Here is a 72,089-nt window from a genome sequence, read left to right on the forward strand (position 1 = left end):
AATGAAAGCATTATGTAGAGAATCTGGGATTACATTTGGCCATGAGGCAGGATCTTTTAAGACAAATCCTGTGGATGAAATGTCCATTGAGACATTGAGAGGAGACACAAAAGAAGTAGATGCTTGCTGAGAAATAATGGAGGGAGGGCTTCCTGTATGATCTGACGTATCTGCAGATTCAACTGTACTGGTAACATCAGAAACTGTTTTCGTGAGCATGTCTGTGATCTTTCTGCAGCTTCCTACATCTTTCTTTTTCTGTTCTTCTTCTTGAATTTTCTTCTTTCTTTTCTGTGACCCACTCGCATAAGAACGTCCAACATCACGTTCACGAGATGCCATAATGAGGATGTATCACTGTCTGTAATCATGCAAATACAAATTTTTCATTATCAATTATTATTAATTTTTTAATTATTATTAAATTTTTTTTCTGTCAGTTGGGAGGATACGGCCCTTGTAGCCCCCTTTCCTCTGGCTGCGCATCTAAAAATTCAAAACGTTACCAGAAAGGACATTATGACTGAACCGGCCATCTACTGACATTATGACTGAACCGGCCATCTACTGACATTATGACTAAACCGGCCATCTACTGACATTATGACTAAACCAGCCATCTACTGACATGACTAAACCAGCCATCTACTGACATTATGACTAAACCGGCCATCTACTGATATTATGACTAAACCGGCCATCTACTGATATTATGACTAAACCAGCCATCTACTGACATTATGACTAAACCAGCCATCTACTGACATTATGACTAAACTGGCCATCTACTGACATTATGACTAAACCAGCCATCTACTGACATTATGACTAAACCAGCCATCTACTGACATTATGACTAAACCAGCCATCTACTGACATTATGACTAAACCAGCCATCTACTGACATGACTAAACCAGCCATCTACTGACATTATGACTAAACCAGCCATCTACTGACATTATGACTAAACCAGCCATCTACTGACATTATGACTAAACCAGCCATCTACTGACATTATGACTAAACCGGCCATCTACTGACAGCATGACTAAACCAGCCATCTACTGACATTATGACTAAACCAGCCATCTACTGATATTATGACTAAACCGGCCATCTACTGATATTATGACTAAACCAGCCATCTACTGACATTATGACTAAACTGGCCATCTTCTGACATTATGACTAAACCAGCCATCTGCTGACATTATGACTAAACTGGCCATCTACTGATATTATGACTAAACCAGCCATCCACTGACATTATGACTAAACCAGCCATCTACTGACATTATGACTAAACCAGCCATCTACTGACATTATAACTAAACCAGCCATCTACTGACATTGACTAAACCAGCCATCTACTGACATTATGACTAAACCAGCCATCTACTGACATTATAACTAAACCGGCCATCTACTGACATTATGACTAAACCAGCCATCTACTGACATTATGACTAAACCAGCCATCTACTGACATTATGACTAAACCGGCCATCTACTGATATTATGACTAAACCAGCCATCTACTGACATTATGACTAAACCAGCCATCTACTGACATTATGACTAAACCGGCCATCTACTGACATTATGACTAAACCAGCCATCTACTGACATTATGACTAAACCGGCCATCTACTGATATTATGACTAAACCAGCCATCTACTGATATTATGACTAAACCAGCCATCTACTGACATTATAACTAAACCAGCCATCTACTGATATTATGACTAAACCAGCCATCTACTGACATTATGACTAAACCAGCCATCTACTGACATTATGACTAAACCGGCCATCTACTGACATTATGACTAAACCAGCCATCTACTGACATTATGACTAAACCGGCCATCTACTGACATTATGACTAAACCAGCCATCTACTGACATTATGGCTAAACCAGCCATCTACTGACATTATGACTAAACCGGCCATCTACTGACATTATGACTAAACCAGCCATCTACTGACATGACTAAACCAGCCATCTACTGACATTATGACTAAACCAGCCATCTACTGACATTATGACTAAACCAGCCATCTACTGACATTATGACTAAACCAGCCATCTACTGACATTATGACTAAACCGGCCAGGGTCAACAATAATCTCGCCTTTATCTTTCATGTGATGTTAACGAGAACGTTGTACATCTTCCAAGTTTAGTAGAAAAAGGAAAGTTTTAGGACCCATGAAATTGTGCATAATTTATTTGTTTCTATCTGACTTAAAGACTAACAGCCAAAACAAACACAGCCTATGTTTTTATGCTGTGTAATCCACTGTTAAAATCACATTGAAACTGCACAAAAAAAAAAAAAAAAAAATTGGTGATTCCACTCACCCCTCCCTTAATGTGAAGTTTTGGCAATGTATACCTCCAGTATGTTGATTGTGGTGGTTAATATGAAGAAGTTTGACAATATATGCCTCTTGTGTATGTATGTTGTACAGTGGACCCCCGCATACCGTTGGCATCACATAACGATTAATCCGCATACCGCTTGCTTTAATCGCAAAAATTTTGCCTCGCGTACCGCTTAAAAACCCGCTCACCGCTGTTCGTCCGAGACATGTCCAATGTACACCCTCAGCCAGCCTCACATGTGCCGCCCGTGCCTTTGTTTACCAGCCAGCCTCCGCGGTAACATCCAAGCATACAATCGGAACATTTCGTATTATTACATTGTTTTCGGTGCTTTATCTGGAAAATAAGTGACCATGGGCCCCAAGAAAGCTTCTAGTGCCAACCCTACAGCAATAAGGGTGAGAATTCCAATAGAGATGAAGAAAGAGATCATTGATAAGTATGAAAGTGGAGTACGTATCGCCGACCTGGCCAGGTTGTACAAGAAACCCCAATCAACCATCGCTACTATTGTGGGCACCAGAAAGGCAATCAAGGAAGCTGTTCTTGCCAAAGGTTTAACTGTGTTTTCGAAACAAAGATCGCAAGTGATGGAAGATGTTGAGAGACTCTTATTGGTGTGGATAAATGAAAAACAGCTAGCAGGAGATAGCATCTCTCAAGCGATCATAAGCGAAAAGGCTGGGAAGGTGCATGAGGATTTAATTAAAAAAATGCCTGCAACTAGTGCTGATGTGAGTGAATTTAAGGCCAGCAAAGGTTGGTTTGAGAGATTTAAGAAGCGTAGTGGCATACATAGTGTGATAAGGCATGGTGAGGCTGCCAGTTCGGACCACAAAGCAGCTGAAAAATATGTGCAGGAATTCAAGAAGTACATAGACAGTGAAGGACTGAAACCTGAACAAGTGTTTAATTGTGATGAAACAGGCCTGTTTTGGAAGAAAATGCCAAGCAGGACCTACATTACTCAGGAGTTCCTTTGTATAAAGGCAAAGGGGACAAAAGAGAGTGCAAAAATTATAGGAGGATAAGTCTGTTGAGTATACCTGGTAAAGTGTATGGTAGAGTTATTATTGAAAGAATTAAAAGTAAGACTAAGAATAGGATAGCAGATGAACAAGGAGGCTTTAGGAAAGGTAGGGGGTGTGTGGACCAGGTGTTTACAGTGAAACATATAAGTGAACATTATTTAGATAAGGCTAAAGAGGTCTTTGTGGCATTTGTGGATTTGGAAAAGGCGTATGACAGGGTGGATAGGGGGGCAATGTGGCAGATGTTGCAGGTGTATGGTGTAGGAGGTAGGTTACTGAAACCAGTGAAGAGTTTTTACGAGGATAGTGAGGCTCAAGTTAGAGTACATAGGAAAGAGGGAAATTATTTCCCAGTAAAAGTAGGCCTTAGACAAGGATGTGTGATGTCACCGTGGTTGTTTAATATATTTATAGATGGGGTTGTAAGAGAAGTAAATGCGAGGGTCTTGACAAGAGGCGTGGAGTTAAAAGATAAAGAATCACACATAAAGTGGGAGTTGTCACAGTTGCTCTTTGCTGATGACACTGTGCTCTTGGGAGATTCTGAAGAGAAGTTGCAGAGATTGGTGGATGAATTTGGTAGGGTGTGCAAAAGAAGAAAATTAAAAGTGAATACAGGAAAGAGTAGGGTTATGAGGATAACAAAAATATTAGGTGATGAAAGATTGGATATCAGATTGGAGGGAGAGAGTATGGAGGAGGTGAATGTATTCAGATATTTGGGAGTGGACGTGTCAGCGGATGGGTCTATGAAGGATGAGGTGAATCATAGAATTGATGAGGGGAAAAGGGTGAGTGGTGCACTTAGGAGTCTGTGGAGACAAAGAACTTTGTCCTTGGAGGCAAAGAGGGGAATGTATGAGAGTATAGTTTTACCAACACTCTTATATGGGTGTGAAGCATTGGTGATGAATGTTGCAGCGAGGAGAAGGCTGGAGGCAGTGGAGATGTCATGTCTGAGGGCAATGTGTGGTGTGAATATAATGCAGAGAATTCGTAGTTTGGAAGTTAGGAGGAGGTGCGGGATTACCAAAACTGTTGTCCAGAGGGCTGAGGAAGGGTTGTTGAGGTGGTTCGGACATGTAGAGAGAATGGAGCGAAACAGAATGACTTCAAGAGTGTATCAGTCTGTAGTGGAAGGAAGGCGGGGTAGGGGTCGGCCTAGGAAAGGTTGGAGGGAGGGGGTAAAGGAGGTTTTGTGTGCGAGGGGCTTGGACTTCCACCAGACGTGCATGAGCGTGTTTGATAGGAGTGAATGGAGACGAATGGTTTTTAATACTTGACGTGCTGTTGGAGTGTGAGCAAAGTAACATTTATGAAGGGGTTCAGGGAAACCGGCAGGCTGGACTTGAGTCCTGGAGATGGGAAGTACAGTGCCTGCACTCTGAAGGAGGAGTGTTAATGTTGCAGTTTAAAAACTGTAGTGTAAAGCACCCTTCTGGCAAGACAGTGATGGAGTGAATGATGGTGAAAGTTTTTCTTTTTCGGGCCACCCTGCCTTGGTAGGAATCGGCCAGTGTGATAATAATAATAATATAACGACAAACCAGAGGAGTGTAAAGTGTGCTTTAACAATTATAATGAAGAACTACGACGACCACGCACTCTGCCGTGTGGTCACACATTCTGCTCACAGTGTATTGAAGATACAAGCAAGAATGCTCAGCTCACCTGCCCCAGCTGTCATGCTGAGCACAGCGCCACAGATGCTACTCAGTTCCCGATCAGCTATGCTGTGGAGGCTGTGATAAAGAAACTCAGAAGTATCCAGGTTACATCAGTGGGAACAGTGTCAACAAAATGTGGTCAAGATCGCACAAGAGGCATCAGCAAGAAGTTACGGTCTTTGGTACAGGAACACAAGAACAGTATCAGTAACCTTATAAGTGAGTGTGAAGAAGCACTGTCCCAGCTGGGCAAGTACCAGGGGCAGGTGAGGGACTGGAAGACCCAGCATCACCAACTGCAGGACAGACTCTATGATCTGCTGGAGCAGAACAAGGCAGCAATAGAGCTCCTGGAACAGGAGGATACCAGTGTGCTGACTATGACAACAGAAGGAGAGGCAGGAAAGAAGCAGCTGCAGACCATGCTGGAGAGCCTCAACACAGTCAACACTGCACAGGAGGTCATCACAACCATTAATAAAGCTAATCACTACAATGTGGAGGTTGAAGATTGGATGAAGAAGTGTCAGGAACTCTTCCCAGATGTTAACACTGTTAACACTTTCAGTAAAGGTATGATGCCACAGACATTATTGAACTTTCTAAATAATTTCTTAGTTATTTTTTATGTACAGTATTGATTCTGTTATGTGAATATATACAACATCAAGAGCAATATTCAGTTATTATTAAATATATTAATCTTTCTTCTTTCAACACACCAGCCATATCCCACTGAAGGAGGGTGACCCAAAAAGAAAAACAAAAATTTCTTTACAAATTTAGTAATGTATACAGAAGGGGTTACTAGCTCCTTGCTCCTGGCATTTTAGTTACCACTTACAACACGTATGGCTTATGAAGGAAGTATTCTGTTCCACTTCCCCATGGAGATAAGAGGAAATAAACAAGAAAAAGAACTAGTAAGAAAAGAGAAGAAATCCCAAAGGGGTGCATTTGTATGTTTGTACATGCATGTGTTGTTTGACCTAAGTGTAAGTAGAAGTAGCAAGACTTCTACTTGCATATTTATGACACAGAAAAAGACACCAGCAATCATATCATTATGTAAAACAATTAAAGGCTCTTTGTTTTACTCACTTGGTAGGACAGTAGTACCTCCCTGGGGGGTTGCTGTCTACCAACTTACTACCAGAGGATCACAGTGCCTCCCAGGGTGGATGCTGCCTACCAACCTACACCCACAGGATGGCAGTACCTCCCTGGGTGGATGCTGCCTACCAACCTACTACCACAGGATGGTAGTACCTCCCTGGGTGGTTGCTGTCTATCAATCTACTACCACAGGATGGTAGTACCTCCCTGGGTGGTTGCTGTCTACCAATCTACTACCACAGGATGGTAGTACCTCCCTGGGTGGTTGCTTCAAGATATATCCAAGGAAGGTTGAAGAAAGGTATGGGTGATATGCTAGGAAGGGTTGAAGGATGGTACAAGGGATATCCTAGGAAGGTATAGATGATATCCTAGGAAGGTACAGGGGATATCCTAGGAAGGGTTAAAGGGAGGTACAAGGGATATCCTAGGAAGGGTTGAAGGAAGGAACATGGGATATCCTAGGAAGGGTTGAAGAGAGGTACAGGGGATATCCTAGGAGGGCATAGATGATATCCTAGGAAGGTACAGGGGATATCCTAGGAATGGTTGAAAAGAGGTACAGAGGATATATTATGAAGGGTTGAAGAAAGGTACGTGGATATGCTTGGAAGGGTTGAAGGGAGGTACAGGGGATATATTAGGAAGGGCTGTAGGGAGGTACAGGGGATATATTAGGAAGGGCTGTAGGGAGGTACAGAGGATATATTAGGAAGGGCTGTAGGGAGGTACAGAGGATATATTAGGAAGGGCTGTAGGGAGGTACAGAGGATATATTAGGAAGGGCTGTGGGGAGGTACAGGGGATATATTAGTAAGGGCTGTAGGGAGGTACAGGGGATATATTAGGAAGGGCTGTAGGGAGGTACAGAGGATATATTAGGAAGGGCTGTAGGGAGGTACAGAGGATATATTAGGAAGGGCTGTGGGGAGGTACAGGGGGATATATTAGCAAGGGTTGAAGGGAGAGTGTGAGTTATATTATAAGACATAAGTCTTAAGTAATCAACAGTTGTGAAAGTGTCAGAGTGGAGTCAGATTGTTGCTGACATCCAGCATTAATGTTTGTGTTGGTAATGACACTTGCAGGAGACCATTAAGAAGGCCCAGGACAACATCACCACAGAGACAGGTGCCACAACTGCCACTGTTCTCCAGGGAGACTCAGCCTCCACCATCATGGAGAAAGTTAAGATAATTACTGGTGAAATCCCTCCAGCGACATTAACTGTAAGTTGAAAGTCTTTGTTTCTTTTTCATGTTATACAATATTAATCATGATAACATGATGATGAAGATTTTCATTTTTAAAATTACCTACTTTCTTATTCCTATAATATGGTAACAAGCTTGTTACCTAACTTATTTATACACAACTTTTCATAATATTTTGACTGACAGGTTTTTCTAATATTCCTTATAGTTTTCATAGTCACAAAAATAGACATGTATGCACTAAACCAACTGAACCTCCTCTCCAACTCTCTGAAACAGTAAATAAAATGAATGACTTCTTCTCTACCATAGTAATAAATATAGCCAAAAAGTTCTGAGCTCTCAAGCCCAGTTTAGTGATTACCTAGCTGATAACTATCACACTTCCCTCTACCTATTCCAAACTAATTCTACATACATTACTTCTATAATAAAGTCACTAACAAAACCCAAAGTTAAGTTAATTTATGACTACTGATATATAAGAAAGTTGTTCGTGTGTTACCCAACAGGCTATCTTCAGAAAGTGGGCATTGCCAGTAAGCAGAACACCATATTTTCTGCTTATAAATGCATTCAAATACCAGATAAGTTTACAATAATATATACAGCCTCTCCTCACTTAACAACGGAGTTCTGGTCCTAAGGCAACATTGGTAAACAAATTTGTCACTAAGTGAGGAGCATACTATAATGGTAGTGGGTTTGAGTCAACCATTTATAACATTTCTGGTATATTTTTGAACGTTTATACAGCAGTGTACTGTATACTGTAATAAACAAAATAGAGGAAATTAGCTCTGATATACATTATTTAGGTATGTATACTGGTCAGAGAGCCCATCATAAGTCCGAGTCATCGGTAAACAAGTATGTCACTAAGTAAGGAGAAGCTGTATTATGCTGACAGTAGAACTAGGCATTAAAACAATAAAAAGTAAAATACATACACAGTATATTCACTACACAAGTATATTCAGCTACACAACCCAGGGCAACATGGGTTTAGAACAGGTCGCTCCTGTCTGTCTCAACTATTGGATCACTACGACAAGGTCCTAAATGCACTAGAAGACAAAAAGAATGCAGATGTAATATATACAGACTTTGCAAAAGCCTTCGACAAGTGTGACCATGGCGTAATAGCGCACAAAATGCCTGCTAAAGGAATAACAGGAAAAGTCGGTCGATGGATCTATAATTTCCTCACTAACAGAACACAGAGAGTAGTCAACAGAGCAAAGTCTGAGGCAGCTACGGTGAAAAGCTCTGTTCCACAAGGCACAGTCCTCGCTCCCATGTTGTTCCTCATCCTCATATCCGACATAGACAAGGATGTCAGCCACAGCACCGTGTCTTCCTTTGCAGATGACACCCGAATCTGCATGACAGTGTCTTCCATTGCAGACACTGCAAGGCTCCAGGAGGACATCAACCAAATCTTTCAGTGGGCTGCAGAAAACAATATGAAGTTCAACGATGAGAAATTTCAATTACTTAGATATGGTAAACACGAGGAAATTAAATCTTCATCAGAGTACAAAACAAATTCTGGCCACAAAATAGAGCTAAACACCAACGTCAAAGACCTGGGAGTGATCATGTCGGAGGATCTCACCTTCAAGGACCATAACATTGTATCAATCGCATCTGCTAGAAAAATGACTGGATGGATAATGAGAACCTTCAAAACTAGGGAGGCCAATCCCATGATGACACTCTTCAGGTCACTTGTTCTATCTAGGCTGGAATATTGCTGCACACTAACAGCACCTTTCAAGGCAGGTGAAATTGCTGACCTAGAAAATGTACAGAGAACCTTCACGGCGCGCATAATGGAGATAAAACACCTCAATTACTGGGAGCGCTTGAGGTTCCTGAACCTGTATTCCCTGGAATGCAGGCGGGAGAGATACATGATTATGTACACCTGGAAAATCCTAAAGGGACTAGTACCGAACTTGCACACGAAAATCACTCACTACGAAAGCAAAAGACTTGGCAGACGATGCAACATCCCCCCAATGAAAAGCAGGGGTGTCACTAGCATGTTAAGAGACCATACAATAAGTGTCAGGGGCCTGAGACTGTTCAACTGCCTCCCAGCATACATAAGGGGGATTACCAACAGACCCCTGGCAGTCTTCAAGCTGGCACTGGACAAGCACCTGAAGTCGGTTCCTGACCAGCCGGGCTGAGGCTCGTACGTTGGTTTGCATGCAGCCAGCAGTAACAGCCTGGTTGATCAGGCTCTGATCCACCAGGAGGCCTGGTCACAGACCGGGCTGTGGGGGCGTTGACCCCCGGAACTCTCTCCAGGTAAACTCCAGGTTAATGAAGGGTGAAAAGTTAGTAATATTTAATTGTAGAAAGTCAGGTGTAGGTAGACCTGGCTCCCACTCCCAAATGTAATACATAATATTTAAACTCTTAACTGTCCATATGTAGATCTACTTTGTTACTGCTGGTGCTTCAAATGTAGATCAACATTTTAACTTTCCTGCCTCCAAATTTGCCTCAAATGACCTGAGATGCCTGGTAAGTATACAATGGGTCTTCACACCTGGTATGAGCAGTATTAAAAAACCTGGGACTACTTAGTACCTTGTGGGAATAGCAGATCAATTGAGCGCCATCTAGAACAAAGAACGTGGCAAACACCAGGGATTCACTGATGTCATGTTGTATTTGCATTTCCTTATAAAGAGCAGTTGACCCTTAGTTTAGTGGCTTTGAGAGAGATGTTTCCACAAGTGGTCAAGGAAAAATAAAAAACCTCAATAATAACCCATGTGCAACATTTGTGCAACATCCTTTCATTTTTGATACCACTGGTAGTGTCATCCTGCCAGAATATCCTATAGCATACACCCTAAGTAAAGAGAAATAATTCTGGAATGTGTAATATGTGTTCAGCAGGCTGGCTGGCCGGGTAGGTGGGTGGCTGATTGACTTTGGTTGTCTCTATTCCTTCTGTCTGTATCTATTTCTGTCTGTATCTATCTCCATTTGCATATATCTCTGTTTGTATATATCTCTGTCTCTGTCTATCCCTGTCTCTGTCTCTCCCTGTATCTCACAGGTACACATAAGCACAGTTATCATACAAAGTATAAATTACATAGGATAACCCCAAAAAATCCAGACAAAGTGTGATACTGTGCTTGTAGATATAAGACATAATAAGCATGACTGGCAAGTAATACACATTTTTCACTTGATCAGGAACCAGACATGACGACTCTGCATCGTGTGTAAGTAAGTAAGTAAGTAAGTAAGTTTATTCAGGTATACACAAATACAGTTACATAGAATTATCATATATAGCAGCATATGTGTAGAGAACCTAGGATAACCCAAAAAAGTCAGACAGAGTGACTTATTTCCATTGGGGTCCTTTTACCTTATTATTATAGTATAAAGGTTATAATATTTTCTTATTGTTCTACAATGAAGATAACATCTTATTATCATACTAAAAAGACTATCTGCGACACCAAGGTCATTAAGACTATCTACAATACGAGGGTCATTACAAGGAATAAGGTAAAATTTACACGTATGTTAGCTAAAAAATAGAAAATCATTCCCCTCCCTTTCTGTAGCTACATTCATCAGACACCTTTTGGCACTCTTCTTGAACTGGTTCACGCTATGACTGGCTTTGACATGTGCGGGTAGTCTGTTCCATTCCTTTATTGCTGTACAATAAAAGGTGTTTGAAGCCTGGCCACTGACTGTGGGTACTACAAAGTTGTGCTCTCTCCCCCTAGTTCTATGATTGCTTTGGTTCCCAGCCTTGACAAAATTGACAGCAAGATATTCTGGACATTGCTTGTGAGCAATTTTATAAACATGATTTAGCTTCAGTTGTTTTACTCTGTCTTCAACATTCAGCATATCCAACTGCTGTAATTCATCCTGGCCTACATGTTCTCTTGGTCCCAGCCCCAGGATGAATCTTACGATTTTGTTCTGGGTGATTTGCAGTCTATCTTTCAGTTTTTTTGTCAAGGCAGAGTACCAAGAAGAGCAAGCGTAATCCATATGGCATTGTATAAGGGCTAGACATAGAGTCCTGCGAGCCTCAGTAGGTAGACACTGTGCTTGTCTATACAGGAACTTCAGTCTGGCATTCGCTTTCTTTACTACACTGTTCCCTATCAATTCTCCTGACATGCATGGGTCAAAGGGGATTCCCAAATATTTTACTGATGAAACCAAAGTGATGGGCTCCCCATTACATTGAACATTAAAATTATTTACCCTTCTCAGTTTATGTTTTGTGCCAAAGAGAATGGCTTCAGTTTTCCCTAGGTGTAATGATAGTTTGTTGTCTACTAACCATTTGCTGCAGGACTCCAGTTCCAGTGTTAAAACATTAGCAATATCTTGTGGGTCTTTACCTGACACTAACAGAGCACTGTCATCTGCATACAGTAGGAGTTTGCACTTGACACTGATAGGCATATCATTGACATAACATAAGAATAATAAGGGACCCAGAATACTACCTTGGGGAACTCCACATGTTATCGGCAGGGGTTCTGATTCTGTTTTGTTGATTTTGACTATTTGTCTCCTGTTGCTAAGGTAGGACTTAAACCAGTCTACAGAACCTATACCGATAGTTTGAAGTTTATTACATAATATATTGTGGTTGACAGTATCGAAGGCCTTTTGCAGGTCTAAGGTTACCATGCCTATGAGGTTCCCCTTTGACATTTCAGTTCTCAGGTAATCCATCAGATTAATAAGGGAGGTGTCGGTTGAGTAGGATCTTCTAAAGCCCGATTGATAGCTATGGAGAATGTTGTTGTCATTAAGGTACTTAACTACTTGAGAATACACCGCCCTCTCTAGAATTTTAGATATTATACTGAGTATACTAATAGGCCTATAGTTGCTTACATCAGACCTACTATTTTTCTTGAAGATAGGAGTAACTCTGGCCTCCTTGAACCCCTCCGGTACTGTATTAGTGGTGATTGATAGATTTATTATGTGAGCAATAGGGATTGACAGTTCAGAAGCACCATCTTTTAGGAACTTAGACGGGATGTTATCAGGGCCTGTGCTCTTAGTTGGGTTTAACCTGCTTAGTTCTTTTTGAATAAAGTCATGAGATACACTTACTAGTTGACAACTGTTTGGGGTTACCCCTTTATTGGTATAGTATGTTTGAAACTTATCAGAGTCTGTGTTAAAGGTATTTGATGCAGCTGGTAGTTTACTTACTAGTGTTGATGCAACAGATGTGTAGTATGAATTAAAGCAATTTGCCACCTTAGATGTTTCGTGGCATACCTCATTATCGATAGTGAGTACTATGTTAGACCTATCTACTGGCTTATGGCTATACCCCAACTGTTTTAGTTGTTGCCAGAGCTTTCTGGGGTTATGCTTATACTCTTCAATTTTTGAGCAGTAGTGCTTTGCCTTTGCTCCTTTTATAAGTCTCTGTACTCTGTTCCTCACCCTTTGGAATTCATTTAGTGCTGCAATATCCTGTCTGTTTGCTTTAAATCTTTTTAGCAGCTGGTCTCTGAATTTCATATTATCTAATATCTCAGTATTCATCCAGGGTTCAGTTCTTCGTTTAATCCTAACCTCTTTAACTGGTGCAATATTATCAAGGATGGTAATGAACATTGTTTTGAATTTTTCCCAGGCATCGTTTACGTCCGTGCAACTTGTTATCTCTGTCCAGTCACAATTGTGTAGCCTATTTACCAGTGTTTCTTTACTGTAGTTTCTAGTTGACCTCATTTTTATTGTCCTGTGTAGGCCTATCCTATCCCTAGTTATTTTCCTGGTGCAGTAAATGATGAAATGATCACTAAGACCTGTGGTAATAACGCCTGACTGACTAATGTTCTCAGAGCGGTTACAAAGTATGTGGTCAATTAGGGTGGCTGAGAACTGTGTGATCCGGGTTGGAGTATTAATAAGTTGAGTGTAACTATTTAATCCTAGAATTTGCTTATACCTTTTGCATAGCCCGTTATTTTGCTGCTGAAAACAGATATTGAAGTCGCCCAGTATTATTGTCTCGCAATTGTTTTCAACTCGGACAAGACTCTGGAAAAGTCTTCTAAGAACTGGTCCTGGGTAGGAGGGCGGTAACTAGTTCCTACTAAGATGGGTTTGGTCTTAGGAAGCAGCACTTCAAACCATAGAATCTCCAGTTTATTGTTATTTAAATCAGGTCTTGGGTTGTAAGCTAAGTCATTTCTAATGTAGGCACATACTCCACCACCCTTTCTGTTCCTATCTAAGCGTTTTATATTGTAACCATCTATTTTGACCTCGTCGTCAGTCACCGTATCATCCAACCAAGATTCAGAGATGGTTATAACTGCCGCCCTAATTTTGTTAGCTAGAATCCTAATCTCTGCCAATTTAGGAAGAAGTGATCTTGCATTGACATGAATAAAGTGAAGGCCTGTTTTCATAAAACAATCATAATCATCAATATATGGCAATGGGTCATTAGTATTAAAATTAGGTAAATCAATGTCATCACTGCTAAAGGGTAACTGTGCCAAAGTGCATTTGTTACACACAAAATGAATTCTGGCACCGTTGCTATAATTGTACATACATCCATTATGCACCCACCCCTTACACATTTTACATAAGGTGCCTTTTCCGTTTTTCATGCGTACTTTAGTACAGTGTATGCACCTGTTTGGTAGTGTTTGAGATAATAATGGCTGTATTGTCTCACATTGACCTATGTATGCATTACATATGGAGTTAAGGTTATCATTCCTAGCTGCTAGACCGTCATTATTGCCGTCATTTATCTGTCTGTTTTGCCTCTGCACAATAGTTTGAGGTCCTGGATTAATTTGGATATCACCACTTAAGAGCGCTACAATAAGAGCTGTGTGCCACTTTTTTTGTTTAGGTATGCGGTGTTGCCATACCTTGCGGCGATAGTGACATTTACTTTTCTGGTAGGATGGCAACTGTTGGGCTTTTACTGTCCAGGGCGCTGTTACTCCATTCACCTTTTCCAACCCCCATGACTGATTTCTTTCTTCATGGAATTGAAGAAGAAATATAAATATAATTATGGCAGCCTGTACCCCCCTAATGCCTGCCATTTTCACTCTTCGCTCTTTTACTCATATACAATAATATTTATTTCTCTTTTCCAGTCCCTAGTACACTTAGTATCTGCTTTAGCAATCACCACTGAATTACTAGTAAAATTTCCTCTTCAAAAACCCTCTTCACTGCTCACTTTTCCCTTAACTTCACAAAACCCTTACAATTAACCCCTTAATACACACTCCCCTTCCCATCTCACTTCACAGTCTGGCTTCCCCAATTAACTTCTAACTCCTTTCCATTCTGGTAGATCAGAAAGGTTTAATCCATGGTTTTATCCTTCCAAATCCCCCTCAGTTCCATTTATCGGGGGTTGTGTGGTGTTGTTGACTGCCTGACCTGTTTTGCTGACTCAGCCATTTTTAAAACACTGAGGGGAGTAACGCCACCTACAACCTGACTTTCCTTGAGTTTATAGATATATTTGGCGTTTTCTGCTATGATTCTCTCACTGTACACTGGTCAGCTGAATATAGGTCAGCTACTAAAACATTAACCTTGGCTGTTTAACTATTCACTTCTTTCTCACGACTGGCACTGAGGGATATCCGACCTATAACCTTGGAGTTTTGTACTGTTGATTTGACGATGTCTCCTGTGTTTCCCTCTCGTTAGCACTGGTACAGGTGATATGATGGTGGTACAGATATGATGCTACTGTCAACAGATGAACGTCAGTAAAGATGAGAATTTCACTTCGCTAGTTGTACGTCTGGCAGTAGCGGCTGTTTGGATGCCGGTCAGCCATGTTTAAATGCTCAATTCTTTCCCTCGTTTGGCACTGAAGAAAAAAGTCCTACAGACCTGTCATTTCCTTGGAGATTTAGTTGATCAGGTTTTCTGCCATGTTGTCTTCCCGTTAAACACTGGTGCAGTTGATATGGAGGTCAGTTATTTCATTGTAGTGGAAAACGTCTCATGTCTGGTTCACGTCTGGCAGCAGGTCTGGTACTTGAATGCCGGTCCCTCTTTTGTCATATTTAGTCCATTTCGTTGTCGTCACCGTCAGTTTTTATGTCACTATAGGTTCCTTGCATGTTGTTGCAGCAGTACTTGCCAACTTGGCCATCACTGGAGTTCGGATAGGCCCAGGGGACGGCAAGATGTAGGAGCAGCCTTGTTGCTGCTTGCTGCGGCTGCGGCCGCCATTAGCAGTGGTGTTCTCTCTGATACAGAGAGACAGACAGAGACACAGGAAGACACATAGGCAGACAGAAAGACAGATAAGCAGACAGATAGACATGTTACATGTTTAATGTATAACAGTGAAAAGAAATAAACCATGGGTTCACTGTCAGCAGTGCATGATCATCAAGTGTCACTGAACTGCTGCACTGTCAGCAGTGCATGATCATCAAGTGTCACTGAACTGCTACACTGTCAGCAGTGCATGATCATCAAGTGTCACTGAACTGCTGCACTGTCAGCAGTGCATGATCATCAAGTGTCACTGAACTGCTGCACTGTCAGCAGTGCATGATCATCAAGTGTCACTGAACTGCTACACTGTCAGCAGTGCATGATCATCAAGTGTCACTGAACTGCTACACTGTCAGCAGTGCATGATCATCAAATGTCACTGAACTGCTACACTGTCAGCAGTGGAGTGACAATAATCTTACACCTTCCTTCAAAAAGTTTCATACATACTCCACCATCTCTAAAACATTGGTAAGCAAGACACATAGGCAACAGTTAGACATCTTTAAACCAAAACGTTTCACCTACACAGTAGACTTCTTCAGTTGAGTACAGAGAGTAGGCAGGAGTAGTAGAGATGTGAAGACGATGTTATCAGTCCATCACACTTGAAGTTGAAGATTTGAGGTTGTCAGTCCCTCAGCCTGGAGAAGAGTTCTGTTCCATACTCTCAAACAATGTGGAGATCAAGTGTGGAAGTGTAGAAGCCTTCTAGAGGAAACTGGAGAAGTATCTTCACCAGGTGCCAGATCAACCAGGCTGTGATGGATATGTGGGGCAGTGGGCCTCCAGCAGCAACAGCCTGGGTGACCAGGAAAGTACAAGACGAGCCTGGCCCATGGCCAGGCTCAGAGAGTAGATAAACTCTTGAAACTTTTCAAAGGTATATCAAAGGTATCAAGCAACAGCGTAGAGACATATACAGTGGATCCTCGGGTTACAATATTATTCCATTCCATAGAGCTTGTCCTTAACTGATTTTATTGTTAGCAGAATTAATTTTCCCCATAAGATATAATGGAAATCCAATTAATCTGTTCCAGATACCCAAAAGTACGTATTAGAAGAAAATTTTTTCAAATGAAATATACATTTTCCTTCGCAGAAAACAATGAGACATGAAAAATAAATAGATTAAGAATAAATGACACTTATCTTTACTGAAGATTTATTGATGAGTGATGAGATGGGAGAAGGGGAGATGATGGAGGTGTATTATTGTTGGAAGGGGAATCCCCTTCCATAAGCACATTAGGTAGCAAGTCCTTTTACGGGGTTACTTCCCTTCTTTGTTTTTTAATGCTACTGGGAAAAACTTGACAGTCACTGGACCTCAGTCGCACCAAAAATCTGTCCATAGTGCTCTGTTTCTGGCATTCCTTTAAGATTTCCCTAAATTGGGACACAACATTGTCATTGTAAAAGTCACCAGCACAGCTTGCAACAGCTGTGTTGGAGTGATGTTCATCCATAAAGGCTTGCATCTTTGTCCACATTGTACAAATGTCCTTAATTGTTGAAGAAGGCAACTTCCTCTATCTCTCTCTCCCCTCCTCTGAAACAATTTCCTCAGCTGTGGTCTCTTGCTGTTGCAGATGCTCTTGCAGCTCATCAGTGGTTAGCTCTTCATCATCGTTCTCCACCAACTCTTCCACATCCTCCCCACTAACCTCCAACCCCATGGACTTCCCCAATGACACAATAGATTCCACAACTGGTATAGGCTCCTCAGGATTAGCCCAAAATCCTTCAAAATCCCTCTCTTGTACATATGGCCACAATTTCCTCCAAGCAGAGTTCAAAGTCCTGCAAGTCACTCCCTCCCAAGCCTTACCTATAAGGTTTATGCAACTGAGGATACTGAAGTGATCTTTACAAAACTCACTTAGGGTCAATTCAGTGTCTGAGGTCACTTCAAAGCACTTTTGAAACACTTCTTTGGTGTACAGTTTTTTGAAATTTGAAATTACCTGCTGGTCCATGGGCTGGAGGAGAGGAGTGATGTTAGGAGACAAAAACCTGACTTTTATGAAACTCAACTCCCCCACAATTCGCTCTTGCAAGTCTGGAGGACGAGCAGGAGCATTGTCTAATACCAGGTGGCACTTGAGGTCCAATTTATTTTCCAGGAGGTATTTTTTCACAGTGGGACCAAACACATGATAGAACCATGAGGAAAATGTCCCTAGTGACCCATGCCTTACTGTTTGCCTTCCATATCACACACAAATTAGCCTTGACGACACTGTTTTTCTTGAACACTCTGGGAGTTTCAGAGTGATACATGAGTAAAGTCTTCACTTTGCAATCCCCACTAACATTACTACAAAACATAAGAGTTAACCTGTCTTTCATAGGCTTGTGTCCTGGGAGTTCCTTTTCCTCCTGAATAATGTAGGTCCTGTTTGGCATTTTCTTCCAAAACAGGCCTGTTTCGTCACAACTGAACACTTGGTGGTGTTTTAATTTTCAGCCTCTATGTACCCCTTAACCTGTAAATGGTCCAAATGTATACTATATACATTCTTACTGCTAGTTCCCCAAACACATATATATGTAAGTTTTATTTTTCCTGCCTCCAAATTTGGCATGATTGCCCTGAGATGCCTGGTCAGCATAGAATGGGTCTTAACACTCGGTGTGCACCATATTAAAAAAATCTGGGACCACTTAGTACCTTGTGTGAGTGCCAGTTAAAATGAGTGCCAGCTAAAGCAAACAGTGCAGCAAACACCAAGGATTCACTGATGTAATGTCATATTAACACTCCCCTTTTAAGAGGAAAGTGATGTTGACCAAGTTTAGTGCCTGTCTATCTGTCACTGTCTTTTTGTCTCTGTCTATCTGTGTCTGTCTCAGCCTGTCTCTGACTACCTGCCTGTGTCTCTGCCTGTCTCTGTCTATCTGTCTGTATGTCTCTGGCTATCTGTCTCTGTCTACCTGTCTCTGTCTACCTGTCTCTATCTTCTCTGTCTTTTCTATCTGTCTCTGGCTATCTCTTCTTATCTCTATCTCATAGATACATATAAATACAATTATAGAAAGTGTAAATTACTTGGGATAACCTAAAAAAATCTGAAGTGCTATACTGTGCTTGTAGATATAATGCATACGAATACCTGTTGATTCACAGTGGTTCTCTCTGAGACAGAGAGACAAGCAGAGAGACAGAGAGAGAGACAAGCAGATAGAGAGACAGATAAGCAGAGACAGAAATGCTGATGCTCATCAAATGTCATTCCTTATCAAACTCTTATCACTGCCATCCCGGATGCTTGTCGCTGACATCATGCTTCAAGGGAACTTCTGCTTCTTCTTCCTTCTTCTTCCTTCTTCCTTCCTTCTTCTCCAGTCTTCTTCCTTCTTCTTCTTCTGTACACCTCTGTATCCAAAACATTGCTGGGACCTATAGATACTTGGTATATATTCCTATACAATAGTAAATAATCAAGGCAGGTGTAAATGTCCACCTGACAATGTGTTTGTGACAATGTGAGTACAATTTCAGTACCTAATATTAATGTCAGAACAAAGATTGGTCATGAAGTGACAAGAACTACTATAAATTGCAATTATCAGAGCATAAAAATTACATAAAATAATATGAAAACCAGAAAAAAAGGTATATCGTCAACACTTCTGCAAGCGGCAGGACTCCGTGTTGCCATCAGGTAATTGCCAAGTACCAACTTCGTGCCCTCATATCATGGTAAATACTGACCCTAAAAAAATTTTTTTATCTTGTAACTCCTAGAAAAATGTGTCCTTTATTTCTATATAAAAAGAACTATTTTTTTATTTTTCAAAATATTCGGGGCACTGGGGTATATATACGTGTATATATACATACATGTACAGTGGACCCTCAACCAGCGATATTAATCCATTCCTGAGAGCTCATCGTTAGTCAAAATTATCGTTAGTCAAGTTAATTTTCCCCATAAGAAATAATGGAAATCAAATTAATCCGTGCAAGACACCCAAAAGTATTGAAAAAAAAAAAATTTTACCACATGAAATATTAATTTTAATACACACAAAGTGAAGATTACATGCATAGTTGTTAGGTAAGACACATATGCAACAGTTAGGTATCTTTATTATGAAACGTTTCGCCTACACAGTAGGCTTCTTCAGTCAAGTACAGAAAAGTTGATAGAAGCAGAAGATACTTGAAGACGATGTAATCAGTCCATCATACTATGGAACAATGCTCTTCTCCAGACTGAGGGACTGACCACCTCAAAACTTTAAGGGTGATGGACTGATTACATCGTCTTCAAGTATCTTCTGCTTCTATCAACTTTTCTGTACTTGACTGAAGAAGCCTACTGTGTAGGCGAAACGTTTCATAATAAAGATACCTAACTGTTGCATATGTGTCTTACCTAACAACCTGTCGGTATTTTATACCATTTTAATGTTCACATGCATAGTTACATGACACTTACCTTTATTGAAGATCTGGTGATGATTGATGGGATGGGAGGAGGTGAGAGGTGTTAGTGTTTAGAAGGGGAATCCCCTTCCATTAGCACTTGAGGCAGCAAGTCTTTTTCTGGGGTTACTTCCCTTGTTCTTTTAATGCCACTAGGACCAGCTTCAGAGTCACTGGACTTCTGTCGCACAACATATCTGTCCATAGATACCTGTACCTCTCATTCCTTTATGACTTTCCTAAAGTGGTTCACAACATTGTCAGTGTACAGGTTGCCAACACGGCTTGCAGTAGCTGTGTCAGGGTGATTTTCATCAAAAAAGGTTTGCACTTCAAGCCACTTTGCACACATTTCCTTTATCTTAGAAGTAGGCAACTTCTTCGATTTCTCTCTCCACTCCTCTGAAGCAGTTTCCTCAGGTCTGCCCTCTTACTGTTCAAGATGATCTAGCAGCTCATCAGTGGTTAGTTCTTCACTGTCCTCCACCACCAACTCTTCCACATCCTCCCCACTAACCTCCAATCCCAAGGACTTCCCAATGCCACAATGGATTCCTCAACTGGCATAGGATTCTCAGGGTTAGCCTCAAACCCTTCAAAATCCCTTTTGTCTGCACATTCTGGCCACAGTTTTTTCCAAACAGAGTTCAATGTCCTCTTAGTCACTTCCTCCCAAGCCTTACCTATAATGTTTACACAATTGAGGATGGTAAAATGATCTTTCCAAAACTCTCTTAGAGTCAGTGGAGTTTCTGAGGTCACTACAAAGCACCTTTCAAACATAGCTTTTGTGTACATTTTCTTGAAGTTGGAAATAACCTGCTGGTCCATGGGCTGCAGGAGAGGATTAGATTAGATTAGATTTTGCCACCGAAGTGGCTAGTTTATTGTGCACCCCATATCCATCCTGTGGATGGTAGCGAGAGAGCATATGGATACACAAAAGGCCTAGGAACTAGGCCCCAAAGGGTTAACAGGAATACATATTGATTTATATCTACATATCTATAGTTCACTTATCTGTTGCAAGCAAATTTAGGAAATTTGCTTAGTATATCTGGTATCTTATTTTCATTAATAAGATATCTTGACATGTCATATAGGTTATTATACTGTCTGTCTCTGCAGGAGAGGAGTGGTATTAGGAGGCAAAAACTTCACCTTAATGAAGCTCATGTCCCTAGAAAGTCGCTCTGCCACATCTGTAGGATGACCAGGGGCATTGTCTAATACCAGGAGGCACTTAAGGTCTAATTTCTTTTCAATTAGGTAATTTTTCACATTGGGGGCAAATGCATGGTGTAACCAGTCATAGAAAAAGTCCCTAGTGACCCATGCCTTACTGTTTGCCCTTCACAGCACACACAAATTAGCCTTGAGGACATTGTTTTTCCTGAACACTCTGGGGGTTTCAGAGTGATACACCAATAAAGGCTTCACTTTGCAATCACCACTAGCATTGGCACACATCAACAGAGTAAGCCTGTCTTTCATAGGCTTATGTCCTGGGAGTGCCTTTTCCTCCTGAGTAATGTACGTCCTGCTTGTCATTTTTTTCCAAAACAGGCCTGTTTCGTCACAATTAAGCACTTGTTCAGGTTGCAGTCCTTCACTGTCTATGTACTCCTTGAAGTCCTGCACATATTTTTCAGCCGATTTGTGGTCTGAACTGGCAGCCTCACCATGCCGTATCACACTGTGAATGCCACTACGCTTCTTAAATCTCTCAAACCAACCTTTGCTGGCCTTAAATTCACTCGCATCACTAGTTGCTGGCATTTTTTTAATTAAATCATCATGCAACTTCCTAGCCTTTTCACATATGATCGCTTGAGAGATGCTGTCTCCTGCTATCTGTTTCTCATTTATCCACACCAATAACAGTCTCTCAACATCTTCTATCACTTGCGATCTCTGTTTCGAAAACATAGTTGCACCTTTGGCAAGAACAGCTTCCTTGATTGCCGTTTTCTTGCCCATAATAGTAGCGATGGTTGATTGGGGTTTATTATACAACCTGACCAGCTCAGAGATACGCACTCCACTTTCATATTTATCAATGATCTCTTTCTTCATCTCCATAGTAATTCTCACCCTTTTTGCTGTAGGGTTGGCACTAGAAGCTTTCTTGGGGCCCATGGTGACTTATTTTGCAGGTGCAATCACTATAAAGGCTGTGATAATATGAAATGTTCCAGCTGTATGTTTGGAAGTGACCGCGGTGGCTGGCTGGCTTGTAAACACTGGCACCAAAGGGACAAGTGAGGCGTGCTCAGGCCAAAGTGGACGCATATGGTACGGAACGAATAGCGCTGGTCGGATTTTTAAGCACTAGTCGAGGCAAAATTTTTGCGTTAAAATGTATCGCTAGTCAGATTTATCGTTAATCGATGCCATCGCAGGTTGAGGGTCCACTGTATATGTTTGGACCGTTTACGGGTCCACATATTTTTCAGGTGCTTTTTTGTCAGAACTGGCAGCCTCACCATGCCTTATCACACTGTGTATGCCACTACAATTCTTAAATCTCTCAAACCAACCTTTGCTGGCCTTAAATTAACTAACATCAACACTGGTTTCAGGCATTTTCTTAATTAAATCATAATGCAACTGCCTGCCTTGTCACATATGATTGACTGTAAAACACTATCTCCTGATAATTGTTTGTCATTGATCCACACCAATAACAGTCTCTCCACATCTTCAAGCATTTGCTATCTCTGTTTTGTAAGCATACTTGCACCTTTCGCAACAACAGCTTCCTTGACTGCCTTTCTGTTTGCCAAGAGAGTATTTTGCGATTATCTCTTTCTTCAATTCGCCAGTATTTCTCACCCTTTTTACCACAGGGTTAGCACTTGAAGCTTTCTTTGGGCCCATGCTGGCTTATTTAGCAGTTACAAGCACTAAAAACAATGGATTAATACAAAATGTATTGCATGTATGTGTGGAACTATCCGCACTGGCTTGTAAACAATGGCACACTTGCTATACATAGTGGCCGAGCAACTGCGGGCTGCCCAGGCTGTGTGGACGCATTCAGGATGAATGTTCTTAACCGAGTTTTTCATCGTTGACTGAGCCAATATTTTTATGTAAAAACACATCGCTATCCGATTGTATTGCTATGCGATGGCATCGTTCCCCAAGGGTCCACTGTACTGTCGTCGGAAGGTCAGATGTAGAGTGGTAGAAGCAAGAATGTAATCACTGAGAGGTCACATCCTTCTCAGATCCAACTATTCTCACTTCAAAAAGTTGTCCAAAGTGTTTTTGCTTCTGCACCAAGATGTCATTGTGTTGCAGTGTCTGACAGAGTGAATATCAAAATGGTATATAATACTGACAGGTTGGTAAGTAAGACACATAGGCAACAGTTAGATATCTTTATTCCGAAATGTTTCGCCTACACAGTAGGCTTCTTCAGTCGAGTACAGAAAGTAGGCAGGAGCTGTAGAGATGTGAAGACGATGTTACCTATCTGTCTTACCAATCTGTCGGTATCATATACCATTATGATATTGACCATGTTTAAAACATTTCTGCGACCTGTAAATACTTTGTACATACAGCTCTCTTCACTTAATGACGGAGTTCCGTTCCTAATACCGTGTCGATAAATAAATTCATCGCTAAACAAGGAGCATACTGTAATGGTAGGTGGTTTATATCAGTAATCTTTGACACTGCTTTAATGTCACCTTTGCACCATTTATAACATTTTCAGTATACATATTTTTAAATGTTTATACAGTAGTTTACTGTATACAGCGTCTCCTGACTTAGTGACATACTCGTTTACCAACATCTCGGACTTATGATGGGCTCTCTGACCAGCATTCATACCTAAATAATGTACAGGTACCATCCGACTTACGACCAAGCTTGGTTCTGACCAACCGATCGTAAGTCAAAATGGACGTAAATCGAACCTTTGAAAATTGTCGACATACTGGGTAGGGCATAATGTCAAACCTTACCTATATAAACTACCTACATAGTACTGTAATGTACAATCGTTATTTCATTCTTTTTAGCATAATTTACTTTCATTGCTATATTTTAGTTATTTATTGTTACGACTTGCTCTATGCCGCAACAATAGGGGGAATAAATACTTAGTTTTGGTTTTGGTTAGTTTTATTTACTACCAGTTATGAACCTTTATTGGTATCCAGTTAGTGAATTAAAATGACAATTCACTATTATCAATGAAATGAGACTGTACAATGAGGAACGTAATTCTGTGTTCAAATCCTCGTGAATTAAGCATAATACAACAATTTCTCCATGTTCAAATCCCCCATGAATCAAGTATAATACAATAATTACAATGAAGAGTCCAAATAAGAACTATTACCTGGAGTTTACCTGGAGAGAGTTCCGGGGGTCAACGCCCCCGCGGCCCGGTCTGTGACCAGGCCTCCTGGTGGATCAGAGCCTGATCAACCAGGCTGTTGCTGCTGGCTGCACGCAAACCAACGTACGAGCCACAGCCCGGCTGGTCAGGAACCGACTTTAGGTGCTTGTCCAGTGCCAGCTTGAAGACTGCCAGGGGTCTGTTGGTAATCCCCCTTATGTATGCTGGGAGGAAGTTGAACAGTCTCGGGCCCCTGACACTTATTGTATGGTCTCTTAACGTGCTAGTGACACCCCTGCTTTTCATTGGGGGGATGTTGCATCGTCTGCCAAGTCTTTTGCTTTTGTAGTGAGTGATTTTCGTGTGCAAGTTCGGTACTAGTCCCTCTAGGATTTTCCAGGTGTATATAATCATGTATCTCTCCTGCCTGCGTTCCAGGGAATACAGGTTCAGGAACCTCAAGCGCTCCCAGTAATTGAGGTGTTTTATCTCCGTTATGCGTGCCGTGAAGGTTCTCTATACATTTTCTAGGTCATCAATTTCACCTGCCTTGAATGGTGCTGTTAGTGTGCAGCAATATTCCAGCCTAGATAGAACAAGTGACCTGAAGAGTGTCATCATGGGCTTGGCCTCCCTAGTTTTAAAGGTTCTCATTATCCATCCTGTCATTTTTCTAGCAGATGCGATTGATACAATGTTATGGTCCTTAAAGGTGAGATTCTCCGACATGATCACTCCCAGGTCTTTGACGTTGGTGTTTCGCTCTATTTTGTGGCCAGAATTTGTTTTGTACTCTGATGAAGATTTAATTTCCTCGTGTTTACCATATCTGAGTAATTGAAATTTCTCATTGTTGAACTTCATATTGTTTTCTGCAGCCCACTGAAAGATTCGGTTGATGTCCGCCTGGAGCCTTGGGAACTTTATGGAAGTCAATCAGTAATCCTTCTTAAAGAGAAGGGTTATCAGACTCTTGGAATTAACAGCAAAGTTAAGACAATAGACACGATCTAGAATTATTGACCAAGTTAAGATCTCTGGGTTGAAGACCCGATCAGAGTCAGTGCTATGATCTGACTCACTGTTCAAATGCTCAGTGGTCTGACGTCAGGTCGGTCAGGAGATAGCGCCAGGCACCAATTCTGGAACCATCAGCCGGACTCTAAAGTAGTAGTTTCCCTCTTGCATAACAGAACACAGTAATCAACCTACTATAATACAATATAATATAATATAATAATGCCTAACGAATAACATTTTATTGAATACAACCTTGCTTGAGAGTACCTTTGATGATTTATACCGTACCCGATAATAATATATAGTTGAACCTGCTTTATCTAGCTAGTAATAAAGTGGTTTGTGATATATTACTACAGAACTTATTTTAACCAGGCCTTTTATTTTTGTATATAATGGAGTGTGAAGGAGGGGCCCCGCATAACATTTATGTACTGTATATAATGTATACATGGTAGTGAACTGTACTGTAAATTTTACATCGCGTACAGTATCATATGTTACTGTTATCTTTGTTTTGTCAACACTGTAGAATGGGAGAATACCACTGGTAGTGTCATCCTGCCAGAATGTTGTATAACCTATACTCTAAGTAAAGAGAAAAAACTCTGGAACATATGTAATACATATATCCGGGTGGGTGGATAGGTGGGTGGGTGATTGGCTGACTGAATATGGCTCTCTCTCTCCCTCTCTCTCTCTCTCTCTCTCTCTCTCTCTCTCTCTCTCTCTCTCTCTCTCTCTCTCTCTCTCTCTCTCTCTCTCTCTCTCTCTCTCTCTCTCTGTCTCTCTCTCTCTGTCTGTCTGTCTGTCTCTCTCTCTGTCTGTCTGTCTGTCTCTCTCTCTCTCTCTCTCTCTCTCTCTCTCTCAGGTACACATAAGTTATCATACTTAGTATAAATTGCCTAGGATAATCCAAAAAATCCAGACAAAGTCCTCTACAGTGGATCTGTGCTCCAGTGCCCTAAATTAATAATAATAATATTAATAATAATAATATTAATAATAACACTTATGTACTAATATTAATAATATTAAACTATAATATAATAATCATGTCCACTCATTACTTACTTTAAAATATCTGTAGTCTTAATGTAGAGTGAGAGGTGAGTAAACAAGATTAAATGAATAAACGAGGGGGGAAGAATGAGAGTAGAAGGTTCTCAAGTTATGAAAACAAACGTCGTCATTGTTGTTACCAGCCCGGACACGAATGGTTTTTGTTCACTCTGTCAAGCCGACCAGGAAAAACATCTCATATTTGTTAATTTATATGTTTATATGTTACGTAGCATGTTTATTATATAATTTTGGAAAAAAAATCATAGATGGATTAAGCAAAATGTCTATATTGATGTTTTATACACATTTAATGCGCCTCAGTGATTATTATTGTTACTATCATTATAAATATGGTGTCTTCAATTACACTCTTAATGAGTGGCTCTGAGACAGACAAGCAGACAGAAAGACAGACACAGGTAGACAGAACAACAGACACACAGGTAGACAGAAAGACACACAGGTAGACAGAAAGACAGACACACAGGTAGACAGAAAGACACACAGGTAGAGAGACATACACACAGTTAAACAGACAGACACACAGGTAGACAAAAGATAGACACACAGGTAGACAGAAATACAGATGCACAGGTAGACAGAAAGACAGACACACAGGTAGGCAGAAAGACAGACACACAGGTAGACAGAAAGACAGACACAGGTTGACAGACACAGGTAGACAGACACAGGTAGACAGAAAGACACACAGGTAGACAGAAAGACAGATAAACAGACACACAGAGATAGACAGACATAGATATACAGGCAGTCAGATACAGACAGGTTTATGTGCAACGGTGAAAACAAATAGAGAGTTCAAGAGTAAGAGCCTTTCTTGCCACAATCTCCAGTGCAAGATTCATACTTCATCTTAGGGGCCAAGGTGAGATTTACTGTCCAGTTAATACAGTATGATGCTGCTGATAGAGCAGGGTTACTCAAACTGATGCTGCCTGCATGACGCACTGCCGCCGTGAGTATCGTCAACTCTTGTACAGCGGTGTGCATCAGCCAGCCCAGCCCAGCTGCCAGATACACGGTCGTAAGTCGAGTGGACGTATGTCGAGCAGGTCGTAAGTCGGATGGTAGGTGTATATTAGAGCTGATTTCCTCTATACTGCTTATTTCAATATACAGTACACTACTGTATAAACATTTAAAAATATACTAGAAATGTTATACATGGTGCAAGGGTGACATTAAAACAGTATCAAATATGGTTGACACAAACTCACTACCATTATAGTATGCCTCTCACTTAGCGACAAATTCGTTTAATGACGTGGTCTTAGGAATGTACAGTGGACCCCCGCATACCGTTGGCATCACATAACGTTAAATCCGCATACCGATACATTTTATCGCTAAGATTTTGCCTCGCATACCGCTAAAAAACCCGCTCAACACTATTCGTCTGAGACGCGTCTAATGTGCGGCCTGAGCCAGCCTCACATGTTCCGCCAGTGGCATTGTTTACAAGCCAGCCTCCGCGGTAACATCCAAGGATACAATCGTAACATTTTGTATTATTACAGTGTTTTTGGTGATTTTATCTGCAAAATAAGTGACCATGGGCCCCAAGAAAGCTTCTAGTGCCAACCCTGTGGTAAAAAGGGTGATAAATATTATCGAAATACTGTGGTACCATGGTCAACTGCTGCTGCTGCTGTAGCACTGTCAGCTGCTGCTGCTGCTGTAGCACCATCAGCTGCTGCTGCTGCTGCTGTACCACCATCAGCTGCTGCTGCTGCTGCACTGTCAGCTGCTGCTGCTGTAGCACTGTCAGCTGCTGCTGCTGCTGTAGCACCGTCAGCTGCTGCTGCTGCTGTACCACCGTCAGCTGCTGCTGCTGCTGCTGTATTACCGTCTGCTGCTGCTGCTGCTGCTGTACCACCGTCAGCTGCTGCTGCTGCTGCTGTTGTAGTACCGTCTGCTGCTGCTATAGCATTGCTGCTGCTGTAGCACTGTCAGCTGCTGCTGCACTTTCAGCTGCTGCTGGTGCTGTAGCACTGTCAGCTGCTGCTGCTGCTGTACCACCGTCAGCTGCTGCTGCTGCTGTAGTACCGTCTGCTGCTGCTGCTGCTGCTGCTGTAGTACCATCTGCTGCTGCTGTAGCATCGTCTGCTGCTGCTGTAGCACTGTCAGCTGCTGCTGTAGCACTGTCAGCTGCTGCTGCTGCTGTAGCACTGTCAGCTGCTGCTGCTGCTGCACCATTGTTGGTGTGGCTTATTGAGAATACCAAGAAACAATTAACCCCAGAGGGTTAGCCACCCAGGATAACCCAAAAAAGTCAGTGTCATCGAAGACTGTCTAACTTATTTCCATTGGGGTCCTTAATCTTGTCTCCCAGGATGCAACCCACACCAGTCGACTAACACCCAGGTGAACAGGGAAAAACACCTGGAACTAGTGCTCATATTGGTGAATTTAAAGCCAGCAAAGGTTGGTTTGAGAGATTTAAGAATCGTAGTGGCATACACAGTGTGATAAGGCCTGTTCTGGAAGAAAATGCCAAACAGGACCTACAGTACTCAGGAGGAAAAGGCACTCCCAGGACACAGTGTCTCATCAGTCATTGCTGCATCTTCAATAAAGGTAAGTGTCATTTATTCTTCATTTAGTAGAGTAGTACATGCACAATATATATTGTGCATGTACTACTCTACTATTGTGCATGTATCCTTTTCTTTGTGTGTAGGAAAATGTATATTTCATATGGTAAAATTTTTTTTTTCATACTTTTGGGTGTCTTGCACGGATTAATTTGATTTCCATTATTTCTTATGGGGAAAATTCATTCGCATAACGATAATTTCGCATAACAATGAGCTCTCATGAATGGATTAATATTGTTATGCGGGGGTCCACTGTACAGTAGACCCCCGGTTTACGATATTATTTCATTCCAAAAGTATGTTCAGGTGCCAGTACTGACCGAATTTGTTCACATAAGGAATATTGTAAATTAGATTAGTCCATTTCAGACCCCCAAACATACACATACAAATGCACTTACATAAATACACTTACATAATGGGTTGCATTGGGAGCTGATCTTAAACCGGGGATCCACTGTAATTCCGTCGTTAAGTGAGGAAATGCTGTATTTCTGGACAAGAGTATGTAACCAAGGAATTCAAATTCAAAGTTTATTCTCTATAAGGATTAAAATGCTGAGTTTACAGAATTTGGTTACTGTGTGGTTTACATGTAGTAAAATAATGATTACAGAGTGTACCACTAGAACACCTAGCATGGCTAGGCTTTTCGGGCAGACTTAGTTTAAATCTTAATTTTAAAATATTACAAATTATGAGGTAAGTTGGTATTATGGCTAAGTGACTAAATACTAGTTTGTGAGTTTAGCAATGTGAATGCTTTTGTTTTGGCACAGTACATAGTTTCAGTATTGGAGTATCACAGGATTCATTATTTTAAGATTGAGATTAATATTTCTGTATATCGTCAAATGGGTGAGTGAGTGTAAGTGTGAACCACCAGGTGGTATTCGTGTAGTTAGTTGATGGGGTGTATCAGGGAGATAAGATGTTTTCTAATGGTAGTTTTGGAGGTGATGAATGTGTCTGCAGTTCTAGAGTTCTCAGGTAGGGTGTTCCAGATTTTAGGGCCTTTGACATACATTGAATTTTTGTAAAGGTTTAGTCAGATGCGGGGAATGTCGTAGAGATGTTTGTGTCTGGTGTTATGCCTGTGGGTTCTGTCACAACTATCAAGAAAGCATTTTAGGTCAAGGTTGATATAGGAGTTTAAGGTCCTGTAGATGTAGATTGCACAGTAGTAAGTGTGGATGTACTGAACAGGGAGTAAGTTTAGATCTATGAAGAGTGGGGGGGTGTGTTGCCAGGGATGGGATTTAGTGATTATTCTTACTGCAGCTTTTTGTTGGGTTATTATTGACTTTAGGTGTGTTGCTGCAGTTGATCCCCAAGCACAAATAGCATAGGTGAGGTATGGATAAATAAGTGAGTGGTATAGTGCGAGAAGGGCATTTTGCGGCACGTAATATCGTATCTTGGAGAGGATCCCAACCTTTTTGGATACTTTTTTGGTTATGTGTTGGATATGGGTGCTGAAATTCAGGTTGTTGTCAAGATATAGGCCTAGGAATTTGCCCTCATTATGTCTGGTAATTAGAGTGTTGTCGATCTTAATGTTAATTTGTGCATCTCCTGCTCTGCTACCAAACATAATATAGTAGGTTTTGTCAGTGTTAAGTGTAAGTTTATTGGCTGTCATCCAAGTCGATATTTTGATCAGCTCCTCGTTAACAATGGTGTTGAGGGTGGCAAGATTAGGGTGTGAGATGACATAAGTCGTGTCGTCAGCAAAGAGAATGGGTTTCAGGTGTTGGGATACATTTGGAAGATCATTGATGTATATGAGGAAGAGCAGGGGACCAAGGACACATCCCTGCGGAACTCCAGTATCAAGTGGCCATGTTGTTGATGCTGTGTCTTTAATGGTGACATACTGATACCTATTAGTAAGGTAAGATTTGAAATAAGCAAGCGCATGGCCTCTTATACCGTAATGGTCAAGTTTGTGGAGTAGGATGTTGTGGTCTACTGTATCAAAAGCTTTTCTTAGGTCAATAAAAATTCCTAGTGGATATTCCTTATTTTCCAATGCTGTGTAAAGCAGATCTAGCATTTTTATGATTGCATCATTAGTGCTTTTACTTTTCCTGAATCCAAATTGGCAGGGGTTGAGTATGTTTTGTGTCGTTATAAATGAATATAGTCTCCAGTGCACGAGTTTCTCAAAGATTTTGGATAGCAATGGTAAGTTTGATATTGGCCTATAGTTGTTTAAGTCTGTAGGGTCACCACCTTTATGTATTGGTGTAACCCTTGCCATCTTGAGTAGTTTCGGGAAGGTGCTAGTTTCTAGTGACTTGTTAAAAAGTAATGAAATAGCATGCGAAAGGACATGGGCTGCTCGCTTGTACAGTAATAGTGGGACATTAGACAGATTCCCTGAGTTATTTTTAAGTGACTTTATAATCTTGGTGACTTCCGTGGGCTCAGTTGGTGCAAGATAGAAGGAATTTGGGAAATTCCCATCTAGGTAGTCCCCGGCATGGGCATTGGTATGTGGGATTTTATTGGCGAGATTAGATCCTATGGTTGAGAAGAAGTCGTTTATCTTGTTAGCTGTGTCAGTGGTATGTAGTGGTGCTAGGACAATATTCTTGTTTTTTTTTCAGTTTGTGGGTCCCTAGAATCTGAGAGAGTGTTTTCTAGGTCTTTTTTATATCTCCTCTAGTGTCTGTGAATCTACTGGAGTAGTATAGTTGTTTGACTTTCTTTATTACTTTGGTGAGAACTGATGAATAGTGTTTAAGAATATCTTTGTGTATTAAGCCCTGTCAATATTGCTTTTCATATTGGTGAAAATGTTCACCTGTCAATGTGTTTGCAACTATTTGAGTACTATTTCAGTACCTATTATAAGTGTCAGAACAAACAGTGGCTAAAACGTCACAACAACTGCTACAAACTGTAATGATGAGAACATAAAAATTACATTAATAAAAAAAAAGAATGGGAAAAAAGGTATATCGGCAACATTTCTGCAAGAGGCAAGACTCCATGTTGCTGTTAGGTGAGCATCCAGCACCAACTTCATTGCTTTATATCTCAGTAAGTACTGACCTGAACATCTTTTTTTGGTCTCGTTACACACATGAAATTGCCCTCTATTTAATTTTTTTTTTCCAAATTCAGGTCTCCCTCAACATATGCGTTTTCCACTTTCACGGTCTTCAAACATTCGCAAATTCCCAGCCGCCAAATCATATTTATGTAGAGGACTTTGAAGTTGATGAATGGCATTGATAGAGGCATAATTCCCTACAAAACTCTGTAGAGATGAAGAAACGGACTCAGTTACCAATCACAATGTTCTTCACAAAGAATCCTGTCACAAGAGTCCCCATCCCCTTGGTTAGTTTCAAATTTAGGTTGGATAAATACATGAGTGAGAGGAGTAGGATTTGAGTGAGACGTGCACATGAGTAAATAAAATTATCAAAACTTATTTCTTGGGTAGTGTTTATTCTGTTAGTTGGTTGGATTTTTGAAGAACCTGCCTAGTACATGTATAGGCCAACAGGCCTGCTGCATTGTTCCTCCTTTCTTACGTTCTTAGGTTGATGAGTATTGTTATAAGAACATATGAACATTAGAAAGGAGGAACACTGCAGTAGGCCTGTTGGCCTGTGCAGTGGACCCCCAGCATACGATGGCATCGGCATACGCTAAATCCGGCATACATTAAATCCGGCATACGATACAGTTTAACGCAAAAATTTTGCCTCGCCACACGTTAAAAAACCCGTCACACGTGATTCGTCCGGGAAATGTCCCATGTATGTCCTCAGCAGCCCCATGCATGCCAGTGTTTACAAGCCAGCCAGTGCGGTCGCATCTAAGCATACATTCGGTACATTCCATATTAACACAGTGTTTTTGGTGCTTGTTTCTGCTTGTCACCATGGTGCTTGTCACCATGGGCCCCAAGAAAGCTTCTAGTGCCAACCCTGCTGGAAAAAGGGTGCTAATTATTATGGTAATGAAGAAAGAGATACAGTGGACCCTCGCCTAACGATATAAATCCGTTCCTGAGAGCTCAACGTTAGGCGAAATTATTGCTAGCCGAATTAATTTTCCCGATAAGAAATAATGGAAATCAAATTAATCCATTCCAGACACCCCAAAGTATGAAAAAAAAAAATTTACCACATGAAATATTAATTTTAATACACACAAACTGAAGAAGACATGCACAGTTACATGACGCTTACCTTTATTGAAGATCTGGTAATGATTGATGGGATGGGAGGAGGGGAGAGTTTGGATAGTGTTAATGTTTAGAAGGGGAATCCCCTTCCATTAGGACTTGAGGTGGCAAGTCCTTTTCCGGGGTTACTTCCCTTCTTCTTTTAATGCCACTAGGACCAGCTTGAGAGTCACTGGACCTCTGTCACACAACATATTTGTCCATAGAGGCCTGTACCTCTCGTTCCTTTTTGACATTCCTAAAGTGTTTCACAACAGTGTCAGTGTAATAGTCACCAGCACGGCTTGCAATAGCTGTGTGAGGGTGATTTTCATCAAAAAATGTTTGCACTTTAAGCCACATTGCACACATTTCCTTAATCTCTGAAGTAGGCAACTTCCTCAATTTCTCTATCCCCTCCTCCAGAGCAGTTTCCCCAGGTCTGGCCTCTTGCTGTTGAAGATGATCTAGCAGCTCATCTTCATTGTCCTCCTCCACCAACTCTTCCACATCCTCCCCAAGGACTTCCCCAATGCCACAATGGATTCCTCAACTGGCATAGGAATCCCAGGGTTAGCCTCAAACCCTTCGAAATCCCTTTTGTCTACACATTCTGGCCACAGTTTCTTCCAAGCAGAGTTCAAGGTCCTCTTAGTCACTTCCTCCCAAGCCTTACTTATAATGTTTACACAATTGAGGATGCTAAAGTGATCTCTCCAAAACTCTCTTAGAGTCACTTGAGTTTCTGAGGTCACCTCAAAGCACTTTTGAAACATAGCTTTTGTCTAGAGTTTTTTTGAAGTTTGAAATGACCTGCTGGTCCATGGGCTGCAGGAGAGGAGTGGTATTAGGAGGCAAAAACTTCACCTTATAGAAGCTCATTTCCACAGAAAGTCGCTCTGCCAAGTCTGAAGGATGACCAGGAACATTGTCTAATACCAGGAGGCACTTAAGGTCCAATTTATTTTCCAGGAGGTAATTTTTCACAGTGGGGGCAAATGCATGGTGTAGCCAGTCATAGAAAAAGTCCCTAGTGACCCATGCCTTACTGTTTGCCCTCCACAGCACTCACAAATTAGCCTTGAGGACATTGTTTTTCCTGAACACTCTTGGAGTTTCAGAGTGATACACCAATAAAGGCTTCACTTTGCAATCACCACTAGCATTAGGACACATCAACAGAGTAAGCCTGTCTTTCATAGGCTTATGTCCTGGGAGTGCCTTTTCCTCCTGAGTAATGTAGGTCCTGCTTGGCATTTTCTTCCAAAACAGGCCTGTTTCGTCACAATTAAGCACTTGTTCAGGTTTCAGCCCTTCACTGTCTATGTATTCCTTGAATTCCTGCACATATTTTTTCAGCCGCTTTGTGGTCCGAGCTGGCAGCCTCACCATGCCTTATCACACTATGTATGCCACTATGATTCTTAAATCTCTCAAACCAACTTTTGCTGGCCTTAAATTCACTCACATCACCACTAGTTGCAGGCATTTTTCTAATTAAATCCTCATGCAACTTCCTAGCCTTTTCACATATGAACGCTTGAGAGATGCTATCTCCTGCTATCTGTTTTTTGTTTATCCACACCAATAACTGTCTCTCAACATCTTCTATCACTTGTGATCTCTGTTTCGGAAACAAAGTTGCACCTTTTGCAAGAACAGCTTCCTTATTTGCCATTTTCTTGGCTACAATAGTAGCGATGGTTGACTGGGGTTTTGTGTACAACCTGGCCAGCTCGGAGACACGCACTCCACTTTCACACTTAGCAATGATCTCTTTCTTCATATCCATAGTAATTCTCACCCTTTTTCCTGTAGGGTTGGCACTAGAAGCTTTCTTGGGACCAATGGTGGCTTATTTTGCAGGTGCAGTCACTAAAGAGGCTGTGATAATATGAAATGTTCTGATTGTATGCTTGGATGCAGCCGCGGTGGCTGGCTTGTAAACACTGGCACTCGCAGAACAAGTGACGTGGATGCGTCTCGAACGAATCGCGTTGAGTGAGTTTTTTAGCACTAGCCGAGGCAAAATTTTTGCGTTAAAATGTATCGCTAGGCGGATTTAACGTTATGCGATGCCATCGTTAGATGAGGGTCCACTGTAATTACAAAGTACGAAAGTGGAGTGCATGTGTTGGAGCTGGCCAGGTTGTATACGAAACCCCAATCAACCATCGCTACTATAGTGGCCAACAAAACGGCAATCAAGGAAGCTGTTCTTGCAAAAGGTGCATGTCTGTTTTCGAAACAGAGATCGCAAGTGTTAGAAGATATTGAGAGACTGTTATTGGTGTAGATAAAAGAAAAAGAGATAGCAGGAGATAGCATCTCTCAAGCGATCATATGTGAAAAGGCTAGGAAGTTGCATGAGGATTTAATTGAAAAAATGCCTGCAACTAGTGGTAATGTGAGTGAATTTAAGGCCAGCAAAGGTTGGTTTGAAAGATTTAAGAATCATAGCGGCATACATAGTGTGATAAGGCATGGTGAGGCTGTCAGTTTGGACAAAAAAGCAGCTGAAAAATATGTGAAGGAATTCAAAGATTACATAGACAGTGAAGAATTGAAACCTGAACAAGTGTTTAATTGTGACGAAACAGGCCTGTTTTGGAAGAAAACACCAAGCAGGACTTACATTACTCAGGAGGAAAAACTCCCAGGACATAAGCCTATGAAAGACAGGCTTACTCTGTTGATGTGTGCTAATGCTAGTGGTGATTGCAAAGTGAAGCTTTTATTGGTGTATCAATCTGAAACTCCCAGAGGGTTCAGGCAAAACAATGTTGTCAAGACTAATTTGTGTGTGCTGTGGAGGGCAAACAGTAAGGCATGGGTCTCTAGGGACCTTTTCTATGACTAGTTACACCATGCATTTGCCCCCACTGTGAAAAATTAGCTAATGGAAAAGAAATTGGATCTTAAGTGCCTCCTGGTATTAGACAATGCTCCTGGTCATCCTTCAGACTTGGCAGAGCGACTTTCTATGGACTTGAGCTTCATTAAGGTGAAGTTTTTGCCTCCTAACACCACTCCTCTCCTTCAGCCCATGGACCAGCAGGTTTACCTGGAGTTTACCTGGAGAGAGTTCCGGGGGTCAACGCCCCCGTGGCCCGGTCTGTGACCAGGCCTCCTGGTGGATCAGAGCCTGATCAACCAGGCTGTTACTGCTGGCTGCATGAAAACCAATGTACGAGCCTCAGCCCGGCTGGTCAGGAACCGACTTTAGGTGCTTGTCCAGTGCCAGCTTGAAGACTGCCAGGGGTCTGTTGGTAATCCCCCTTATGTTTGCTGGGAGGCAGTTGAAGTCTCAGGCCCCTGACACTTATTGTATGGTCTCTTAACATGCTAGTGACACCCCTGCTTTTCATTGGGGGGATGTTGCATCGTCTGCCAAGTCTTTTGCTTTCGTAGTGAGTGATTTTCGTGTGCAAGTTTGGTACTAGTCCCTCTAGGATTTTCCAGGTGTATATAATCATGCATCTCGCCCGCCTGTGTTCCAGGGAATACAGGTTCAGGAACCTCAAGCGCTCCCAGTAATTTAGGTGTTTTATCTCCGTTATGCGTGCCGTGAAGGTTCTCTGTACATTTTCTAGGTCAGCAATTTCACCTGCCTTGAAAGGTGCTGTTAGTGTGCAGCAATATTCCAGCCTAGATAAAACAAGTGACCTGAAGAGTGTCATCATGGGCTTTGCATCCCTAGTTTTAAAGGTTCTCATTATCCATCCTGTCATTTTTCTAGCAGATGCGATTGATACAATGTTATGGTCCTTGAAGGTGAGATCCTCTGACATGATCACTCCCAGGTCTTTGACGTTGGTGTTTCGCTCTATTTTGTGGCCAGAATTTGTTTTGTACTCTGATGAAGATTTAATTTCCTCATGTTTACCATATCTGAGTAATTGAAATTTCTCATCGTTGAACTTCATATTGTTTTCTGCAGCCCACTGAAAGATTTGGTTGATGTCCGCCTGGAGCCTTGCAGTGTCTGCAATGGAAGACACTGTCATGCAGATTCGGGTGTCATCTGCAAAGGAAGACACGGTGCTGTGGCTGACATCCTTGTCTATGTCAGATATGAGGATGAGGAACAAGATGGGAGCGAGTCATTTCAAACTTCAAAAAACTCCTCACAAAAGCTATGTTTCAAAAGTGCTTTGAGGTGGCCTAAGACACTCAATTGACTCTAAAAGAGTTTTGGAAAGATCACTTTCATATCCTCAATTGTGTAAACCTTATAGGTAAGGCTTAGGAGGGAGTGACTAAGAGTACCTTGAACTCTGCTTGGAAAAAACTGTGGCCACAATGTGTAGAAGAAAGGGATTTTGAAGTGTTTGGGGCTAACCCTCAGGAGCCTATGCCAGTTGTGGAATCTATTATGGCATTGGGAAAGTTCATGGGGTTGGAGGTTAGTGGGGAGGATGTGGAAAAGTTTGTGGAGGAGGACAATGAAGAACTAACCACTGAAAAGCTGCAAGATCATCTTCAACAGCAAGAGGCCAGACCTGAGGAAACTGCTTCAGAGGAGGGGAGAGAGAAATTGAGGAAGTTCCCTACTTCAAAGATTAAGGAAATGTGTGAAAAGTGGGCTAAACTGCAAACCTTTGCGGATGAAAATCACCCCGACACAGCTACTGCAAACCGTGTTGGCAACATGTACAATGACAATGTTATGGCTCATTTTAGGAAAGTTTTAAAGGAACGGGAGGTACAGGCCACTATGGACAGATATATTGTGCGACAGAGGTCCAGTGACTCTGAAGCTGGTCCTAGTGGCATTAAAAAAAGAAGGAACATAACCCCGGAAAAGGACTTGCTACCTCAAGTCCTAATGGAAGGGGATTCCCCTTCTAAACAATAACAACTTCCACACTCTCCACTCCTCCCATCCCATCAATCATCACCAGATCTTCATTAAAGGTAAGTGTCATGTTTTCTATTCTTAGTATCTTAGTATGTGTGGATGTCTTCTTCAGTTTGTGTGTATTAAAATTAATATTTCATGTGGTAAAAAATTTTTTTTTTCATACTTTTGGGTGTCTTGCACGGATTAATTTGATTTCCATTATTTCTTATGGGGAAAATTAATTCACCTCACGATAATTTCGGCATACGATGAGCTCTCAGGAACGGATTAATATCGTATTCCGGGGGTCCACTGTACCTGGCAGGTCCTTCACAAATCCAACCCACGAACAGAATAAATGCTACCCAAGCAATAAGCTTTGATAATTATTTTTACTCATGTGCAAGTCCCACTTAAATCCAACCCCTCTCACTCATGATAAATTAGACACATGTTCAACTCTTGGATATCTTTATTGAGGAAACGTTTCGCCACACAGTGGCTTCATCAGTCCATGCAAAGGAGAATCGTGAAGAACAGGAGGAGAATGAGGTAATCAGTCCCTCAACCGTGAGTCGATGTGGTCAGTCCATCAATCCTGAACAGAATAAATCATATGTGCAGAGAAGTAGCTTACATACCGTAGGCAGGAGAGGTGTAGCAGACGTAGGCGGAGTCACATTTGTTCATTGTGGAAGTAGGTCGTGCTCAAGGGTTTAGGCAAGCAAAGAATTCCCAAGTATTAAGATCCCAAGAAGTTGCAGTGTCTGACAGGATTGTAGATGAAGGGTTCAGAGAACTGACACGTTGATAAATTAGACACATGTGCAACTCTTGGGTATCTTTATTGAGGAAACGTTTTGCCACACAGTGGCTTCATCAGTCTATACAAAGGAGAATCATGAAGAACAGGAGGTGAATGAGGTAATCAGTCCCTCAACCTTGAGTCAGCGAGATAGCCAGCCAGCCAGATAGCCAGCCAGCCAGATAGCCAGCCAGCCAGATAGCCAGCTAGCCAGATAGCCAGCCAGCCAGATAGCCAGCCAGCCATCCAGATAGCCAGCCAGCCAGATAGCCAGCCAGCCAGCCAGATAGCCAGCCAGCCAGCCAGCCAGATAGCCAGCCAGCCAGATAGCCAGCCAGCCAGCCAGATAGCCAGCCAGCCAGATAGCCAGCCAGCCAGATAGCCAGCCAGCCAGATAGCCAGCCAGCCAGATAGCCAGCCAGCCAGCCAGATAGCCAGCCAGCCAGCCAGATAGCCAGCCAGCAAGATAGGCAGCCTGCCAGCAAGCCAGATAGCCAGCCAGCCAGCCAGCCAGATAGCCAGCCAGCCAGATAGCCAGCCAGCCAGATAGCCAGCCAGCCAGATAGCCAGCCAGCCAGATAGCCAGCCAGCCAGATAGCCAGCCAGCCAGCCAGATAGCCAGCCAGCCAGCCAGATAGCCAGCCAGCCAGATAGCCAGCCAGCCAGCCAGCCAGCCAGATAGCCAGCCAGCCAGATAGCCAGCCAGCCAGATAGTCAGCCAGCCAGCCAGCCAGATAAACAGCCAGCCTGATAGCCAGCCAGCCAGATAGCCAGCCAGCCAGATAGCCAGCCAGCCAGATAGCCAGCCAGCCACCCAGATAGCCAGCCACCCAGATAGCCAGCCACCCAGATAGCCAGCCAGCCAGATAGCGAGCCAGCCAGATAGCCAGCCAGCCAGCCAGCCAGCCAAACATGTATTACACATGTTCCAGAATTGTTTTTCTATATTTAGGACATATGTTATAGAACATTCTGGCAGGATGACTCTACCAGTGGTATCAGAATTGAAAGGATGTTATACATTGGTTGTTATCGAGTTTTTTTATGTTTCCTCGGTATCTCCTGCGAGTGTTGGCGTATCTGAAGCTCGCTCATAACTCGGATTTTGGCTCACAACTCAAAGCAAAAAATCGACTGAGCTATGGCTCATAACTCAGAAAACTCATAAGTTGAGGCACTCATAAATCAAGGTACCACTGTATGTAGAAACTATTCATGCATATTCTCTATATCATGAACATATAAGAACATAAGAACGAAGGAACACTGCAGAAGGCCTACTGGCCCATGCGAGGCAGGTCCAAGTCTCCTACCGGCTTAAGCCAATGCACCCAACCTAGTCAGGTCAGGTCACATTGACTTAAGGGAGGAACACGGCAACCGACCTGGTAGCACAAGCTATCAGGTCTAACTCACACCCACCCACATCCACTCATGTATTTATCCAACCTATTTTTAAAGCTACACAACGTTCTGGCCTCTATAACGGTACTTGGGAGTTTGTTCCACTCATCCACAACTCTATTACCAAACCAGTACTTTCCTATATCCTTCCTGAATCTGAATTTTTCCAACTTAAAACCATTGCTGCGAGTCCTGTCTAGGCTAGATATTTTCAGCACACTATTTACATCCCCTTTATTTATTCCTGTCTTCCATTTATACACCTCAATCATATCCCCCCTAATTCTACGTCTTTCTAGAGAGTGCAGATTCAGGGCCCTTAGTCTATCCTCATAGGGAAGGTTTCTGATACATGGGATCAACTTTGTCATCCTCCTTTGTACATTTTCCAGAGAATTTATATCCATTCTGTAATACGGTGACCAAAACTGTGCAGCATAATCTAAATGAGGCCTAACCAAGGATGTATAGAGTTGAAGAACAACCTGAGGACTCCTATTATTTATGTAAAACATTATAAACAATATATACTTACTCTCAATACAGTGGACCCTCAAATTTCATGAGTATCAATCTTCGTGAATTTCTATTATTTGCAACTTTTTTTCATCAAAATATAGCCTCAATTTTCATGATTTGCCTCTAAATTCGGTGGTCGTATGGAGAGCATCACAGCGGCTGCATGCAAACAAACCTCCCACACACACCATTCAGAGTCAGTGTGGCATTGTTTCTTGGTGAGTGATCGTCACCCCACGTGTTCATAAGATAAATTTCATAATAATTCATTGTTTATGTGCTTGCAACTACTATATAAGCCACCATGGGCCAAAAGAAAGCTCCTAGTGCCAGCCCTTTGGTAAAGGGTACTTCCCTACAACAGCCAGGGTACTTCCCCACAGCAGCCATGGTACTTCCCCCCACACCAGCCAGGGTACTTCCCCACACACCAGCCAGAGTACTTCATTACACAAACCAGCCAAGGTACTTCCCCACACAAACCAGCCAGGGTATTTCCCCACACACCAGCCAGGGCACTTCCCCACACACCAGCCAGGGTACTTCCCCCCACACCAGCCAGGGTACTTCCCCACCCACCAGCCAGGGTACTTCCCCACACACCAGCCAGAGTACTTCATTACACACACCAGCCAAGGTACTTCCCAACACAAACCAGCCAGGGTATTTCCCCACACACCAGCCAGGGTACTTACCCACACAAACCAGCCAGAGTACTTCCCCTCACACCGGCCAGGGTACTTCCCCACAACAGCCATGGTACTTGCTCTTACACCAGCCAGGGTATTTCCCCACTACAGCCATGGTACTTCCCCACAACAGCCATGGTACTTGCCCTTACACCAGTTAGTTTAATATGTTTATTATGCACCCCATACCCATCCTGTGGGCGGTAGTCAAAAGATTACAGAGGTACATAATTGGTCCAGGGACTGGACTCCAAAGTTTTGATAGCTGAGCAAGTTACAGAGGTAATGAACTCACTTACACCAGCCAGGGTATTTCCCCACACAAACCAACCATGGTACTTCCCCACACAAATTAGCCAGGGTACTTCCCCACACACTAGCCATGGTACTTACCCACACAAACCAGCCAGGGTACTTCCTCTCACACCAGCCAGGGTACTTCCCTACAACAGCCATGGTACTTGCCCTTACACCAGCCAGGGCATTTCCCCACACAAACCAACCATGGTACTTCCCCACACAAATTAGCCAGGGTACTTCCCCACACACTAGCCATGGTACTTACCCACACAAACCAGCCAGGGTACTTCCCCTCACACCAGCCAGGGTACTTCCCCACAACAGCCATGGTACTTGCCCTTACACCAGCCAGGGTATTTCCCCACACAAACCAACCATGGTACTTCCCCACACAAATTAGCCAGGGTACTTCCCCACACACTAGCCATGGTACTTACCCACACACACCAGCCAGGGTACTTCCCCACACAGACCAGCCAGGGTACTTCCCCACACAGACCAGCTAGGGCACTTCCCCACACACAAGTCAGGGTACTTTCCCACACACCAGCCAGGGTACTTTCCCACACACCAGCCAGGGTACTTCCCCTCACACCAGCCAGGGTACTTCCCCTCACACCAGCCAGGGTACTTCCCCACACAAACCAACCAGGGTACTTTCCCACACAAACCAGCCAGAGTACTTCCCCACACAAACCAGCCAGTGTACTTCCCCACACACACCACCCAGGGTACTTCTCCACACAAACCACCCAGGGTACTTTCCCACAACAGCCAGGGCACTTCCCCTTACACCAGCCAGGGTACTTCCCCACACAAACCATCCAGGGTACTTCCCCACACAAATCAGCCAAGGTACTTCTCCACACACCAGCCAGGGTACTTTCCCACACACACCAGCCAGGGTACTTCCCCACACAAACCACCCAGGGTATTTCCCCAAACAAACCAGCAGGGTACTTCTCCACACACACCAGCCAGGGTACTTCCCCACACAAACCAGCCAGGGTACTTCCCCACACAAACCAGCAAGAGTACTTCCCCATGCACCAGCCAGGGTGCTTCCCCACACCAGCCAGGGTACTTCCCCACATACACCAGCCAGGGTACTTCCCCACACAAACCAGCCAGGGTACTTTCCCACATACAGCAGCCAGGGTACTTCCCCACACAAACCAGCCAGGGTACTTCCCCACGCACACACACCTTCCAGGGCATTTCCCCACACAAACCAGCCAGGGTACTTCCCCACACAAACCAGCCAGAGTACTTCCCCACATAAACCAGCCAGAGTACTTCCCCACACACACCAGCCAGGGTACTTCTCCACACACACCAGCCAGGGTACTTCACCACACTCGATTTGATTTGAGTGGGACTCGCTAATTGCTTGGGGAGCATTGAAAATTGGGTTGGGCAAACATTGTTAGTGGGATGGTTTGTGAAGAACCTGCCTAGTATGGGACAACAGGCCTGCTGCAGTGTTCCTGCTTTTGTATGTTCTTACGTACACCAGCTGAGGAAATTGCTTCAGAGGAGGTGGAAGAGAGAGGGAAGAAGGTGCCTTCTTTAACCCTTTGTCTGTTTCGGTCGTATGTATATACATCTTACGAGCCAATATATTTGACATAGGTATACTCATAAATTCTAGCAGCTTCAAATCAAGCAGGAGAAAGCTGGTAGGCCCACATGTGAGAGAATGGGTCTGTGTGGTCAGTGTGCACCATATAAAGAAATACTGCAGCACGCAGTGCATAATGAAAAAAAGAAACTCCGACCATGTTGTTTGATTAAAATGCCGACTTTGAGGTGAATTTTCGTATAGTTTTTATGGCTATATTTTCATTTTCGTAGTACATTTGATGGAATGGAAAACATGTTATGGAAATAGAGGTGATTTTGATTGGTTTTACTATGAAAAGGATCTTGAAATGGAGCTCAAATTAGGGGAAATGTTTGATTTTTGCTGATTTTCAAGAGTAAACAAATGATGTCATTATACAGTCATGAATGGGTTGATGTTATTTATACAATTATTACAATATTGCAGTAGTCTGCATAACAGTAAAAAAATTTTTTGTTTGAATAAAAATTCAAAATAGAAAGCAAGAGTAATATCAGAGGGGCTGGAGACGTGACTGATGAACAAAGAAAATGTTATTTTAGAACCAGGAATGTCTGCATTGTTCATTCTGGACACTATTTTGAAATTGGCATAATTTTTAATTTGCATGAAACTGGCCAAATTGCCAGTTTGTGACCTCCTTGTTGAGTAGTTGAAATTGGTAAATGAGCAGTTTCTTGTACTAAATCGATAGAACAAATGGAGTTCTAAAGAAATAGTTATGAGTGAGTTTGGTTGATTGGAACAATGGAATTAGCCAAAAACAGGGCTCAAAGTGGGCAAAATCGTCTATTCGTAAATAATGCCGAGGTCACAAACTTTACGAGAGTGTAATTCCATAAGTTTTCCATCAAATTTCCTACTTTTGATGTCATTACCATTGGGAAAACATTCTCTATAATTTCATAAGAAAAAATAATTTTTTCTTTTTCAAATATTTTGTGACACCAGGAGACACCTGAGGATTTGGGGTTGTGACAGTCAAAGGGTTAAAGATTAAGGACATTGTGCAAAGTGGGGTGAAGTGCAAACATTTCTGGAGGAACATCACCCTAACCCTCTCTCCTCCTCCCGTCTTCCATACACCAAAAAGAGTCTTCAGTAAAGGTAAGTGTGATGTTAAATTATCTTTTATAAATTTTATTATTGCTTTATATTGATTTCTTATTCCTTTATGTATGTAAATCTATATTTAATCCATAAAAAAATTATTTTTGGGTGTCTGGAGCAGATTAATTGGATTTACATTATTTCTTATGAGAAAAATGACTTCGATTCTAATGAATTTTGACTTTCGGCAGACTCTCTGGAACAGATTATTCACAAAAATCGAGGGTCCACTGTATGTGTAACTCTCACAATCATTAAACAATTGTGTACACTTTAGGTTTATAATGAAACTTGTAATTCCCCTCAAGTAAACTTGTTAAAGTCATGTAGTATGAACTAATACAATATTCACTTATAGTGTATTCATTGTAAACACCTAAATTTACACTGTGAGTGTGGGGGAAGTTCGTAAGGCAGTAGGTAAAATGAAAGGGGGTAAGGCAGCCGGGATTGATGGGATAAAGATAGAAATGTTAAAAGCAGGTGGGGATATAGTTTTGGAGTGGTTGGTGCAATTATTTAATAAATGTATGGAAGAGGGTAAGGTACCTAGGGATTGGCAGAGAGCATGCATAGTTCCTTTGTATAAAGGCAAAGGGGATAAAAGAGAGTGCAAAAATTATAGGGGGATAAGTCTGCTGAGTATACCTGGCAAAGTGTATGGTAGAGTTATTATTGAAAGAATTAAGAGTAAGACGGAGAATAGGATAGAAGATGAACAAGGAGGCTTTAGGAAAGGTAGGGGTGTGTGGACCAGGTGTTTACAGTGAAACATATAAGTGAACAGTATTTACATAAGGCTAAAGAGGTCTTTGTGGCATTTATGGATTTGGAAAAGGCATATGACAGGGTGGATAGGGGGGCAATGTGGCAGATGTTGCAGGTGTATGGTGTAGGAGGTAGGTTACTGAAAGCAGTGAAGAGTTTTTACGAGGATAGTGAGGCTTAAGTTAGAGTATGTAGGAAAGAGGGAAATTATTTCCCAGTAAAAGTAGGCCTTAGACAAGGATGTGTGATGTCACCGTGGTTGTTTAATATATTTATAGATGGGGTTGTAAGAGAAGTAAATGCGAGGGTCTTGGCAAGAGGCGTGGAGTTAAAAGATAAAGAATCACACATAAAGTGGGAGTTGTCACAGTTGCTCTTTGCTGATGACACTGTGCTCTTGGGAGATTCTGAAGAGAAGTTGCAGAGATTGGTGGATGAATTTGGTAGGGTGTGCAAAAGAAGAAAATTGAAAGTGAATACAGGAAAGAGTAAGGTTATGAGGATAACAAAAAGATTAGGTGATGAAAGATTGGATATCAGATTGGAGGGAGAGAGTATGGAGGAGGTGAATGTATTCAGATATTTGGGAGTGGACGTGTCAGCGGATGGGTCTATGAAAGATGAGGTGAATCATAGAATTGATGAGGGGAAAAGGGTGAGTGGTGCACTTAGGAGTCTGTGGAGACAAAGAACTTTGTCCTTGGAGGCAAAGAGGGGAATGTATGAGAGTATAGTTTTACCAACACTCTTATATGGGTGTGAAGCATGGGTGATGAATGTTGCAGTGAGGAGAAGGCTGGAGGCAGTGGAGATGTCATGTCTGAGAGCAATGTGTGGTGTGAATATAATGCAGAGAATTCGTAGTTTGGAAGTTAGGAGGAGGTGCGGGATTACCAAAACTGTTGTCCAGAGGGCTGAGGAAGGGTTGTTGAGGTGGTTTGGACATGTGGAGAGAATGGAGCGAAACAGAATAACTTCAAGAGTGTATCAGTCTGTAGTGGAAGGAAGGCGGGGTAGGGGTCGGCCTAGGAAAGGTTGGATTGAGGGGGTAAAGGAGGTTTTGTGTGCGAGGGGCTTGGACTTCCAGCAGGCATGCGTGAGCGTGTTTGATAGGAGTGAATGGAGACAAATGGTTTTTTAATACTTGACGTGCTGTTGGAGTGTGAGCAAAGTAACATTTGTGAAGGGATTCAGGGAAACCGGCAGGCCGGACTTGAGTCCTGGAGATGGGAAGTACAGTGCCTGCACTCTGAAGGAGGGGTGTTAATGTTGCAGTTTAAAAACTGAAGTGTAAAGCACCCTTCTGGCAAGACAGTGATGGAGTGAATGATGGTGAAAGTTTTTCTTTTTCGGGCCACCCTGCCTTGGTGGGAATCGGCCAGTGTGATAATAATAAAAAAAAAATTACACTGTATTGTTATTGCCTTATTTATCTTAAGTTTGGCCAAAATGTTCTGCATATATAGTGACTTTTGTCATTCTCCTTTGTTCAAACACTATCATGCTGAAGCAAACATTATTATAACACTGTACACCTGTGATAATGGTGCTGGCACTGTACATGGGTGACAGTGATACTGTACACTTGTCATAATGGTGCTGAAACTCTACATGATAGTGACACTGTACACTTGTAATAATGATGCTGAGACTGCACATGGGTGATAATGGTAGTGATACTGTACACAGGTGATAAAGGTAGTGACACTGTGAAGAGGTGATAATGGTGGTAACTGTCCACAGATTGATCATCTTCGTGGGATGAGTGAGAGCGTCAAGAGGCTGGTGGAGGCTGGCCTGGTGTTTGGTGTCCAGCAAGACCGAGATGACCTCCGCTACTCCAGGATAACTTTACAAGATGGTCAACTGTATCTCCACGTTCTCCAGCACCAACCACTACCCACCCACGCCCACACTATCCAGGTACTTTATTACACTACCACTCTTACTGTACCACCACACTCTCCAGGTACTTTATTACACTACCACTCTTACTGTACCACCACACTCTCCAGGTACTTTATTACACTACCACTCTTACTGTACCATCACACTCTCCAGGTACTTTATTACACTACCACTCTTACTGTACCACCACACTCTCCAGGTACTTTATTACACTACCACTCTTACTGTACCACCACACTCTCCAGGTACATTATTACACTACCACTCTTACTGTACCACCACACTCTCCAGGTACTTTATTACACTACCACTCTTACTGTACCACCACACTCTCCAGGTACTTTATTACACTACCACTCTTACTGTACCACCACACTCTCCAGGTACTTTATTACACTACCACTCTTACTGTACCATCACACTCTCCAGGTACATTATTACACTACCACTCTTACTGTACCACCACACTCTCCAGGTACTTTATTACACTACCACTCTTACTGTACCACCACACTCTCCAGGTACTTTATTACACTACCACTCTTACTGTACCATCACACTCTCCAGGTACTTTATTACACTACCACTCTTACTGTACCACCACACTCTCCAGGTACTTTATTACACTACCACTCTTACTGTACCACCACACTCTCCAGGTACTTTATTACACTACCACTCTTACTGTACCACCACACTCTCCAGATAATTTATTACACTACCACTCTTACTGTACCATCACACTCTCCAGGTACTTTATTTCACTACCACTCTTACTGTACCACCACACTCTCCAGGTACTTTATTAGAATACCACTCTTACTGTACCACCACACTCTCCAGGTACATTATTACAATACCACTCTTACTGTACCACCACACTCTCCAGGTACATTATTACAATACCACTCTTGCTGTACCACCACACTCTCCACACTATTGTACCAGCACCTACCCCACTTAAACCTACACTCTCCACTACTGTACCAGCATGTACCCACCTACACCCACACTCTCCACACTATTGTACCAGCACCTATCTATAACTACACTCTCCACTATGGTACCAGCACCTTCCCACCTACACCCACACTCTCCACACACTACCGTACCAGCATCTACCCACCTACACCTACACTCTCCACTGCTGTGGAGTCAGGAATTGCAGGAAGAACTAAAAACCATAAATGAAATTGAAAGAAACCCAAAGTATTTCTTCTCTTATGCCAAATCCAAGTGGAGAACAACATCCAGTATTGGGCCCCTACTTAACCAAGATGGGTTCTACACAGATGACAGCAAGGAAATGAGTGAGCTACTCAAGTCCCAGTGTGACACAATTTTTAGCAAGCCACTAACCCGACTGAGAATCGAAAACCTAAATGAAGTTTTTATGAGAGCGCCACAGAATTTTGTAAACACAAGCCTATCTGACATTATCCTGATGCCAAATGACTTCAAACAGGTGATAAATGACATGCCCATGCACACTGTCCCAGGCCCAGACTCATGGAACTCTGTGTTCATCAAGAACTGCAAGAAGCCCCTATCACATGCTTTTAACCCTTTCAGGGTCCACAGGCCCTCTCAGAGACTTGTTCTTAGGGCCCCCCAAATTGCAAAAAAAAAAAAAAAAATGCTTATGAAAAGATAGAGAATCTTTTCCCGATCATAATGACACCAAAAGTATGAAATTTTATGGAAAATTTAGGGAATTATGCTCTCGTGAAGTTAGTTGTCTTGACGATGTTTACACATCGGCGATTTTGCCCACTTTGAGCCCTATTTTCAGCCAATTCCAATGTACTAGTTGACAAAAATCATAACTATTTTGCTAGAACTCCATTTTTTCTATCGAATGAGTACAAGAAACCACCAATTTACCGATTTCAACTATCCAATACAGTGGTCAGAATTTAGCAATTTTGCCAATTTCACACAAATTTCAAAAGATGCCAATTTCCAAATAGGCTCCAGAATAAACAAGAAAAACATTCCTGGCACTAAAATAACATTTCCTCTGTTATTAGTCATGTCCCCAGACCCCTCTTACATTTTTTTACTTTCCACTTTGAATTTTTATTCTCACAAAAAAATATGATTTACTGTTATGCAGACTACTGCATTAGTGTAGAAATGGTATAAATAATATCAGAGCACTTGTGAAAGAATATTAGACTCAAAAGTTGACGTGTATTGGACGCTTAGCATGATTTGTTTACTTTTGAACTTTGGTAAAAATCGAACATTTCTGCTACTTTGAGCTCAATTTCAAGGTACTTTTCATAAGAACATAAGAAAGGAGGAACACTGCAGGAGGCCTGCTGGCCCATACTAGGCAGGTCCTTTACAATTCATCCCACTAGCAAAACATTTGCCCAACCCAATTTTCAATGCCACCCAAGAAATAAGCTCTGATGTGAAAGTCCCACTCAAATCCAACCCCTCCCACTCATGTACTTATCCAACCTAGATTTGAAACTACCCAAAGTCCCAGCCTCAATAACCCAACTAGGTAGACTGTTCCACTCATCAACTACCCTATTTCCAAACCAATACTTTCCTATGTCCTTTCTAAATCTAAACTTATCTAATTTAAATCCATTACTGCGGGTTCTCTCTTGGAGAGACATCCTCAAGACCTTATTAATATCCCCTTTATTAATACCTATCTTCCACTTATACACTTCGATCAGGTCTCCCCTCATTCTTCGTCTAACAAGTGAATGTAACTTAAGAGTCTTCAATCTTTCTTCATAAGGAAGATTTCTAATGCTATGTATTAATTTAGTCATCCTACGCTGAATGTTTTCTAACGAATTTATGTCCATTTTGTAATACGGAGACCAGAACTGAGCTGCATAATCTAGGTGAGGCCTTACTAATGATGTATAAAGCTGCACTATGACCTCTGGACTTCTGTTGCTTACACTTCTTGATATAAATCCCAGTAATCTATTTGCCTTATTACGTACGCTTAGGCATTGCTGTCTTGGTTTAAGGTTGCTGCTCACCATAACCCCCAAGTCCTTTTCGCAATCTGCATGTCTGAGTTCTACATCATTTAACTTATAAGTACTAGGGTTATGGGCACTCCCAAGGTTCAGAACCTTGCATTTATCTACATTGAACTGCATCTGCCACTTTTCTGACCAAGAATAGAGTTTGTTTAAATCCTCCTGAAGTTCCCTAACATCTACGTTTGAATCAATTATCCTACCTATCTTCGTGTCATCGGCGAATTTGCTCATATCACTAGTAATTCCCTCATCAAGATCATTGATATATATTATAAACAACAACGGGCCCAAGACTGATCCCTGTGGAACGCCACTTGTTACAGATCCCCACTCGGATTTAACCCCATTTATGGACACTCTCTGCTTCCTGTCAGTGAGCCATGACTCGATCCACGAGAGCACTTTTCCCCCAATGCCATGAGCTGCCACTTTCTTTAACAGTCTATGGTGCGGAACTCTATCGAAAGCCTTACTAAAATCTAAGTAAACAATATCAAATTCTTTATTGTGGTCAACAGCCTCAAAAGCTTTACTGAAGAAAGTTAATAAATTAGTTAGACAAGACCGGCCTCTTGTGAATCCATGCTGAGTATCATTAATCAAGCTATGCTTATCGAGATGGCTTCTTATAATCTCAGCTATAATTGACTCTAGTAATTTGCCTACAATTGAGGTCAGGCTTATTGGGCGGTAATTTGACGGTAACGACTTGTCCCCCGTTTTAAAAATAGGAGTTACATTAGCCATCTTCCACATATCAGACACTACACCTGTTTGAAGAGATAAATTAAAAATATTAGTTAATGGTTCACAGAGTTCCATTTTGCATTCCTTAAGAACCGTTGAAAAAACCTCATCAGGACCCGGCGACTTATTTTGCTTCAGTCTGTCTATCTGCTTCACAACCATCTCACTAGTGACTGTGATATTACATAATTTATCTTCTTCTAGCCCACTGTAAAAATTAATTACTGGAATATTGTTAGTGTCTTCCTGTGTAAAAACTGAGAGAAAATAATTATTTAAAATCAAGCACATTTCATTCTCATTGTCAGTAAGGTGCCCATAGTTATCTTTAAGGGGACCTATCTTATCTCTAACTTTTGTTCTATAGACCTGGAAAAAACTTTTTGGGTTAGTTTTAGAATCCCTAGCAACTTTAATTTCATAGTCCCTTTTAGCTTTTCTTATCCCCTTTTTAATGTCCCTCTTAATGTCAATATACTGATTCATAAGATGACACTCACCTCTTTTGATACGCCTATAAATTCCTTTCTTATGCCCTAGTAGATATTTGAGCCTATTATTCATCCATTTTGGGTCATTTCTATTTGATCTAATTTCTTTATATGGGATAAACGCTCTTTGAGCAGCATGTATAGTGTTCAGAAAACTGTCATATTGATAGCTCTCTTCGTTACCCCAGTCAACAGATGATAAGTGTTCTCTAAGCCCATCGTAATCTGCTAAGCGAAAATCTGGGACTGTTACTGAGTTATCGCTACTATCGTACTTCCATTCAATGCTAAATGTAATTGATTTGTGGTCGCTAGCACCCAGTTCCTCTGAAATTTCTAAATTATTAACAAGGGATTCATTGTTTGCCATAACTAAGTCAAGCAGGTTATTCCCCCTTGTAGGTTCTGTCACAAACTGCTTCAAAAAACAATCCTGAAATACTTCTAAGAAGTCGTATGATTCTAAATTCCCAGTCAAGAAATTCCAATCAACATGACTAAAGTTAAAGTCTCCTAGAATTACTACATTATCGTGCCTTGTGGCCTTAACAATTTCCTCCCATAGTAGTTTCCCTTGGTCCCTATCTAAGTTTGGGGGACGGTATATCACTCCTAAAATCAGTATTTCATGCCCCTCTGAAAATTCTATCCAAACAGACTCTGTATGTGTTACTTCAGACTTAATACCCGTTTTTATGCAACAGTTCAAGCGATCTCGGACATACAATGCCACCCCACCCCCCCTCCCAATACTTCTATCTTCTTGGAACAATTTAAAACCCTGAATATGACATTCTGCAGGCATGTACCGACTTTTTGAATTAAACCACGTCTCAGTTAAGGCAAATACATCAATGTTACCTACACTAGCAACTAATCTCAACTCGTCCATCTTATTCCTAGCACTATGGCAATTAGCATAATAAACATTGAAAGACTCTCCTTTCTCTTTACCCTTCCTGCTCATTTCTATTTTTCTACTAAACCTATTACTGTCCTTATCACCCAAGGTCCCTGGCTTTTCAATATCTATCTCGTTCTTATTATTACTAGTTCCCCTAGAACTTATAATATTACTACACTGGGACTTCACTGTTTTCCTGCCAAAACCCATACCACTAACTATTCCTAGTTTAAAGTCCTAACTGCTCCCTCCAATGCAGTTGCCAGTGCTCCCACCCCACACCTAGATAAGTGAACCCCATCCCTAGCATACATGTCATTTCTGCCATAGAAGAGGTCCCAGTTGTCAATGAATGTTACCGCATTTTCCTTACAGTATTTGTTCAGCCAGCAATTGACACCAATTGCCCTGGACAACCATTCATTTCCAACTCCCCTCCTTGGCAAAATACCACATATGAGAGGGTTCCCACCCTTACTTCTAATTATTTCTATTGCTGACCTATACCTGCTAATCAGGTCAAAACCTGCTAAGCAGTCAAAATCATCTCAATTTCTGTAATATGCTTCCATTCTATACAATGATACCAGGAAAACTAGAATACAACAATAAATACCATACAAAAATATAGTGCAAAGTCGCTGTTTTAATCCAAAAACACGGTCAAAGTTTTTTTTTTCTCATTATGCACTGTGTGATGCAGGATTTTTTTTATACTGTGCACACTGGCCACATAGACCCATTCTTTCATATGTAGGCCTACCAGCTTTCTCTCACTTGATTTGAAAGCGCTAGAATTTATGCTTACTAGAACGTCAAAAACCCTGGTGCATAAGCCATACTAGTACGTCCAAAACCCTGAAAGGGTTAACATCCTGTGGAGAGGGAGCATGGACACTGGGGTCGTCCCACAGTTACTAAAAACAACAGACATAGCCCCATTCCACAAAGGGGGCAGTAAAGCAGTAGCAAAGAACTAAAGAACTACAGACCGATAGTGATAACATCCCATATAAAAATTCTTTGAAAGGGTCCTAAGAAGCAAGATCACTACCTATCTAGATACCCATCAATTACACAACCCAGAGTTTTGAACAGGTCGCTCCTGTTTGCCCCAACTACTGGATCACTACGACAAAGTCCTGGATGCCCTAGAAGACAAAAAGAATGCAGATGTTATATACACAGACTTTGCAAAAGCCTTCGACAAGTGTAACCATGGTGTAACAGCGCACAAAATGCGTGCTAAAGGAATAACAGGAAAAGTTGGTAGATGGATCTATAATTTCCTGACAAATAGAAAACAAAGAGTAGTAGTCAACAGAGTAAAGTCTGAGGCGGCTACTGTGATAATCTCTGTTCCGCAAAGCACAGTACTCGCTCCCATCTTGTTCCTCATCCTCATATCAGACATAGACAGGGATATAAGCCACAGTGCCGTGTCTTCCTTTGTAGATAACACCTGACTCTGCATGACAGTGTCTTCCATTGCAGACACTGCAAGGCTCCAGGTGGACATTGACCAAATCTTTCAATGGGCTGCAGAAAACAATATGAAGTTTATTGATGAGAAAATTCAATTATTCGAATATAGTAAATGTGAGGAAATTAAAACTTCATCAGAATATAAAACAAATTCCAAGCACACAGAGCAAAAACTAATGGCAAAGACCTGGGAGTGATCATGTCGGAGGATCTCACCTTCAAGGACCATAACATTGTATCAATCGCATCTACTAGAAAAATGACAGGATGGATAATGAGAACCTTCAAAACTAGGGAGGCCAAGCCCATGATGACACTCTTCAGGTCACTTGTTCTATCTAGGCTGGAATATTGCTGCACACTAACAGCACCTTTCAATTACCGGGAACACTTGAAGTTCCTGAACCTGTACTCCCTGGGATACAGGCAGTAGAGATGCATGATTATGTACACCTGGAAAATCCTAGTGGGACTAGTACCAAACTTGCACAGAAAAACCACTCCCTACGAAAGCAAAAGACTCGGCAGATGATGCAACATCCCCCCAATGAAAAGCAGGGGTGCCACTAGCATGTTAAGAGTCAACACAATAAGTGTCAGGGGCCCAAGACTGTTCAACTGCCTCCCAGTATACATAAGGAGGATTACAAATAGACCCCTGGCTGTCTTCAAGCAGGCACTGGAAAAGCATCTAAAGTCGGTACCTGACCAGCCGGGCTGTGGTTTGTACATTGGATTGCATGCTGCCAGCAGTGACAGCCTAGTTGATCAGGCCCTGATCCACCATGAGGCCTGGTCAGAGACCAGGTTGTGGGGGCATTGACCCCTGGAACTCTCTCCAGGTAAACTTCAGGTTCCTTGAAAAAAGGGCTGCAATAATGATGTGTTTCGTGTCAAAAAAAAAAAGTGATCGAAGTGTGGTTGGATGTCCTGGGATGTTATCCAATACCAGTAATGCTTTAAACATGATATTGCTGTCATTGCAATAGTTTTCAACAGCTGGGCAAAAATATCTTGAAAACAAGTCTTGGAAAAGAGCTTTAGTCTCCCATGCTTTCCTATTTGACGGCCAAAGAACTGGAAGCAATCAATGGTTGTAGTCTCTCAGAGTGTGAGGATTTGGAGACTGATAAACAAGCATTAGTTTCAGTACAGGTCAGCCATCATTAATCTGGCAGTCAGTAATCTGCTTCCCTCAGTAATCAAGCAGTAATTTTGGCTAGCATAATTTCAAATTTCATCATTATACTGACTCAAATTTCATCATTTTGCTGACTCAGAAATTGTGCATATGGTTGTAAGTCCAGAGCAGCAAACCAGTGGAGGAGAAAGCAGTGATGAAAATGAGGAAGATTTAGCAGAAAGACTCTCCATTGACAAGTTACAGGTATTGTAGTTACCTGGCCGTTGCTGTGCCGCTGTGTTTTATCGTGTTTTTCACGGTCTCTCTTGCATATTAGAACTTTAAACTGTGCCAGTGAACTTATAAGATACATCCCTCCAGCGCTTGGAACTAATCTAGCAGATAATAATATCTACTGAGTGGAAAAAGGAGAATCAGTGTACAATAACAAACATTACCATACTCTCAGAGAGGAATTTGAGGCCTAGAGTGACCGTGAAAATAATATTAGAACATTTTTTGTCAGAGGAAAGACAGTTTCTCTGATAATAGTATGTTATACATAGTGCTATAGTGTATACCACAGTGGTACCCTAGTGTTATACATAGTGCTATAGTGTATACCACAGTGGTACCCTAGTGTTATACATAGTGCTATAGTGTATACCACAGTGGTACCCTAGTGTTATACATAGTGCTATAGTGTATACCACAGTGGTACCCTAGTATATGGATAATAAAAGATAAGGTGAAATTTAAAACTGAAGTGTTAAGGCCCAAAGAGACAGGTTCATATTGTAAACAGTTGCCAGCAGTCATCAGAACCTCCCACATTGGTCTGCTATTGTACCTGACTTATAATTATTGGTTCCAGGGAGTAAAACATTACTGTTGAAATAGGAAGAGGTGCAAAATCTTGAGGAAATATGAAAGTGTACAGTTTTGTAGAAATATGATAAACAGTGTATAGCTGTTAGTACTGATTGTGATGGAGTGACATAAACAGTGTGTGGTAAACCTGTAGTTAGCAGCAGTCACTATATACACAACAAAAATCATTATTCCTCCAGTTATCTCCATATATTGAAGCCATCGGCGCACAAACATGCAAGTTATACTTTCTGTATCAAACTGAACATATATTACTCTGTTTAATTTTTTTCCAGTAGTCCTTTTCATGAGCTAGTCAAATATCATTCAGTGAGCCTAATCCGGATCTGCCCGGATTCATCCAGCAACCGGATTCAAATGAGCATCACGACGGACGACGCCAAGGAAGGTAAAAACATTGTTGTTGTTGGGGATAGCCAGATTAGGTACATGGATAGGGCATTCTGCTTGAAGGACAGGAGTAGGAGGCAGAGAGTGTGTTTTCCTGGGGCTGGGATGAAGGATATTGTTAGCCGTCTGGATGACATCATGAGAGGTAATGGGAGCAATCCTATTATCTGTCTCAGTGCTGGAGGCAATGATGTTGGCAGACGTAGGAGTGAGGACCTGATTAGCAGGTATAGGTCAGCAATAGAGATAATTAGGAGGAAGGGTGGGAAACCTGTCATATGTGGCATTTTGCCAAGGAGAGGAGTTGGAAATGAATGGTTGTCCAGAGCAATTGGTGTCAATTGCTGGCTGGACAAATACTGTAAGGAAAATGCGGTAACATTCATTGACAACTGGGACCTCTTCTATGGCAGAAATGACATGTATGCCAGGGATGGGGTTCACTTATCTAGGTGTGGGGTGGGAGCACTGGCCAACGCAGTGGAGGGAGCTGTTAGGTCTTTAAACTAGGAATAGTTAGTGGTATGGGTTTTGGCGGGAAAACTGTGAAGTCGCAGGGTAGTAACATGAGTACTAGGAGAACTAGTAATAGGCAAAATGAGGTGGATATTGGAAAGCCAGTGGCACTAATTGACAAGGACAGAAATAGGTTTAGTGGAATAACAGAAAGGAGCAGGAAGGGTAAAGAGAGAGGAGGGTCATTAAATATTTACTACACAAATAGTCGCAGTGCTAGGAATAAGATGGACGAGTTGAGACTAGTTGCTAGTGCAGGTAACATAGATGTATTTGCCATTACTGAGACGTGGTTTAATTCAAAAAGTCGGGACATGCCTGCAGAATGTCACATTCAGGGTTTTAAATTGTTCCAAGTAGATAGAAGTATCGGGAAGGGGGGTGGGGTGGCATTGTATGTCCGAGATTGCTTGAACTGTTGCATAAAAACGGGTATTAAGTCTGAAGTAACACATACAGAGTCTGTTTGGATAGAATTTTCAGAGGGGCATGAAAAATTAATTTTAGGTGTGATATACCGTCCACCAAATTTAGATAGGGACCAGGGGAGACTACTATGGGAGGAAATTGTTAGGGCCACAAGGCACGATAATGTAGTAATTCTAGGAGACTTTAACTTTAGTCATATTGATTGGAATTTCTTGACTGGGAATTTAGAATCATACGATTTCTTAGAAGTAGTTCAGGATTGTTTTTTGAAGCAGTTTGTGACAGAACCTACAAGGGGTAATAACCTGCTTGACTTAGTTCTGGCTAACAATGAATCCCTTGTTAATAATTTAGAAGTTTCAGAGGAACTGGGTGCTAGCGACCACAAATCAATTACATTTAGAATTGAATGGAAGTATGATAGTAGGGATAACTCAGTAACAGTCCCAGATTTTCGCTTAGCAGATTACGATGGGCTTAGAGAACACTTATCATCTGTTGACTGGGGTAACGAAGAGAGCTATCAATATGACAGTTTTCTGAACACAATACATGCTGCTCAAAGAACGTTTATCCCTTATAAGGAAATTAGATCAAATAGATATGACCCAAAATGGATGAATAATAGGCTGAAATATCTACTAGGGCATAAGAAAGGAATTTATAGGCGTATCAAAAGAGGCGAGGGTCATCTTATGAATCAGTATATTGACATTAAGAGGGACATTAAAAAGGGGATAAGAAAAGCTAAAAGGGACTATGAAATTAAAGTTGCTAGGGATTCTAAAACTAACCCAAAAAGTTTTTTCCAGGTCTATAGAACAAAAGTCAGAGATAAGATAGGTCCCCTTAAAAATAGCTATAGGCATCTTACTGACAAAGAGAATGAAATGTGCTCGATTTTAAATAATTATTTTCTCTCGGTTTTTACACAGGAAGACACTAATAATATTCCGGTAATTGATTTTTATAGCGGATCAGAAGAAGATAAATTATGTAACATCACAGTCACTAGTGAAATGGTTGTGAAGCAGATAGACCGACTGAAGCAAAATAAGTCACCAGGTCCTGATGAGGTTTTTTCAAGGGTTCTTAAGGAATGCAAAATGGAAGTCTGTGAACCCTTAACTAGTATTTTTAATTTATCTCTTCAAACAGGTGTAGTGTCTGATATGTGGAAGATGGCTAATGTAATTCCTATTTTTAAAACAGGGGACAAGTCGTTACCGTCAAATTACCGCCCAATAAGCCTGACCTCAATTGTAGGGAAATTACTAGAGTCAATTATAGCTGAGATTATAAGAAGCCATCTCGATAAGCATAGCTTGATTAAGGATACTCAGCATGGATTCACAAGAGGCCGGTCTTGTCTAACTAATTTATTGACTTTCTTCAGTAAAGCTTTTGAGGCTGTTGACCACGATAAAGAATTTGATATTGTTTACTTAGATTTTAGTAAGGCATTTGATAGAGTTCCGCACCAAAGACTGTTGAAGAAAGTAGCAGCTCATGGCGTTGGGGGAAGGGTGCTCTCGTGGATCGAATCATGGCTCACAGACAGGAAGCAGAGAGTGTCCATAAATGGGGTTAAATCCGTGTGGGGATCAGTAACAAGTGGCGTTCCACAGGGATCAGTCTTGGGCCCGTTGTTGTTTATAATATATATCAATGATCTTGATGAAGGAATTACTAGTGATATGAGCAAATTCGCCGATGACACGAAGATAGGTAGGATAATTGATTCAAACGTAGATGTTAGGGAACTTCAGGAGGATTTAGACAAACTCTACTCTTGGTCAGAAAAGTGGCAGATGCAGTTCAATGTAGATAAATGCAAGGTTCTGAAGCTCGGGAGTGTCCATAACCCTAGCACTTATAAGTTAAATAATGTAGAACTTAGCCATACAGATTGCGAAAAGGACTTGGGGGTTATGGTAAGCAGCAACCTTAAACCAAGACAGCAATGCCTAAGCGTACGTAATAAGGCAAATAGATTACTGGGATTTATATCAAGAAGTGTAAGCAACAGAAGTCCAGAGGTCATACTGCAGCTTTATACATCATTAGTAAGGCCTCACCTAGATTATGCAGCTCAATTCTGGTCTCCATATTACAGAATGGACATAAATTCGTTAGAAAACATTCAGCGTAGGATGACTAAATTAATACATAGCATTAGAAATCTTCCTTATGAAGAAAGATTGAAGACTCTTAAGTTACATTCACTTGTTAGACGAAGAATGAGGGGAGACCTGATCGAAGTGTACAAGTGGAAGATAGGTATTAATAAAGGGGATATTAACAAAGTCTTGAGGATATCTCTCCAAGAGAGAACCCGCAGTAATGGATTTAAATTAGATAAGTTTAGATTTAGAAAGGACATAGGAAAGTATTGGTTTGGAAATAGGGTAGTTGATGAGTGGAACAGTCTACCTAGTTGGGTTATTGAGGCTGGGACTTTGGGTAGTTTCAAATTTAAGTTGGATAAATACATGAGTGGGAGGGGATGGATTTGAGAGGGGCTTGCACATCGGAGCTTGTTTCTTGGGTGGCATTGAAAATTGGGTTGGTCAAATGTTGTTAGTGGGATGAATTGTAAAGGACCTGCCTAGTATGGGCCAACAGGCCTCCTGCAGTGTTCCTCCTTTCTTATGTTCTTATGTTCTTATGTTCATTGATAACAATGTATCCTCTGACTGGTTTCACTAACTGATGGTGCTCTACGTGTCCTATCAAACACTCAAACAAAGCTACAACAAATAGTTACAATACAGATAGACAGATCTACTGTTAAGGTGCTTATTAGGAAAAAGATATACAGTGACCCACTAGCCAGATTCTTCCAGATTTGTTGGATTTGCACGGATTCAAATGGTCTGTTCGATATATAGCCAGATTTGGGTGGATTAAAATGGTTTCGTTGGAAATAAAGCCAAACCAGAAGACCTGTACAAAAATTTAAATACAACAAATAGTTAAAATACAGATAGACAGACCTACTGTTAAGGTAATTATTAGAAAAGAGATATACAGGGACTGGATTCTTCCAGTTTGTGGATTCAGGAGAATTCAAATAGATTTCACTGGATTCAGGCAGATTCAAACACTTTTTGTGGAAATAAAGCCGGATTTGGGTGGATTCAAACGGTTTTATTGGAAATAAAGCCAAATCAGAAGAACTGCTAAAAATAAATAAAAATAAAGGCATTGTGGAATTATAGACTAGCTAGCTAAGAAAGTTGTCCAGTATTGTAAGAGGATCACTACCATGAAGATTTGTGTGGTCTGCAGAAAGGGCAAAGGATGAAGACAGGCCTGGATTGCTTGCCATCTGTGTGGTCAGTGGTCCCATAGTATATGCAGGAACTTTAACCCTTTCAGGGTTGAGAGGCCCTCTCCAAAACTTGTTCTCAGAGTTGAAAATTTTTTGGAAAAAAAATTATTTCTTCTTATGAAAAGATAGAGAATCTTTTCCCGATCATAATGACACTAAAAGTATGAAATTTTATGGAAAACTTATGGAATTATGCTCTTTCAGAGTTAGCGGTCTCGACGATGTTTATGCATCGGCGATTTTGCCCAATTTGAGCAATATTTTTGGCCAATTCCAGTGTACTAGTCGACAAAAATCATAACTATTTTGCTAGAATTCCATTTTTTCTATCGAATGAGTACAAGAAACCACCCATTTATCGATTTCAACTATTCAATAAAGTGGTCAGAAATTAGCAATTTTGCCAATTTCACACAAATTTCAAAAGATGCCAATTTCCAAACAGGGTCCAGAATAAACAAGAAAGACATTCCTGGCATTAAAATAACATTTCCTCTGTTCATTAATCACATCCCCAGGCCCATCATACATTTCTTTTGCTTTCCACTTTGAATTTTTATTCTCACAAAAAATAGAAGATTTACTGTTATGCAGATTACTGTATTAGTGTAGTAATGGTATAAATAATATGAGCGCACTTGTGACAGAATATTAGACTCGCCAGTTGACGTGTATTGGATGCCTGGCATGATTTGTTTACTTTTGAACTTTGGCAAAAATCGAACATTTCTGCTACTTTGAGCTCAATTTCAAGGTACTTTTCATCGTGAAACCAATCAAAATCATCTCAATTTCTGTAATACATCTTCTATTCTATAAAATGTGACTAGGAAAACTAGAATACAATCATAAATACCATACGAAAATGCAGTGCAAAGTCGCTGTTTTAATCCAAAAACATGGTCAAAGTTTTTTTTCCCATTACACACTGTGTGCTGCAGGATTTTTTTTATGCTCTGCATACTGACCACATAGACCCATTCTTTCATATTTAGGCCTACCAGCTTTCTCTTGCTAGATTTGAGGGCGCTAGAATTTAGGCATTCTAGTATATCAATAACCCTGGTGTGTAAGCCGTACTAGTACTATGTCAGAAACCCTGAAAGGGTTAAACTAGTGACCACACTTAGCATAAACTCAGAGAGATGTTTTTGGGTTTGCCCAAACGAGATACACCTGTATGAGGAAATGACATCTATATTAAAAGACAAGAACAATAATAAAACATCCTTCTTGAAAGACATGTCAGCATGGTATGACAGCTGGGTAAAAAAAGATGGGTGGTGGGGATGGGGCTGTCTTGGACAGTGCTCCTGAGGGGGCTAGTGCTGTCCTGGAGGACAGTGCTGAGGGTATTAGTGTTGTCCTGGAGGAAAGTGCTCCAGAGGGTGCTATTGCTGTCCTGGAGAACAGTGCTGAGGGTGCTAGTGTTGTCCTGGAGGAGAGTGCACCAGAAGGTCTTAGTGAAATATTAGAAGAGAGAGCTCGTGAGGGTACTAGTGTTTTTCTAGAGGACACTGAAGACAACCTTATTCAGTCCACAGAGGTTCAAAATAGAGATACTTCTGGAGGTGGGTCAAAATGGGATGCGGCCTCAGGGAATAGTGTCGACACACTACCAGCAAAACCTGGTGGAAGCACTGATGTCCATATGGGGGTAAAAGATACTGAGGTATTGAGGAAACAGGAAAAATAAATGCACCAGCAGTGAACACAGCTACAATAAATCTAAGCAAACAGAAGTACAATCTATGTTAATACTATGCCTTGGGTATCTGTAGGCATGGTGTATCTGATAAAACAGGTGGGACATGCACCTTTGACCATTCCAAAATATACTGCACCCACATGACAACAGGAGAGTGCAACTTCCTTTCTTGCAACTTATTTCACCCAGAAATGTGTCACTCATCAATCCATGAAAGAAAATGCTACAATGCATACTGCCAGGCATATCATCTCAAGGGGACTAGAAGACACAGACCAGCCAGACTATGGGAAACAAAAGAGAGGAACCTCAACCTCTCCAGGGACAGAGGTTTTTTAGGGCCAGAAGGGAAAAAAGACTGGCAAGAAATGACAATAGTCCTACACAACCTGAAAACACTGCTGGAGCAGAGGCACGGACAATGGTGTCTATCCCAGAACAACAGATATTAGAGCCAGCAAATAAAACCCTCTAAATTCCACAAATATGGCATTTGTCTTTGCAAACATACAGGGGTCTAAAGCCATCAAAAAACAACAAAATTTCTTGCATCAAAGGACTGCTCATGGAGGCAAATGCAATGTTTGCAACATTCACAGAAACCCACATAAAGGATCATTATGACAACGAAATATGGATCCCAGGTTACAACCTATTCTGATGCAACAGACTAAACAGGCAACAAGGGGGGGTTGCCCTGTATGTCACAGAGTTGCTCATTTGCACAGAACTACTAAACACCTCAATTGATGTAGTCAAAGTTTTGGCGGTAAAGATCGAAAACCAAAACCTTGTTATTTTGATAGTGTACAAGCCTCCAGATGCAACTTCCCAGCAATTCCAGGAGCAGCTTGAGAAAATTGACCACTGTCTGGAAAATCTCCCAACTCCTGCCCCAAACATCTTATTACTAGGAGATTTCAACCTGAGACACTTAAAATGGAGGAGTATAGCAAACAATGTTTTAGCAGAGATCACCCCAGGAGGCAGCTCAGATGAAAATTCACACACACTCGAACTATTAAATCTCTGCAACAAATTCACCTTAACCCTTTCAGGGTTTCGGCCGTACTAGTACGGCTTATGCACCAGGGTTTTTGATGTACTAGTACGCCTAAATTCTAGTGTCCTCAAATCTAATGAGAGAAAGCTGGTAAGCCTACATATGAAAGAATGGGTCTATGTGGTCAGTGTGCGTGGTATAAAAAAAATCCTGCAGCAAACAGTGCGTAATGAGAAAAAAAAAAACTTTGACCATGTTTTTGGATTAAAACAGCGCCTTTGCACTATATTTTCCTATGGTATTTATTGTTGTATTCTAGTTTTCCTGGTCTCATTTTATAGATTGGAAGACATGTTACAGAAATTGAGATGATTTTGACTGGTTTTACAATGAAAAGTACCTTGAAATTGAGCTCAAAGTAGCACAAATGTTTAATTTTTACCAAAGTTCAAAAGTAAAAATATCATGCTATGCATCCAATACACGTCAACTGGTGAGTCTAATATTCTTTCACTAGTGCACTGATATTATTTATACCATTTCTACACTAATGCAGTAGTCTGCATAACAGTAAATATTTTTTTTTTTTTTTTTTGTGAGAAAAATTCAAAGTGGAAAGCAAAAGAATGTAAGAGGGGCATGGGGATGTGACTAATGAACAGAGGAAATGTTATTTTAGTGCCAGGAATGTCTTTCTTGTTTATTCTGGACCCTATTCAGAAATTGGCATCTTTTGAAATTTGTGTGAAATTGACAAAATTGCTAAATTCTGACCACTGTATTGGATAGTTGAAATCGGTAAATGGGTGGTTTCGTGTACTCATTCGATAGAAAAAATGGAGTTCTAACAAAGTAGTTATGATTTTTGTCGACTAGTACAGAGGAATTGGCCGAAAATAAGGCTCAAAGTGGGCAAAATCGCCGATTCGTAAACATCAAGACCGCTAACTTCACGAGAGCATAATTCCGTAAATTTTCAATCAAATTTCATACTTTTGGTGTCATTATGATTGGGAAAAGATTCTCTATCTTCTCACAAGAAAAAATATTTTTTTTTTAAATTTTGCCGACCCTGAAAACAAGTCTCTGAGAGGGCCTGTGGACCCTGAAAGGGTTAAACCAGCAAACAGTAGAGCCTACAAGACTAAAAAATATGCTGGACCTCATCTTCACTAACAACAATGATCTGATACATAATATAACTGTATCAAAGACAATTCACTCAGATCACAATATAATAGTGGTACAGACATGTATGCACAGGGCTCTGGACCAGCAAAATGTAAGCAGTCATGAAGGTCTCTTCAAGAAATTCAATTTCAGTAACAAAAACATACAATGGGATCAAGTAAACCATGTCCTAAATGAACCAAGCTGGGAAGATATCCTAAACAACACCGACCCGAACATCTGCCTTGAAAAAATGAATTCTGTGGTTCTTGAGATCTGCTCAAGACACATTCCATTAAGAAAAAGAAAGAGAAAATGTAAACTAGAAAGAGAGAGACGTTCCCTATATAGATGAAGAAGAAGAGTCACAGAGCTGCTGAGTGGGGTCAATATATGCGAAATATGAAGGGAAGTACTAGTCAGTGAAATTGTAAGTATCGAACTTAAGCTGATGGAATCTTATAGGAGACAAGAATCACCGGAAGAACTAAAAGTCCTAAAGGAAATTGAAAGAAAAAAGAACAAAATACTTCGTCTCTTATGCCAAATTTAAAGGAAAAACAACATCCAGTATTGGGCCTCTGCTTAGGCAGGATGGGACATACACAGATGATAGCCAAGAAATGAGTGAGATACTAAAGTCCCAATATGACTCAGTGTTCAGCGATCCACTGCCCACTCTAAGGGTCGACAATCCAAATGAATTCTTTATGAATGAAACACAAAATTTGGTCATCCCAAAACTCTCAGATATTATTATAACTCCAAAAAATTTTGAAGGGGCAATTAGTGACATGCCCATGCACTCTGCCCCAGGCCCAGACTCATGGAACTCTTGTGTTCAAGAACTGCAAGAAGTCCCTATTGTGTGCCTTCAGCATTTTATGGAGAGGGAGCATAGACACTAGGGTCATCCCACAAACGCTAAAAACAACAGACATAGCCCCACTCCACAAAGGTGGCAGTAAAGCAATTGCAATGAACTACAGACCCATACACTAACATCCCATATCACAAAAATCTTTAAGAGGGTTCTAAGAAGCAAGATAGCCAACCACATAGATGCCCATCAATTACACAACCCAGGGCAACATGGGTTTAGAGCAGGTCGCTCCTGCCTGTCCCAGCTATTGAACCACTATGACAAGGTCCTGGATGCTGTAGAGGATAAACAAAATACAGATGTAGTATACACAGACTTTGCAAAAGCTTTCGACAAGTGTGACCATGGTGTAATAACAAACAAAATGCAGGGTAAAGGAATAATGGGAAAAGTTGGTAGATGGATCTACAACTTCCTGACAAATAGAACACAAAGAGTAATAGAAAACAGAGTAAATTCCCAGGCAGCCATGGTAAAAAGCTCTGTTCCACAAGGCACAGTACTTGCTCCCATTCTATTCCTCATCCTCATTTCTGATATAGACAGAAATGTATGTCATAGCTCCATGTTTTCCTTTGCGGATGACACCCAGATCACAATGGCAGTGACCTCCATCGAAGACACTGCGAGACTCCAAGTGGACATCAACCAAATCTTCAAATGGGCCACTGAGAACAATATGAAGTTCAACGAGGAGAAATTTCAACTACTCAGATATGGAAAACTTGAAGAAATTAAAAATATGTCAGGGTATACCACAAATTCTAACCATACAATAGAGTGGAAAAGTAATGTGAAGGACCTGGGAGTGATAATGTCAGAGGATCTCGCCTTCCAAGACCACAACAATGTATCTACCTCATCCACTTGGAAAATGATAGGATGGATAATGAGAACCTTCAAAACTAGGGATGCCAAGCCTATGATGATTCTCTTATAATCGCTTGTGCTCTCTAGGCTGGAATACTGCTGTACACTCATGGCCCCCTTCAAGGCTGGTGAAATTGCAGACCTGGAGAGTGTACAAAAAACTTTCATGGCACACATAAGTGCGATAAGGCACCTAAACTACTGGGAACAGTTGAATGTCCTTGATCTGTATTCCCTGGAACAAAGGCGAGAGAGATACATGCTATACACTTGGAAGGTCCTGGAGGGATTGGTACCAATCTTGCACACGAAAATCACTCCATATGAAAGCAAAACACTCAGCAGTAGATGCAACAATCTCACTATGAAAAGCAGGGGTGCCACGAGTACACTGAGAGACAACACAATAAGTGTCCAGGGCCCAAGACTATTCGATTGCCTCCCAGCATATATAAGGGGGATTACCAATAGACATCTGGCTGTCTTCAAGAAGGCACTGGACAGGCACCTAAAGTCAGTACCTGACCAACCGGGCTGTGGTTCGTACGTCAGCTTGCGTGCTGCCAGCAGTAACAGCCTGGTTGATCAGACCCTGATCCACCATGAGGCCTGGTCTCAGACCGGGCCGTAGGGGCGTTGACCCCCGAAACCCTCTCAAGACTTCCTGAGTTTATTAAGCATATTCTAACCTAACCACTCTGGTCCAATGATGCCAGATTAGTGATGGCTGATCTGTATTTAAAAATCCCCTTCTGTATTACCTTCCAATAAAAGTTATGTGATCTTTACACACTTTACATCAAGGTTGAGTTTTTTCAAACTTGTAAATGTAAGTTCTGGAAGGCATCCATTTGCTGAACAAGTCTCTTTTGTCTACATTTAAAATTTGTTGATCATTGTATTTAGTTTCTTGTATTATTTTCTTGCAAACATCAGGATATTCAGGTGTGACATCATCATCTGTGATGGCTGCCTCACTGTGTGACATCATCATCTGTGATGGCCGCCTCACTGTGTGACATCATCATCTGTGATGGCCGCCTCACTGTGTGACATCATCATCTGTGATGGCCGCCTCACTGTGTAACATCATCATCTGTGATGGCCGCCTCACTGTGTGACATCATCATCTGTGATGGCCGCCTCACTGTGTGACATCATCATCTGTGATGGCCCCCTCACTGTGTGACATCATCATCTGTGATGGCCGCCTCACTGTGTGACATCATCATCTGTGATGGCCGCCTCACTGTGTGACATCATCATCTGTGATGGCCGCCTCACTGCTAATTTTAACATTATACAATTATACAGGATTTTTAAAGTGACTGAACCAACCATCACAGTAAAAGTTTCTTCAGTCCATTTTATTTACATTTTCTTTCACTGTCTTAAATAAATTTGAAGCTTTTATCTGGATGGTTGTTCTGCTAAGAATGTATATTTTTTTATTACAATCTTCTAACCATACAGTTAAAACACTATATTATTACAATCTTCTAACCATACAGTTAAAACACTCTATATTTCTATCATTGCAACACTACTCTTACTTATAGTTATCTGTAAACAACAAAACCTGATGCAACTTTGCATTTTTCTTTTATTTCTTCTGTGTCTTGTATAATATTCCAGACATAGATTCAGGTGTTGCAACATCTTCTGTTATTATATTAGTTACTATCACCACCTACATCATCTTCTGTTATTATATTAGTTACTATCACCACCTACATCATCTTCTGTTATTATATTAGTTACTATCACCACCTACATCATCTTCTGTTATTATATTAGTTACTATCACCACCTACATCATCTTCTGTTATTATATTAGTTACTATCACCACCTACATCATCTTCTGTTATTATATTAGTTACTATCACCACCTACATCATCTTCTGTTATTATATTAGTTACTATCACCACCTACATCATCGTCAAATATATCAAATTTGTGTTATGATGTAATAATAAGCCTCTTGTATCCTGCAGTGTTTACATTTGAAGTATTCTTTTGTCTGTTTTATTAAGAACACTTTTTTTTTTTTAAAAAATAAGACAAGTGTGTATGGTAATATGTTGCAGCAGCACATATATATACAATGACAGGTGTGTGCAGACTGATGTACTCACATGTACAACACTAGCTTAGGCTCATAAATTCAACTTTCGTGTACTTTTTTCTGAGAAGTTTGGCAACAAAGAACTCACATTAATTAAAATTTTGTCTGGCATTAAATGTGACTCTGGTATCATTCAATAATTCACACTGAACCAAATTCACACTAATCATGAACTAGATATAAACAATTTAATAATACAACAGTTGTATATGTTCACCCATCAGTAAAATGGGTACATGGGTGTTAGTGGACTGGTGTGGGTCACATCCTGGGTGTTAGTGGACTGGTGTGGGTCACATCCTGGGTTTTAGAGGACTTGACTCACGAAATCGTAATGACACGATTGCAAACAAACCATACCACTGGCAGGATTTGAACCCGCGGTCAGAAAGTCTCAAAACTCCAGACCGTCACGTTAGCCACTGGAGTCCTGTTGACAGCAGTGAGGAGACTTGAGCTAGAGTTAGTCACGGCCACACTAGCTCAAGATTCGCCTGTAAAAACTTGCATTTGTTGTCACAGTGGTGCCTATGCTAACCTTCCTATGGTGTAGAAATATACCTAGTTGGACGAATCTTATTGTGGCTAGCTGGTCCAGTGGCTAACGCAACGGTCTGGAGTTTTGAGACACTCTAACCGCAGATTCAAATCCCGCCCGTGGTATGGTTTCTTAGAGGACTTGTGTGGGTTGCATTCTGAGTGTTAGTGCACTGGTATGTGTCACATCCTGGGTGTTAGTGGAATGATGTGGGTCACATCCTGGGTGTCAGTGGACTGGTGTGGGTCGCATCCTGGGTGTTAGTGGAATTGTGTTCATCTCGTTCTGGGAGTTAGTGGATTGGTGTGGGTCGTATCCTGGGTATTAGTGGACTGGTGTTGGTCATATTCTGTGTGTTAATGGACTGCTGTGGTCACATCCTTGGTTTTAGTGGACTGGTGTAGGGTCATACCCTGGGTGTTATTCAACTGGAGTGGGTCACATCCTGGGTGTTAGTGGACTGCTGTGGGTCACATCCTGGGTGTTAGGGGACTGGTGTGGGTCACATCCTGGGTGTTAGTGGACTGGTGTGGGGCGCATACTGCATGTTAGTGGACTGGCATGGGTCGCCTCTTGGGTGTTAGTGGACTGGTGTCGGTCGCATCCTGGGTGTTAGTTGACTGGTGTGGGTCACTTCCTGGATGTTAGTCAACTGGTGTGAGTTGCATCATGGGTGGTAGTTGACTGGTGTGGGTCACATCCAGGGTGTTAGTGGACAGGTGTGGGTTACATCCTGGGTGTTAATGGACTGGTGTGGGTCACATCCTGGGTATTAATAGTGTGGTGTGGGTCACATCCTGGGTATTAGTAGACTTGTGTGGGTCACATCCTGGGTGTTAGTGGTCTGGTGAGGGTCGCATCCAACATGTTAGTGGACTGGTGTGGTCGCATCGTCGGTGTTAGTGGACTGCTGTGTTCGCATCTTGGGTGTTAGTGGACTGCTGTGGGTCATATTCTCTGTTAGAGGACTGGTGTGGGTTGCATCCTGGATGGTAGTTGACTGGTGTGGGATGCATCCTTGGTGTTAGTGGACTGCTGTGTGTCGCATCCTGGGTATTACTGTACTGAAGGGGGTTGCATCCTGTGTGTTAGTGGGCTGGTGTGGGTTGCATCCTGGGTTTTATTGGACTGCTGTGGGTCACATTCTGGGTGGTAGTCGACTGGTGTTGGTCGCATCTTGGGTGTTAGTTGCCTGGTGTGGATCGCATTCTGGGTGTTAGTTGACTGGTGTGGATCATATCCTGGGTGTTAGTGGACTGCTGTGGGTCGCATCATGGGTGTTAGTGGATTGCTGTGGGTCACATCCTGTCTGTTAGTGGACTGGTGTGCGTCGCACTCTGGGTGTTAGTCACCTGGTGTCGGTCTCATCCTGGGTGTTAGTCACCTGGTGTCGGTCTCATCCTGGGTGTTAGTTGACTGGTGTGGGTTGCATCCTGGGTGTTAGTGGACTGGTGTGGGTTGCATCCTGGGTGTTAGTGGATTGGTCTGGGTTGCATCCTGAGAGTTAGTGGACTGCTGTGCGTTGCATGCTGGGTGGTGGTCGTCTGGTGTGGGTCGCATCCTGGGTGTCAATTGACTGCTGATTGATGCATCCTGGGTGTCAATGGACTGCTGTGGGTCACATCCTGTCTCTTAGCAGACTGGTTTGGGTCACATCCTGTCTCTTAGCAGACTGGTTTGGGTCACATCAAGGGTGTTATTGAACTTGTGTGTGTTGCATCCTGGGTGTTAGTTGACTGGTGTGGGTTACATCCTGGGCATTAGTGGACTGCTGTTGGTTGCATCCTGGGTATTAGTGAACTGATGTGGGTCACATCCTGGGTGTTATTGGACTGGTGTGGGTCACATCCTGGGTGTTAGTCTACTGGTGTGGGTTATATCCTGGGTGTTAGTGAACTGGTGTGGATCACTTCCTGGGTGTTAGTGGACTGGTGTTGCTCACATCCTGTGTGTTAGTGGACTGCTGTGGGTGCATCCTGGGTATTAGTAGACTAGTGTGGGTCCCATCCTGAGTGTTAGTGGACTGGCGTGGGTCACATCCTGGGTGTTAGTGGGCTAGTGTGGGTTGCATCCTGGGTGTTAGTGGACAGCTGTGGGTCACATACCGTCTGTTAGCAGACTTGTGTGGGTCGCACCCTGGGTGTTAGTGGAATTGTGTGAGTTGCACCCTGGGTGTTAGTGGACTGGTGTGGGTTGCATCCTGGGTGTTAGTGGACTTGTGTGAGTTGAACCCTGGGTGTTAGCCGCCTGGTGTGGGTTACATCCTGGTTGTTAGTGGACGGTTGTGGGTCGCATCTCCTGACTGTGGGTCAGGTAGGTGGTGATGACTGCCGATATGACGTTTTCCAGGGCATAGTTCCAGCTGCTCGGACAACTTGTTTTCTAAGTAGGGAAATCAGATCAAAGAAAAATTATCCCAAATGGACGAACAATAGCTTAAAACATCTCATTGGTCAATAGAGAGGCATATACAGGCAAATCAAAAGAGGAGAGGGACAATTAAGAAATCAATATATTAAGTTAAAAAGAGAAATAAAAAAGGGAATAAGAAAAGCATAAAAAGTGATTATGAGGTTAAAGTTGCAAGAGAATCAAAGATTAACCCAAAAGGATTCCTTCAGGTATACAGAAGTAAGCTCAGGGACAAGATAGGCCCACTCAAAAGTTACTCTGGTCAGCTCACGGACAGTGATAAGGAAATGTGTAGAATTTTCAACACATACTTCCTCTCAGTTTTTACACAGGAAGATACTAGCAGTATTCCAGAAATAATAAATTATGTAGAACAGGACGACAATAACCTATGCACGATTAGGGTCACAAGTGACATTGTCCATTGGCAAATAGATAAATTAAAACCTAACAAATGCCCAGGCACTGATGAGCTTTATGCAAGAGTTTTAAAGGAATGTAAAGAGGAGCTTAGCAAACCTTTGGCTTTGGCATGGTGCCAGATAAGTGGAAAATGGCAAATGTGATACCTATTTTCAAAGCAGGTGACAGGTCCTTAGCTTTGAATTATAGACCAATATGCCTAACCTCCATAGCTTACCTGGAGTGGAG

The 72,089-nt window shown here is 41.7% G+C and overlaps 2 protein-coding genes across 2 annotated transcripts; both read left to right on the plus strand.

Moving 5' to 3' along the window:
• Positions 1-4,958: 4,958 nt before the first annotated feature.
• LOC138851460 (tripartite motif-containing protein 59-like) lies at positions 4,959-5,732 on the plus strand (the record flags this gene model as incomplete). The annotated part of the gene is made up of 1 exon (XM_070080606.1): positions 4,959-5,732. A coding segment is annotated over one exon (774 nt), but the record flags the coding sequence as incomplete, so codon positions are not given.
• A 246-nt stretch (positions 5,733-5,978) lies between these two features.
• Positions 5,979-48,105, plus strand: LOC138851461 (uncharacterized; the record flags this gene model as incomplete). Its single annotated transcript, XM_070080607.1, has 3 exons — positions 5,979-6,014; positions 7,296-7,436; positions 47,233-48,105. Coding segments are annotated over exons 1-3 (1,050 nt in total), but the record flags the coding sequence as incomplete, so codon positions are not given.
• Between the last annotated feature and the right edge of the window lie 23,984 nt (positions 48,106-72,089).

Source organism: Cherax quadricarinatus, unplaced genomic scaffold (genome assembly GCF_038502225.1).
Source record: "Cherax quadricarinatus isolate ZL_2023a unplaced genomic scaffold, ASM3850222v1 Contig672, whole genome shotgun sequence".
In the NCBI taxonomy this organism is placed as follows: domain Eukaryota; kingdom Metazoa; phylum Arthropoda; class Malacostraca; order Decapoda; family Parastacidae; genus Cherax; species Cherax quadricarinatus.